At 44.2% G+C, this 72,089-nt stretch overlaps 1 protein-coding gene and 1 long non-coding RNA gene across 11 annotated transcripts; both read right to left on the bottom strand.

Annotated features, from left to right (window-relative positions):
* Window positions 1-5,293: 5,293 nt before the first annotated feature.
* LOC132390140 (uncharacterized) lies at window positions 5,294-11,065 on the bottom strand. Its single transcript, XR_009510799.1, has 2 exons — window positions 7,833-11,065; window positions 5,294-7,486 (listed from the first exon to the last, which is right to left on the bottom strand). It is a non-coding gene; the product is annotated as an uncharacterized LOC132390140 (long non-coding RNA).
* A 2,079-nt stretch (window positions 11,066-13,144) lies between these two features.
* On the bottom strand, window positions 13,145-59,812 carry LOC132390138 (NACHT, LRR and PYD domains-containing protein 3-like). Of its 10 annotated transcripts, none has more exons than XM_059962735.1 (14): window positions 59,659-59,812; window positions 57,030-57,260; window positions 52,595-52,806; window positions 40,437-40,532; window positions 38,199-38,396; window positions 37,163-37,450; window positions 36,130-36,287; window positions 31,367-31,538; window positions 31,205-31,270; window positions 16,393-18,121; window positions 14,695-14,781; window positions 14,367-14,537; window positions 14,044-14,211; window positions 13,145-13,879 (listed from the first exon to the last, which is right to left on the bottom strand). In XM_059962735.1, the coding sequence occupies exons 4-14, from the start codon at window positions 40,444-40,446 to the stop codon at window positions 13,792-13,794; spliced, it is 3,135 nt and encodes a 1,044-aa protein (XP_059818718.1). In that variant the 5' UTR covers window positions 40,447-40,532; window positions 52,595-52,806; window positions 57,030-57,260; window positions 59,659-59,812; the 3' UTR covers window positions 13,145-13,791. The 10 variants fall into 10 exon arrangements, with proteins under 10 accessions (XP_059818718.1, XP_059818716.1, XP_059818722.1 ...); XM_059962733.1 differs by having other exon boundaries at window positions 40,437-40,571; XM_059962739.1 differs by having other exon boundaries at window positions 40,424-40,571.
* Window positions 59,813-72,089: the final 12,277 nt, after the last annotated feature.

Consider the following 72,089-nt stretch of genomic DNA (forward strand, 5'->3'; position numbering starts at 1 on the left):
CATTTGTCCCACTGCAGCTTCATCTTCACAATATAACTATCACTTGATTCGTCCCTAAGAAAGTTTCCATTTTCCTTTCTTGCTTCCATCAAAGTGAATAAAGAATATTCCTTTATTCTATGACACAAATCAGAATGCTGTAATAATGAAAGCAAAAAGAGTCGGTCTTCTCTCAAAGGAGATATTTGATTCTGAACACACCCGCCTCTCTCATTCTCCGGTCATTTCAAAATTATTGATCTTTATATCAACCACGTAAGTTTTGGGGTTATCTCTCGAGGTTTGGGATTATTCTTTGTAGTCCGTTTAAATACTCTTCAAAAAAAAAAAAGGGATCACAATTTCCACTAACCGTCCATACGCTTGGCGATTTACGTTAGTCGTCGTCTAAAACTGATTCCAGTCTCCGAAAGTGACTCAAAAACGTCCTAAGCTGATTATTTTATTATCATCTGAGTTTGTATAATATTGTGGACTCAATTCGTGTTCAAAATCGATACATATCTGCAAACTGAAAGATTATGAAAACGCCGTGGTATTCTAACTGCCATGTGTTGATTTGGTGACGGAAGAGGAACATCCGTGTGGGTAACTAATATTTCGTCAGGAATGGGAAAAATAATGGAGGAACATGCATTAATAAGGGCCTGTGTTTCTAAACGGGATAAAGTACCATGAATTATTCCAAGGGAATAACATCTGCAGATTTAACCTTCTTTCTGTGATCACAACATTTGGTGCAGCGAAATCAGATCGTGTCCTGGACAGTACACCAACTTCTTCAAGCATCAGGTCAGATGTTTCGAATCAGTTAAGGGTCCTGTGAAAATTGATGATGTTCCACTGCACAGGATCACTCGTTCAGTGAGCAAATTCAACGAGCTACTGATGACAGCATGACCAGTGTCAGCATTTATTGGTTAATATATAGGAACGTGGAAAACTCAGATACATTTATATAGTTAGCATGCCCCTTTGCACAGTACTGCTGTAATTCCATATATTGCACCATAATGCCGCCACAAACAAATTGGCTGTTTTCCTTACAGGAGAGAGTAAAGATAAACCTGATTCTGATTTGGGTCCCTGTTTTGGTCTGAGAGAGCTGTGGGGGCAGCGAGAGGGGGATCATGTTTGAGAAAACGAGAAGGAGGAGGGGGTAGGAGAGGAAGCTAGGGAGACGTTCTGTAATGATCAGTAAAATAATTGATTCCTATCAAATAACCTGGTCTGGTGTCTCAGAGATCCGGGTGTCTGCACCTGCGACATCTCACCCCGGCCCTCCTTCTCTACCACCTGTCCCACATCTCCACCCTGTTCTTTACCTACATCCTTTGCTCCCGCCAGGTTTGTAAACACGCTATCTGTTCCACTTTGATAACTAAAGTCCTGTTTAAAAGGCTGAGGCATCCCAGCTATATTACATATGCTTCAAACTTCTGCACATTGCTTTATTACGAACCGTGGCGGGAGCCTGTCTTTGATTTGAACAGAGTCGATGTTACGGTCATCTAGTTAATGGCAAACAAGTTTTGTGGAGTTTCTATTTAATGGCCCAGCGACCTGTTTTCCCTCAACTTGTACGAAATTCACCAATAATCAGTGATCGTTTTCTGTTATTCAATGTTCTTTCATGGGAAATACGTATTCGCAAATTCCGCTCGATTTTTAACTGAACGAATTTGTGATTTAATGCTAATAATTGTTTTTCTCCACGAATATGTGCTTCCTGAGACGCAATGATTTGCCAACGTGACTACGTACAGTTTCAAATGAGATGAATTATATGTCCTTTTACCGGCGAAGGTTTCCCGACGTGTACACTCGCATTATTCCTTCTCCTCACAGTGAACCTAGTGACGATTTTAATCTTGTACCGAGGAAAATGCGGTCTCTGCAGAGTTGTCACGTGCTACCTGGTTGCCATGGCATCGGCGGATCTACTGGACAATATCTTCGTCCCGGACCTGATATTGAGCAAGATTCCGAATACTTACGCGTTATACGAAGTTTACTTCTGGCCTCTGGCTACACCAGTGTGTAACATCCATGCTGTCCTGCTTTTCATCACCACAGATTGTTCAGTCTGGTTCACTGTCACCTTCACATTTGATCGATTTATGGCCATTTGTTGCCAAAAGACGAAAACAAAATATTGCTCCGGGAAAACTGCGATTCTGATTCTGCGTACAATGTACGTAATCAGCTGTTTAAAGAACATTTACTGATATTTCCGGCTCTCAGGGTATTATGCACTGATGATTGCTCCATTCATTTGTTTGGTAAACGGGGATTATTTCTCCTTATCTATCATGATGTCTTTAGATTTATTGAATTATATTCTCACCCCTGTAATCCCATTCCTGCTGGTTCTGCTGACGAATGGATTAACTGTCAGACACGCTTTATCCACCAGCAGAGGTCGTCGGAGACTCCAGGGTGCTGACAAGGGGCAGGGTGACAGAGACCCGTAGATGGAGAGTCGCAGGAAATCCCTCGTTTTACTGCTGATCATCTCTGGCAATTTCGTCCTGCTGTGGGGACCGTACACCGTGAATTCTGCGTAGAAACGGCTATTAGGTTGCTATACATCGAATCCTCCTCCTGAATATCTGCGAGATCTGGGCTCGATGCTGCAGCTTCTGAGCTGCTGCACAAACACGGCTCTTTAAGCCGTCACCAGACAAAGTTCAGAGAACAGCTGAAGATCGTAATAAAATATCCAGTGGTTCTTATTGCTGCGAGATTAAGGCGTTAGTATTGCCTCATTTGAAGTAACGTGCAGATTAGTCATCTGCCTACACGATGGGTGAAAGTTATATAGATAAAGTAGACTGGAATATTTCACGGATGTTGCCAGGAAAGATTAGATACTTAATTAATAAGGAAACATTGAATAAGTTAGAAATATATTACTTAGTACCTGGATGATTGAGGGGATGTTCGAAAGAGATTTGCACAATTAAGAGTATGTTTATGGTAAATACAACCAGGATTTATTCTGCTGGTGTGTAGGGGACAACTACAGGAGGTCATGGGGAAAGGGTAAAAGGTGAAGGAGAGGGTGAAAGTGTGGAACGAGCTGCCATCGCAACTCATCAATGCGATTTCGATTTCTAAATTTAAAAGCGAAGATCAGATAGGTACATGGATGGCAGGGCTGCACGGATTAGTCCGCCCTTGCCCGACTAGTTCTTCCCGCATTGTAGGCAACTCCTGCAACAATGGAGCCCGGCGTTAACCTTGTTCGATTCGACACTCATTCGCTTCACTGTGATTCGCGGATGTTCCTTGCAATTAAGATCGGGAAAACATTGTTAAAAATACAATACTATGGTAAATACAACTCCAGGGCCATCGAAACCTGCTACGCTGATGTCAGATTATGGAATGATCCCAGAGTACATTGACGTGGACTCTTAACTTTCCAGTCGATATCGCTGAGATCTTCCTCATTTTGTCTACTTATTGTGCCGTGTATCTCTAGTTTTTTCACTCTATTCAGCACTGTTGTTGTTTTACCTTGTTCTATTCATTCCTCTATATAATGACTTGATTTTTACGATCAGTACACACGACTGGTATTTCACAGTATCTCGGCGTAGGTGACAATATTAAACCGATTGCAATTCCTACCATCCGCGGTGTGACACAGAACAGGTTTAAGGAAGTCTCCCCAACATGGAGAGTCGCTGGCCCTGGAGAGATCATGCTCCCATATTCAGTTCTCCTGCCCAAACCACAGACAGAAGAGAAGGTCATACAGGGGTTCGAAAATTCATAGAATACGAAAAGGTGTCACACCATTTCCGTGTCATCAATTCTCGCTGACTAGAAATTGATGATGATATTTCCATGTCCCTACGATCCAAATGTCCATCCAGATACTTCCCGTGTGCTGTCGGACTCCCCGCTCTTTTTCGGGAGCTCTCGTAAAGTGCTTCAGATCTGTAACAAATTTCCTGGTGGGGAAAAAAAAATCTAATATTCTCTGTGTTCGATAACATTCATAACATTTAGTGCCTGACTTAAGACGCCTACCTTGCCTGGATTGGATAAGAACTGGCTATCGTCTGTCAATAATTGCGATACCCTGAGCCTCATTGCGTTTCACTACAGCCGACACAGACATATCCAGGTTGTGTTCTGTCTCGGTTTATTAGCTTCCTACTGCTTTACAATGATCATACTCACCCGCACCGAAATATAGTGAAGATGTGTCTTAAGGTTCGTTCCATTAAATTCCTATGAATACAGTATGTAAAACGATATCACATCTTTCCTCTTGGATATTGTGTCTCGTGTAATTAAAGGATGTGCATATTGTAGTTTGGATGGAAATGCTGGGATGGCGATTCATTGTTAAGTGGCTCCCGGACTCAATTGTATCCAGGAAGTCGTTCTGTGCTGGGAAAAGAAATCCAGAGGAAAGACAACACACATTCTTCCGTGTTGCGACCTGCAGCTGTGTATGGATTTAAAGGTCAGAAATGACTTCTCCCTTCAGGCTCTGCATAGATCTGCTATCACTGTCATGTGTCCTCAAGTTACCAGCAATAAAACCATTGAGTCAACGAACCAGGTGGGCAAATAGGCTGGAAGGAGGCAAATGGAATTACATTCAGATAAGAGGAAACTGTTGTACATTTTGGAGGACGTATATATATTGTTTTAGGGCAACTAAGACTGCGGTGAAATGGATGGATCAAGGAATACAGATCGATAATTTATAGAACTTATCATCACAGGTAGACAAGGTCGTAAAAAAGCTTTTGGCACATTGATTTCCATACGTCATTATGTTGCGTATAGGAGCTGCGATGTTATGTTGACGTTGAATAAGACGTTTATGAGGCCTGATTAGGAGTATTTTGTGCGCTTTTGGTCACCTATCAAAAGGAAATACAGCAACAAGATGGAAGAGTGCATAGCAGCGTTACAGGGATGTTGCTGGCTCTTGAGAACCTGAGATATAAGGAAAGGATAAATAGTTTAGGGATGTATTGATTCAATAACAAGAGATTGATGCGTGATTTGAGAGAGATTACAAATTTTTAGACGGTGTAGATCGGTTAAATGCAAGCAGACTATTTTAACTGAGGTTCGGTAAGACTATTGGTTAAGGGTGTAAGGTGAAATGTTTCAAAGGAATGTTAGGGTTTTTTTCTTCACAGAGCGTCGTGAGAGCCGAACAAGCTGACAGAGTAAGTGGTGAGTGAAAGAGAAAGATTTCAACTGCTACGAACCCCGTAACTGGGTCACTTACCAGCAAAGATGGAAACGTCCGTTGAAATCTGATGATACTATTTTCAACAGTATTTATTAGTAAAAATACACAAAAATAATATCTATGTAAATATACAGATAATATACGTCGTCAATAATAAATCTAAAAGTGCGGGCATAATAATAATCAGTAAGAAATAAGCTCTATCGTTGTCTAGGGGTAAATGAATCGACCGGTAGAAATATAGAGTTCGCTGCAGTTCCACAAGCTGCCGTCGTTTGGTTGTCGCTGTGTTGCACTTTGTTGGAGAGAGAGAGAAGTAGGAATATAATGGGAACAGTTACCGCTCCGGGTTTTTCCAACCTTTATGATTTCGATCCGTCAAGTGTCTTTTTGTCGTGGCCGTTCAATTGTGACCTCTTCTTTAGATAAACCGTTCTTCCGTGGTGAGCCCGCCACCCTGGCAAGGGAGGAGGCAAACGAGCCCTCACTGGCTGTCGCTATTAAACGCTATCGTGGGATCTCTAGTCTTTCTCCTGGTGCGTCTAAAGGGTTTTTTTTCCGAGACCCTCTTTTATCCTCACTTACAGACCACTCTGGTTGTCCCCTGAGGAGTTTCAATGAATAGTACAGTACTCAATACACAATTCCGTCTCCAAGAGACAATAGCCGTTATCAGTGGTTCCGTTTCGCTGAGGTCAGGACACATTCCAAACCTTGTGTATTCTGGACGTCTCTCTCTTATTTCCTGGGTCCCAGACCAGAATTAATAGCGATCTTGCGATTCTCAAAAAGGAGAGGGCGACTTTGTACCCTTCTGCCCCTCAGAGTTGCTTCACATTCATAACACAACATTCAAATGTAATTTGGATAGGTACATAGGTGGGAGGGGAGTGCAAGGCTATGGTTCAGGTACAAGTCGAAGGGACTAGGCCGAATAGTTCAGCATGAGTACACGGACCGAAGAGACTGCTTCTGTTATTGAACTCTCTAGCTCTTTGCGAATTTTTTTCACTGGGCTCCAGCAACTAAGCACAATGTGGGATAAGATCTCACCTCTTCGCGGATTTATACTTATTTGAAGTTATCGACTTTATTGATTGAGTTTCGCAGCAGAATTTCCCCTTTCCTTTGGTGAATCCTGCAACTGTAAAATCTGTCTTCGTGACGACCGCCAATGACAAGTATTCCTTAGTTTCTAACTCTTGGTTTACATTGCAAATTTAGACTCCTCTAATTACAGCGCGTTTCACGAGCGATCGTATAACCACGATATGCTGAAAAAAAGACTTTCCACTAATTTCTCCCACGACAGTCAGTGAACTCCCTTAACCACCACATATTCTTGCTAATTTCATACTGAACAATGTATTTCACGAATGAGAGCAAACTTGCCAATGAAACAAGTATTATTTCACCGTCATTCGTGAAGATTAACAAGTACGAGGCAATTCGTTTTGTTGCTCTTCTCGAACGTCAGTGTGATCACTGGCGTAGTTTCGTTCTTCAAAATGAAACGTGACTTCAACAGACAGTATACAGTACTATCAGAGCAACAGACAGTATAAAGTACTATCAGAACAGGTAGAGGCGCATCGCTGATCACAATGCTTATTCAGAGGTATCATTAGCCACCCAGATAACGTCACTGCAGATCTACTCCCTCAATGACGTAAATGATGTTATAAATGCATTTTATTTTCAGGCCCATGAACATCGGCACAGATTATGGCTTTGCTTATTTACAACTTCCCCTGACTGAACAACCACTGTCGTTGCAAAGCCATTCACATTTCGGAGACAACAGTAAGGTCCATATATAAAGTCGTCATATAGAACAAAAGTCAAGTAAAAAATGGGACCGAACCATCACTGATCACAGACTGTGACTGAATATCTGAGCACAATCATTACATGGATAATATACGTGATTCTGAATGTCAGCTCCCCAATCGGCACAGTTAATTACTGATTATCTAGCAAGTTCCAAAAGAGCACCATCGAAATCACAATACCAAGTGCTTCTACAGCCAGTTTAACTAAGCATTTGCCGGGAAAACGAGTCGTCTTTGGGGTACTGCAAGTCTGAGCATTTGTTGATGCTTTGCTGCCGATGCATTTTTGCTAGTGGAAGGGGGGGTGTCTGGTCGTTGCTCTGTTGCAGCTTCTGCGTGGGAGGGGGGAGTTAGGGGGATCTTTGACGCTCCAACATTTAATTTTCATTCATTCTTTTGGGCATTCTACTCTATACGTGGATGTCTGTGAAGAAACAAATATCAGGATGTATATTGTATACATTTCTCTGTCTTTAAATGTCCCTATTGACACCTTTTGATTTTTAAACAGTCCTTTTCTATCCATATCTATGAGGAATGCTGTGAAATTATCCCAATTTTATTTTTTTCATTTCAGATTGTGCAATTTAAAAGAATGGTTGGAGACAATTTATTAACTTTTTCAATGCCAGTGTGTAGTTTCCGGCCAGCAGTATCCTTGTGCTCGATTCCCAAGTATCGCTAAACCAGGTAATAAAATCAGTAACATTCCACCCACACCCAACTTCTTTTGCTGACATCTAGCCACTTCTCCAAAATCACTGTGTTACCCGGCTCTTGCGAGAATGGCAGCTTTTGTTCTGTTCAGCCATTCATTCATTCTGTCAGTAGGACTCCAATCGCCATTCCCTCGATCCCCGCTGGAGGGGTCCAGTCCCCTTGTGTTTCCTGTGGCGCAGAGGGAAATCCTCTTCTACTCCTGACCAGGAACTTCCATAGGCTTCCTTAATCAATACCTGGACAATGGATTAAAAAATGACATGTCTTGAACAACCAGTCTGAGCTGTTCACCGGTCCCTCCTCGGCTTGGCCCCGAATGATCTCATCAGATTTCCGTTTCTTGACCTGGTCTGCGAATCTGGTTCTACACTATCAGTCCCTGGATTGTGCTGTTCGGAACCCAGCTTCCCCAATGGAACCGCTGGTTCCCTCGGTTTTTGCTTTTGCTACAGCTGCTGTTGCCTGTAACTATGCCAGAAAACCACAACAACAACTTGTTTTATTTCCATGTCACATGGAACTTCTAGATATTGGGAAGGGGTGATATGCAAGTTCATAGTCGGGTGTCTGAAGCTGACGGATCCGACGGTATTCCCCTTTTTTCAGGTTTAACCTTTGCAGTCTGGTGACGATTGGCCATCTCTCCATCTTTTCCCGTTTGTTATAACACCACATCATATACTCTCAACCAGTTAGGATCTCCATTAACAACTTCTGCGCAGTCTTGCCTCTCTTTAACACGAGTAGTAAAATGCCTTCTCGACGAATATCCTTTCAGCCATTCACTCACAAACATCTTGCTTCGAATTTAGAACCGGAAAAGAATCCTGGCCTTTTTAAACGCTCCCACGTCCTTCCTATAGTGACGCACCCAGCATTGAGCACAATACTCCAAATGGGGTGTGCCTAGGGTATATATAGCTGTAATATTCCCTTTTGGCTATTAATCTTAATCCCACGATTGATGAATGCCAATAAACCGTATGCCTTCATAACCAAAGAGTCAACCTGCGTAGCAGATCTTAGTATCCAATGGACTTGGATACTAAGATCCCTCTGATCGACCACACTGCCAAGAGTCTTACTATTAATACTCTATTCTGCCAACGTATTTGACCTACAAAAATGAACTACCTCTGATTTTCTGGGCTGAACTCCATCTGCCACTTCTCAGCCCAGTTTTGTATCCTATTGATGCCCCACGTTAACCTCCAACAGACATTCACACTGTCCACAACATCCCAAATATTGTGTCATCAGCAAATTTATTAATCCACCCCTCCACTTCCACTTCAAGATCATTTATAAAAATCTCAAAGAGTAGGGGTCCCAGAACAAATTCCTGAGGCACACCACTGGCCACCGGCTTCCATGCAGAATATGAACCATCTACAGTCACACTTTGCCTTCAGTGGTCAAGCCAGTTCTGGATCCACAAAGCAATGTCCCCTTGGATCCCATGCCTCCTTACATTCTTAATAAGCCTTTCAAGGGGTACCTTATGAAATGCCTTGCCAAAATCCATATACTCCACACCTACTGTTCTACCTTCATCAAAGTGTTTAGGAACTTCCTCAAAACCTCAATCAGGCTCCTAATGTACGGCCTGCCATTACCAAACTGTTCCGAATCGTATTATGCCTCTCCAAATGTTCATAAATCCTTCCTCTTAGGATCTTCTATATCAAATTACCAAGCACTGAAGAAGGACTCACTGGTCTATAATTTCCTGGGCTATCCCTACTCCCTTTGTTGAATAAGAGAACAATATCCGCAACCCTCCAAGCCTCCGGAACCTCTCCCGTCCTCATTTATGATGCAAAGATTATCGCCAGAGATTCAGCAATCTCTTCCCTCACTTCCCACAGTAGCCTGGTGTACATGCCGTCCGGTCCGGGTGGCTTTTCCAACTTGATGCTTTCCAAAAGCTCCAGCGCATGCTTTTCTTTAATATCAGCATACTCAAGCTTTTCAAGTATGTTGCAAGTAGTCCCTACAATCGCCAAGATCCGTTTCCGTAGTGAATACTGAAGCAGAGTATTCATTACATACCTCTGCTATCTCCTCGGGTATCCATGCACATTTTTCCACTGTCACAGTCGATTGATCGTATTGTCTCACGGCTTATCCTCTTGCTCTTCACATACTTTTAGAATTCCTTGGGGTTTCCCTTAATCCTGTCCGCCAAGGCCTTCTACTGGCCCCTTCTGGCTCTCCTAATTTCATTCTTAAGCTCCTTCTTGCTGGTCTTACGATCTTCTATATCTCTATCATTACCTAGTTTTTTGAACTCTTCTTCTTGACTGGATTTACATCAGCTTTTGTACAACACGGTTCATGTTCCATGTCTCATTGGAACGTATCTACGCAGAACCCCACGCAAATATAACCTGAACATTTCCTCCACGTTTCTTCCATACATTTCTGCGAGAAAAGTTGTATCCAATTTATGCTTCCAAGTTCTTGCCTGATAGCCTCATATTTCCCCTTCCTCCAATCAAACGTCTCCCTAACGTGTTTGTTCCTATCCCTCTCCAATGCTATGGTAAATGAGATAGAATTGTAATCAGTATCTCCAAAATGCTCTCCCACAGAGAGACCTGACACCTGACTAGGTTGTTTTCTCAATGCCAGACCAAGTATAGCCTCTCCTCCTGTAGACTTGTCTACATATTGTGTCAATAAACCTTCCTGAACACACCGAACAATCACCACCCCATCTAAACCCTTTTCTCTAGGGAGATGCTAATCAATATTTGGGGAATGTATTAAGATCTCCCACCACAACAACCCTGCTATGATTAAATCTTTCTAGAATCTGTCACCCTATCTGCTCCTTGATGTCCCTATTGCTATTGGGTGCTCTATAAACACACCCAGTAAAGTTATTTACTCCTTCCTTTTCCTAACTGCCACCCAGAGAGACTCCGTAGATAACCCCTCCATGACTTCCTCCTTTCCGGCAGCATGACAATATCTCTGATCAAAGTGCCAAGTCCCACCTCTTTTGCCTCCCTCCCTGTCCTCTCTGAAACATCTAAGGTGTTGCACCTGATGCCTCTGTACCATCCAAGTCTCCCTAATGGCCACAACATCATAGCTCTAAGTGCTGATCCTCGTTCTGAGCTCATCCACTTTATTCAAAATACTCCTCGCATTTGAATAGACACCTCTCAAGCCATATAACAGTTAGATATATACTTCGCCTAGTACTGGATTTGCTGCACTATGTTATTCATCCCAATGCACAGAAAATCATCCTCTTGGCATCTATTTTGCACTGTCCTCCCTCCCTTCACCCCACATCTATCTCTCTCTCCCCCTCTCTGTATATATCTCCCCCATACCCCAATCTATACAGTGACTGGTGTCTAGTCCTGTGCACTGACTCGAGGGGGTGGAGGTGGTCGGGCAGTGTCTCACAGTCCTCGCTCAATGGATATCAGTACGCTGGCCTGCGTCTCACAACCTCTCTGACTCAGGGTATATCGGCATAGACCCAGCGTTTCTTTGCCCTTCTCGCTGACGGGATACTGACCAGCATCTTTCATTCCCACTGTCTCAGGTGTATATACGTACACTGACCAGTATCTTTCAGTCTCACTGTCTCAGGACTATATAAATGAACTGACCAGTGTCTCTCACGGGCATATTTATACTCTGACCGGTAAGTCTCAGTTAACTCTCAGCAGTATATCCATACACTGGCCTGTGTCTCTCTGCTGCACACGCTGAGGGGGATGTCTGTATACAGGCCAGTGTCTTTGAGCCCCACTCTCTCATTGACTGGTATCTCTCAGTACCATTCATTCAGAGCATATCGATACTCTGAACGGTATCTCTCAGTCTCACTCTCTCAGAGGTATATCTATAAACTGCGCTGTTTCTGTCAGCCCCACACTGTCAGGGTGTGCTCAATGGGTTGAAGGGTTTTACTGGTGAACCACTGTGCCAAATCCACTACGTTTTGTAGGATTTTCTGTTTAAATGCATTGCTGTTTCCATCGCAAGCTGTGATGCAGTCAGTCAATACAGTCTCTACTACACCATGACAAATGGAGGCATTGATGGTGTCCTTCGGGAATCACTTCCAGCTGGAATGATTCCTGTGGACTGGAAATTGCACGTCATTCCACTGCTTAAGAAAGGAACTAGCCAAAATTAGTAAATTATAGGCCAATTAGTCTTCATTCATCGTTACGAAAATGTTGGAGGATGAGGTGTTGGGATAGATGATAAAAGTGGCCAAAGTCTGCAGAGGTTCCTTAAGGGAAATCATAGCTCACATATCTATTGCAGTTTTCCGAGGGAACAACAACCAGTATCAACAAAGGAGAGTCAGTGGATATTGTTTATTGTTTTTTTCATAAGACATTGGACAAGGTGCTGCACACGAGGTTGCTTAATGAGATAAGGGCTGCCAGTATTACTGGAAAGATACTACCATGGAGAGCTTTATAATACTCTAGTGAGTCTGTAATTAACTCTGGTGGCCCCATCAGGGGAAAGACATCGGTGTTTTGCAGTGGACGAAGGCGACGCTAACCAGGGTGCTGCCTAGATTAGAGGGCATGCGCTATTATGATAGTTTGGAAACACTGGAATTGTTTTCTCTGGATCGTGACAGGCTATACGCATATCTGCTAGAGTTTCCTAAGATTATGAGAGACATGGATATAATGGACAGGCAGTATTTTCCCCATGGTTGAAACATCAAATAGCAGAGGGCATATGTTAAAGATGAGATGGAGATAATTCCAAAGGACATGTGAGGTGCACAGACTTCTTACACAGACTGCGGGTGTGTGGACTACGTTGCCTGGATGGTGATCGAGGCAGATTCCTTGGGAACTTTAAAGGTATGTTAAGATCAGCACGGTTACGGTGCGGGGGAAGGTTTAAGTGGGATGATTTATTTTTACAGAGAGAGTCATGTGTCTGGGAGAACTGCGGTTGCTGGTGATTGAGACAGATACTTTCAGGACTTTTAAGACGCTATCAGATAGTCAAAAAGATGGCAGAAAATGCAGGATTTTTGGCTCTGTTGTGGTTAAAGGTTGGACAGTGTTTGGGGCCGGGCAGTGTACGTAAGGAGAATGCGTGGGGGTGGAAGGAGAGAAGGCGCCAGAGTGAGAACGATGTAAGAGTGGAGGGGGATGGACCAATGAAATGTGGGGGTGAGGGGCAGGAGCTGGAAAAGTACGGGATCAGCATTGGGGTGTGGGGGGTACTAGGTCCTGGATACTAGACCTCCCTGAGCCTGGAGGTGAGACACTGCCCTGGAGTGAAGCTCTGGACCACTACCGCGGTGCATGGTGTTTGCCAGGCAGCAGGAACCTCAGATCAAGTCTAACACCGAGACTGGAAGTTATAGCGATTTATTGATTTCATTATGACATATGTAAATTCAACAACGCGTAACCTACAAATTTGCGAGAATAAATAAGCTGTTCCAAATTCACTCAGAGTCACACACAAATAACTGACTGGTGACAATGAGTGACAGATTGAATAATCAGTCCCGTTTCTCACCATCACTCCGGATTGGGGAAACGCTGATTATAAAATCACATTTCAGGGCTGTGTCCGAGATCACTGCAGTTCCAGGGTTGCTACAAAGGTACAGTATTTATCCATTTAACGTCATCATATTGGCCAGATTGCTGAATGTACTTCCCTCAGCAAAGTGAGCAAAAGTATTCTCTCCTAGAATAATCCCACCCCGGGTCACTGGTGTCCCAGATTGAGACCCACCACTGGTCTCCTTCAGTCTTTGTAACTCCACAAGTACTCACTTAAATGAGCACTAAGACTGGGACATCCAGCAAACAGCGCCAGTCACCGGTCAGAAAGGGGAATTACATGACTGTGGAAACACTTCTGACGTCTACGAGCACTTGGTTGGAAACGAGATCCATTAGAACCATTGGGAATTAAAACTGGAGCATTGTCATTAAAGGAGACGGCCAGGAATCGAACAAAATATACCCATCCCTTGGGTGCAAATGTTTACAGCAACACTGTCAGTCCAGGTCTGAGTTTCTCCAGAGACCTCAGTTCCGTCTCCCCAGTCTCACTGAAGTGATTTCTCCACAGCCTGAAAAGGATGGAAGAATAAAGAGGAAATAAACAACTGATACAACAGTGACTGTAACAGCGGACTGGGGTTAAAATTTCAACAACGCTGACAAGCAAATATCACCGGTAAACCTATGGATCCGCTGATATTTTATCACACTGAGCATTAACAGGAACACTCACTCGATACAGGCCAGACTCGGGACTGTCAGTATGAGGTGATGAAGAGTGGGGATAGATCGGTCCGTGAGTGCGTTTGATCTCAGGGCCAGCTCTGTCAGTGAATGGTTTGTACTGAGAGCATAGACGAGATCTTCGGCACCAGAATCTGTGAGACCAACCTTCCAAAGCCTGCAGATGAGAGAGAGAGAGGGTGAACAGACACCAAGACACAGGAGAGAATACAAAACCCCACTGTTTATCTGTAACTCAATTATTATCACATTAATGTCAAATGTCAGCGACCCAGTGACTGTAAACACAAGCTCCTACAGTCTGGTACTTACCACAGTTTCTTTATTTTACACTCCGGGTTACTCAGAGCCGCAGACACCAGTTTCACTCCTGAATCTCCCAGTATATTACCACTCAGGTTCAGCTCCGTTAGTGTTTGGTTTGCGCTGAGAGCGGAGGCGAGATCCTCAGCACCAGCATCTGTGAGTCCGACATCGTTCAGTCTGGGGATGAGAGACAGAGGGTGAAGGACACACAGACAGAGACATCAGTAATTCCCAGTGTTTATCAGTAAAATGATTACTGATGAGCTTGATTTTTAATATGTTTAATTTCTGACACCCAGAGACTGTAAACACAGTCTTACAATCTGTTACTTACCGCAGTTTCTGTATTTTACACTTAGGGTTCTCCAATGCCGCAGACACCAGTGTCACTCCTGAATCTCCCAGGATATTTCCCCCAAGTCTAAACACAAAGATACAAACTAATGAACAAAGTGATTGTAGACGTGGGTATAAGATAATATCTCTCATTCCTATATTTCAGGAAACATGAAACCCTTCTGTAAATCACTGATTTAATGTCACTACAGAATGTCAGTAATTTAGTGTCAGTGTGACTGTAATTTCTCATAATCTGTCTCCTTCTCCAACAGTTAGTATAGTGTTCCTGATGTAGAATGACAGAAGGGTCAGGGTTGAATGGTGAGAGAACGTCCCTCTGAGAGGAGGCATTATGGATGGGAAAATCTCCATGTGATGTGCACACAGAGACCCCACCACAGGAAAAGTGGTGGGAAAAATTATCCCCTCAGGAGGAAGGCGAATGAGGAAGAGGGCTTCCCATAGGGGGATAGGGAATGAGGAGGTGACTCCAAGAGGATGAAGGGGGATGGGGAAGAGATTTCCATAGGATGAAGGGAGTAGGAGTGGAAGAGTGATTCCACACAGCAGGAATGGACCCAAGGGAAGAGAGATCCAGAGGAGAAAGTGGCATGAGGTAGAGAGATCCCTATTGGAGGAAGGGGGATGAGCAAGAGAGAACACCACAGTGGAAGGGAGATGGGAAAATGATCCCCACAGGAGGAAGCAGTTGGAGAATAGGGATACTACTGGAGGTAGGGGGTGGAGAAGAGAGATTCAAAAGAAAAAAGGGGGAGAGGAAATTGAGATCCCACCGGAGGCAGAGGAATCGAGAAGAGAGTTTCCACGGGGTAATGGGGATGGGGAACAGAAATATCACAAGGGGAGGAGGACAGGGAAGAGAGAAGAGAACTCACAACAGGAAGGGAATGAGGAAGAGAGATCCACTACAGGGGAAAGGGGGTGAGCAATGAAGATCCTACAGGTGGAAGATGTAGAAGGGAGAATCCTCAACAGCAAGGGGGATAGGTGTTACACTCACAAGTCAAAGGGGGTAGGGAAGAGAGATCCCCACGGGGAAATGGGGAGGGGTAGAGAGAGAACCGACAGAAGAATGGAGAAAAAACGAATGCACAGGAGGAATGGAGCTGGTACAGAGAGGTCCAACAGTGGGAATGGAAGTGGTGAACAGAGATCCCACAGGAATATAGTGATGAGAAAAGATGTTCCCACAAAAGGAGGTAATGCGGACATAGATCCATGGGAGAAGTTGATCTAAACTGAGGTCCAAAATCGGGAGAGATGCTGCCCACATGGTGACTTGGTATCAGGGATTGAGAAAAGTCACACAGGTGGAGTGATGGAAATAGTCACATACAGGGAAGGACAGGGGAGGGCAATCTCACAGCAGCATTTTTAAACCTCTCACTGGGAGAGTCAACTGACCCTCTCTTGTCTCTCAACGGGAAGAGGATGTGAAGTTCCTACACACCTCCTGCTGACAGTGTCGGTTGTTCATGATTTGATGGTCTCCAAATCCCATCAGAAAGAACCACAGATCCCTCCTGTCCTTGGGGAATTACTGACCAGTCCACTGGCCATTTGGCATAAATTTTCACAATCTGATTTACTCAGATTTTACTCAATTTCCTTCACTTTGAAACAGCACAATGGAACAGTTTAACATTTCAGAGTGAGAGAGAGATCTGGTTACCTCAACTCCTGGCACTTGTGCAGCCCCGGTCCCAGTCGCTGTATACCTTCAAACTGAATGCGGCAGTTCCAAAAATCGAGCTGTTTTATTGTATCACAGAGTCCGATGACATGAGACAGGACTGTGCAGTCAATCGGGGTTAGTAGCATTTCACAGAATGAAAGTTTTTCCACAGTTCCCAGTGTATCCTGGGCCAGTTCACGATTCTGAGATTCAAACAGGTAATGCAATGTGTTCAAGAGGTTCCTTGTATCATCTTCACCAGCAGAGTTATGTATCTGGTGCTTAACCTTGTCCTTCACCCACTCAATCACTCCGCAGATTGTTTGATGATGGAATGGACCAAGAAACTCCTCCAGGACCTGAGCTGTCATTGAGGAAGAGAGACCAGCAACAAAACGTAGAAATACCTCAAATCGCCCATCTGTGGTGTTGTGGGCTCCAGTGAGGAATTTCAGGATATTTCCTGGATGTATATTCAGAAATTGTGTGAGTGCAGCTACAAATTCTTGGATGGTGAGGTGCGGGAATGTGTATACCACACACCAGGCAGAATCCTCACTTTCCATCAGGAACCCAGACAGGAACTGGGAAGGGTGTAGAACGTAGTTGATCAAATCACCATCTGTAAACACAATCTTCTTCTCAAACACTCCTCTGAAGGCCATCTGACCAACCCTGAGTAACACATCACGGGGGTTTTCGATCTCTCGGCCGTGGTTTTTCAGGATGTTGTAAATATAGTAGGAGTACAGTTGGGTGATGGTCTTGGGAATTTGCTGTGGTTCCCTGACTCTTTGTGCGAAGAAGGGGCCTAATGCCAGAGCGAGGATCCAGCAGTAGGAGGGGTTGTAGCTCATGGTGTACAGGATCTCGTTCTCCTTCACGTGTTTGAAAACATCTGCTGCCACCGTCTCATCTTCAAAATGCTTGATGAAATATTCCTTGCGTTCTTCACGAGAAAATCCCAGGATTTCAGCCCAGACACTGATCTCTGCTTTTTTCAGTAAATGGAGCACAGTGGGGCGGGTTGTCAGCAGCACTGAACACCCTGGGAGCAGATTGTGCTGGATTAAACTGTACACTATATCAGACACCTCACACCGGAAGTCAGTATCTGTGCATGCCAACTGAGGTCTAGTGTCCCTCTGACTCTTGGAAAAATCGATTCTGTGTTTGAATTCATCCAAACCATCAAATATAAAGAGCAATCGCTTAGGTCGTTTCCAGACCTCTCTTAGAGAATTCCCAAAGTAAGGATACTGATGCAGAATCAGTTCCTTCAAGCTAATTCTGCAGGCAATGGAGTTTAAATCCCGGAATCTGAAACTAAAGACAAACTGGAATTGTTGGTATATTTTCCCCGTGGCCCAGTCATAAACAACCTTTTGTACCATTGTTGTTTTCCCGATCCCCGGGACCCCAGCCACTGCTGCTGAACTCCCAGATTTGGATTTACTTCGGGAAAAACTGACATCAAACAGCTGATCAGTCCGTATTCTCTCCAACTCTCCACGGAGATCTTTCTCTCTGCACTCTTCGTGTTCTGTGCCTCTTGCCCGCAGTTCATGTTCCACCAGTCTCCGATCACGAATGGTAGAAATGACCGTGAGCTCAGCGTATCTATCAACCAGCTGGAAAACGTTCTCCTTTTCCCTCATCAGGATCGTGTTCACTCTCAGTGTCTCAGTTTGTGCCCGCAGAGTCTCCTTGTGTTTATGTTGAACATCTTCCATGGGGACAGAGAAAGTAAGCAAAATGTTAAATCTTGCAACCGACAAAGAACTTTAGAACTGCATTTCAATATTCAACGTTTGAGGTTACATGAAATAACTTAATACTTACATGGATATCAGGAAAAAAAAGTAAAAACCTGCTGATAAACACCGGAAATGACAACGATGAATGTCCTGAAAATGTCCAATTCTCATTTGCTGATACTAATTACTGTGAAGGTGAATGTTCCCCTGATATCCCATTGCAATCCTGACTGCACTTATGTGGATGTTTTCCATTCCAACATTTCATCACTATTAAACCATTGTTTACATCATTAGCGGATGAAGTTAATGATATCCTGGTGCGGACATATGGAGAGCAGGATACTGCATTTTGGCAAAGTTACACAGTGTGGATTCACGGGTGTCCACAGCTCGTGCATCAAATCAGGCACAATGTATATGTGAAATAATCAAGTTGGGCAGCATCTGTGTAAAGAATCACAGAGGAGTGTAGGGTCGATAACCCAACGGAATGACAAGCAAGGAAATTAATAGTTTTCAGTTGCAGGGTTGGAGGAGGGGGATGCAATATGAACGGAAATCTCCGTGAACGGGACAGACCACGAGTGAGCCACTGATGTACAATAGTGGGATAGGGTGGTGATTCCTTGGTAACAGCTACAACTCAGTCTGGCATTGGGTGTGTGGAGCGCCCAATTATTGAAAACAATTAATTATTAATGTCACATATACAGCGGTACAATAGAAAACATTTTACAGGCTGTCCATATCGATCATTTCATCACATACCGTAGGTACATTGAGGCCGTACATGGAAAATCAGAACAGCATAGTTCAAGGAAGCAGTGTTGCAGTTGTCAAGAAAATGCAGTACAGGCAGACAATGAGGTGCAAGGCCAAAAGATAATTAACAGGCCAGCCTTTTGTCTAAAACTACGCTCCTAAACTGTATGCTGACATTTGTTACGATTAAACATCAGATCAAAACAATTTTCTGTTGAACTTTGTACAGTATGTAACTAACATCATTTTCTCTTTTATTGTCTTAGTTTTATTTTTAACGATAATAATGCTTGAACTACACCATCTGTACGAAAAGTGCTTTAGCAATAAGTTAGTATTATACTTTCTCAGGTCAAGCTGATTAACCCCTTGGTCTGGACATCGCCAAACACAGACATTTCTATCTAATTTGTTGGGAATTTCCAGACTGTTCTAGTGCTGTTCAGTACTGTTGTTTTCTGCGGATTTACATATGTAGGCCTAATTGTTTTACACTATTGAGCACATCTATTGGAACAATTTTTCAAACCCTGTTCTCGTCCTGCAGTCTTTCAATTCCTTCTTTTAACTCAGCTTATTTCTACTGCTTTCCACGAACTGATTTCTCTATGTTATGTGTGTGGTGTTCTTGTTATGAATTGCAAATGATTGCGTGGAGTGCTCAATCCCGTTTTCGCTGATAAAAATATATAATGAAAAGCCAACTCACTGCCTATTTGTCTCTTATACCTTTTACTCCTTTTCTCCTGGATGGTGTTAATCTAAATGGGTTCATATGTACATGTTTTTTTAATTGTCATTTACTTTCTTATTTTTCTTCTTAATATTACCAGATTGGTTTCAATCCAAGATATTATGCTAAAAGAACATGTAATTATGAGTGTTTGGTGCCATTGTTATACTTCTACCTTTTACTGTCGAGCTGCTTGGCAGATTTTCCTAAGCTTTGAAGTAAATTCTGTTGAATGTTTTCCCTTCTTCTGTGCTTGCTGATACCTCAAATACTTAGATGCTTCAGATTAATCCATCAGTTGTGTGTTGTATCCTGCTGCTTTTGAATTCTACTTGATGCACGTCACATGTGTTTTGAAAGGTTTTATCTATTTAGTGTTCTTGTTTTTTTTTTTATCCTGGCTCATTGTTCTGGATTGTCCTTTCAGTAATAATTCTCCGTGTATTGACAGCTTGTCGTGGTGGGGAACCTTCCGTGGCCCTGTGATCCCGAGAGCGATGACATCTGGAACTATGGTGCTGGTAGTGTCACCCATAGCGGTAAGGCCGAGAATGTTGTTCCTGAAAAAGAACAATCCAAACAAAATCTCAACAGTGGAACAGGCAGACAATGTTACTTCCAATTCAACGGCTGTGAAGTCAGACAAAGGCTGCAACAAATCCATCAGCTCCAGTCGTCCATGCCTTTGGAATTAGTCGGTTGATTTGTGAAATATTGTGTGCATGTTGGAGTGCAACATCAAGTACACATTAAACAAATACACGAACGGGCTTCTTCCCTCTGTGAGCTACTTCTTCAAAATGAAGAACATCACCTTCTAACTCGATGGATAGCCATGATGATCTGTAATAATGAATCCGCCGTAATGTAATTTGACTCTGAAAGCTGGATCAAGTATGTATTTATAATAAGGTACGCTGTCTACTAGGAGTGTATATATTGAAGCAAGAATTTAACATCTTTTCTTTTTGTATTTTAGATATTTCTTTGTGTTAATTTCCTGTTTTGACAAAAGGATCCTCCCTGTTTCTGGAAAGAGGTCTTTAACTCTGAACCAGACATTCAATGTTTCCTTGTCGTCATCTATTCAAATCAGATCGTGAGGATGTCTTCCGTGGAGGGTCTTGATCTTCTATCCTTTAAAGTTTAATGTTTCTTTATTATATTTTGCTCGGTTGTGTTTTCGCAAGTTTAGGGATGTGTCATATTTGCAAGGAGTGTTGAATCCAATTTTGGTTGATGAAAATATATCCCTTGAAGTTTTATCTGACATTTGTGTAGTACTTGGTGTCTGTTATCCCTCTTCCACCTTCCGTCCTAGGTAATGCAATGTTCAAAATACATATATTATCAAAGTATGTGTAAGTGATAGAACATTGACGTTCATCTCCTTTCAGGCACCGATAGAACAAAGAAACCCAAAATAAGCCATTGAAAAGCATATCTTCAAACACCTAATGTGCGAAGGAAACAAATCATGCAAACCAACGTTGTTCAGAACAAAAATCCATCAAAGAAAGTCGGTCCACTTATCCCCAGTTCCGTGCAGAGCAGAGCGAACTTTGGGGAGCTGTGAGCTGAACTGCCTAACTGTCTCAGATCCCGACACTTTTGAACTTTTCCATTCTTACTGGTTGCTGAAAATGACATTCAAACATCAGATTCAGTTGCGTTGATACGCTCTAGGCCGCTGTCTTATATCATCCTGTAGATATCTTCTCAAATTCGGCCTGGTGCTCAGATCATTGAACAAACCTCAAGATCTGTAATTTCGATACGCTGCGTGGCCTGGACCAGGTCTGTCCAATTCACCTGGCGCCCAAATATCATCCATACACAGGGATCTGTCGCTTCAATACACTCAGGGACCTGTATCCCGTCTCCTCGATTCGGCTGGCGCTCTGGTCCCTTAAGTCTGGGTAATCTCCTCGGTTCTGCCGCATCAAATTGCCTCCTAGTCCAAAGGGAAGCTATAGGCTTTCACTTAACCATTCAATGCGTCCGAGTGTGCATAGTGTTTTCTAAAACTTGTTATTTCGATTCTTTTACTCTCTCTGGAAAAACTTCCAAATTGGTAAATGGCCAAGGTGTGATGACAAAAGAATATACCATTATAGGTACAGCAAAAGAGTTTATTGCCTTTGTTTTTTTTTTAACTATTGAGCTCTGGCAGTTTGCTTGAGCCGTGAAGTAAATTCTGATGGAAGATTTCCCTTTATTGCAGAATGTTCTAATCTATTTGCTTGTTACTATCCAATATACTTGTATGTTTCACATTCCTCAACTTGTTGTATTGTTGCTGTCCCTGATCATTGAGCGAGTACTTCCTCCCTGATGGTTGCAATGAGAATCGGACATACTCCGTGTGAAGGGGTACTTTACTGCTGGATGCCGCCTCTTTTTGGCCTCGCTCCTGGAAGATGTCTTGGATACCAGGGAGGCAAGTGCTCATGATAGAGTTAACTGCCTTTACAAATTTCAGCAGCTTATTTTGGTCCTTTGCAGTGTCACACACCTTTCGACTCAGTTACAGACAATGATACAACGTCCGAATGATCTCCACGGCACACATTTAGACATTTGCTAATGTATTATGTGACATATTACATCTCCTGAAACCCCTCGTGAAATATCACCGCTGCTATGTCTTCTTTGAGGTGTTAGGCCTAGTATCAATCCTCAGAAATGTTGACACCCTGGAACTTGAAATTGTTCAAGCACTCCACTTCCTCTCCCCCAATGAGGACAGGTGTGTGCTCGTCTTACCCCCCTGAAGCCAACAAGCAATCCTTTGAGCTTACTGGCAAAAGTAAGACAAAATTCTTTCTGCGGCACCACTCAACTGGCTGAAATATCTCACTCCTATATGCCTTCTTGTCACCATCTGACATTCTGACAATAGTTGAGTCGTCAGCAACAATATAGATGGCATTTGAGCTGTGCCACGTCTCACATTCCTTGGTTTAGAGAGAGTAGATAAGTGGGATAACACAGATCCTTGAGGTGTGATATACTTGATTATCAACAAAGTGGAGATGTTATTTCCAATCGGTACAGACTGCGATTCTCCAGCTCGGAAGTAGAGGAGCCATTTGTGTTGGGAGGTACGGAGGCCCAGGTTTTGAAGCGTTTGATCATAGCTGCGGAATGACGGTGTTAAACTGCAGTTGACATTAATATTCGTATTGTCCAACTGATCGAAGGCCGCGTGAAGAGCCAATGAGATCACATCCAATGTACACCAATGTTGGCGATAGGCGAATTGCAGTGGGTCCAGGCCCTTGCTGAGACAGAAATGAATTCAAGTTATAACCGATCTCTGATAGGTCTTCATCACCGTAGATGTGAGTGCTACTGGACGATAGTCATTACGGGACCTCACCTTGCTCTTCTCGGACACTGGTACGCTTGGAAGCAGGTGGGATTGTACGTCTGCAGCAATGAGAGGTTGAAAATCTCTTCAAACAGCTCATTGGCGCATATTTCCAGAGCCCTACCAGGTACAGCTTCAGGGCGTGTCACCTGACGAGGGTTCACCCTCTGACATCGGCCTACAAGACAGATCACAAGGATCAATGGGTGCTGCAGAGATTCTCAAAGCAGTAGTTCTATTCTCCCTGTCAAAGCGTGCAGCAAAAATGGTGAGCGTCACTGGGAGTAAAGCATCATTGTAAGTAATTGTGTTAGGTTTCGGGTAGTTGTAAGCATTGTCCTGCAAACACTGCTAGAGCTGATGTGTACCAATTCCCCCTCCAGCTTCGATCTGAGTTGTTCTTTTCCTCTTGAGATAACCCTCCGTAAGTCGTATCTGGCTTTCTTGACATGAAAGCCACAGATCTAGTCCTCGGCTGATTTGAATCTCCTGGATCATCCGTGGCTTTTGATTTGGGTATGTACGGTATGGTCTCGTAGGCACATAGTCATCCACACAGGTTTTAATGAAATCAGTGACAAGTGTGTTGCACTCATCCAAACCCGAAGATGAATCCTTGAATACGGCCCTGTCCACGTACTCAAAGCAGAACTGTAAGCGCTCCTGTGCTTCCAGTGTCCATACCTTCTTGTTTCTCACTACCACTCCAGTGGTCTTTATTCTCTGCCTATACTCAGGGATTACAGGTACCGCTGTGTGATCAACCTTTCCAAAGTGCCAGCGTGGGATGGCACAGTAAGCGCTCTTGATAGTAGTATAACTGTGCTCCACTGTCTTGGTTCCTTTGATTCCACAGGTATATGTTGGTGACAATTGTTTAAAGTTTTTTTTTTACAAGCTGGTTTGCTTAAAATCACCCAAAACGATGGGGAATGCAACAGATTGTGCTGTTGACATGATCCTGATTTGGGATATACATCTGTAACAAGATGATGGCTGCAAACATCCGCAGATAAAATGGACGACGCTTGATTTTGAGATGTTCCAGGTTGGCGGAGCACGACTGGGGTAGAACCTTCACGTCTTTGCACCACAGGAACTTCATAATGATGCGTTACAAACAATACTTGTGAAATTCCTACAACATCTGATGAAGCATTTGTGTACTACAAGTACCCTATTTATTAACAAACAACAATAAGGAAGCCATTATGTATTTTTGCTGATTCGGACAATATTTTAATGGGTCATTTGTGATTTCTTCTTTAGGTCTTTTTTCTTTATGTTTTACCTTATTATAATATTTATTTTTATCGTGAGACCGTCTTAACCAAGTGGGTCAACATTCAATAGTATTATAAATACAGATGCTGTATTTAAACTGTAACACTGTCCTAGATTCTGATGGCACGTACATTCAGGCTTTGCATCTTCTGCACAATGGGAGATGGAGCAAAGAGAATGTTTGAGGTGGAAGACGGAAAAGCAGCAAGGCTTTGTGCAGGACAAGTACTGTCTTACTAACTTCAGGAGGTCATTTGGCAAAATCCAACATGGGAGCCTCATACAGAAATTAACATGCTTATAAACAGTGGTGAATTGGCATTTAGGATACATAATTGTCTTCCCCATAGAAGACAGATGGTAATGAGTCTTATTCTGGCTAGAGTTCTTTGTTCTTTAAGGATCCACACAGGGATCTCCCTGTGGACGGAGGCACAGTGGTACTGCTTTGGCTCTATCAGGCTTCGGTGAGATCAGGCAGAGGCGAGCTTTGAACGGGGAATAACTGCGCAAGCGCGGGAAAGTCGGGGAAGCTCAGCGGGGAAATCTACAAAGCGAGCAGAGGCTGAATGCGAGCTTCACTCCAGGTGAGGTAAGGCCGGGTAAACTCGTTTAATTAATCTAATTAGCTTGGTAGGTAATGGAGGCAGCAGTTAGGGCAGTTGAGTGCTCCGTTTGCAGTATGTGGGAAGTCAGGGCAAGCTCTGTTGTCCCTGATAACTACATCTGCAAAAGGTGCATCGATCTGCAGCTCCTGACATACCGTGTTAGGGAACTGGAGCTGGAGCTGCATGAACTTCGGATCATTCGGTAGGCAGAGCAGAAATAGACAGGAGTGACAGGGAGATAGGCACCCCTAGGAGTCAGCTTACAGGTGGTTGGGTGACTATCAGGAGAGGGAAGGGGAATAGACAGGAAGAGCAGAGCACCCCTGTGGCCGTTCTCATCAACAATAAGTAAACCGTTTTGGATACTGTTGGTGGGGACGACCTACCTGGGACAAGATGCAGTGGTTGCGTCTCTGGCACCGAGACTGGACCCTCAGCTCAGAAGGGAATGAGGGAAAGGAAGAGAGCAGTAGTGTTAGGGGATTGGATAGTTAGAGGGAAAAATAGAAGGTTCTGTGGGAGAGATCAAGAATCCCGGATGGTCTGTTAGCTCCCTGGTGCTAGATTCCGCGATATCTCGGAACGAGTTCTCTGTATTCTCAAGAGGGAGGGTGAGCAGCTGGATATTGTGGTCCATGCAGGGACCAACGATGTGAGTAGGAAGAGTGAGGAGGTCCTGAAGTGTGAATTTAGGGAGCTAAGTTCCAAGGTAAGGGACAGGAATTCCAGGATAGCAATCTCAGTGCCACATGACACGTGCAGGTGGGTTTCTAAATAGTAAGATAGTGCAGATTAACAGATGGGTGAAGACATGGTGCAGGGGGGAGGCCTTCAGATTTATAGATAATTCGCCGTTTTCCAGGGAAGACGGGAGCTGTTCCGTTGGGACGGTTTACATCTGAAATGGAGGCGGAGAAATAGTCTTGCAGGTAGGTTTTCTAGAGAGGTTCCAGTAGATTTAAAATTTTACGAGGGGGGAGGGGAACCAGAGTATAGGAACAGATGTATGGGAGAAGGTAGAAAAAGAAGACAGTAAATTTCTTTGTACTGTTAGAGATAAACAGAGAAGAAGAGGTGGAGAATTTCTTGAATACATTTATTTTAATGCTAGGTGCATTGTACAAAAGGTGGATGAGCTTAGAACATAGATTGATACCTGGAAATATGATGTTGCAGCTATTAGTGAAACATGGTTGCTGGATTGGTGTGATTGGCAACTAAGTATTCCTGGATTTCATTGCTTCAGGTGTGATAGAATCGGAGGGACAAGCGGGGGAGGTGTTGCGTTGCTTGTCAGAGAAAATATTACAGCGGTGCTCTGGCAGGATAGAGGAGAGGGCTCATCTAGGGAGACTATAAGGGTGGATTTGAGGAATGGGAAAGGTGTAGCAACATTTATAGGGGTGTATTATAGACCACCTAATAGGGAGCGAGAATTGGAGGAGCAAATTTGCAAGCAGATAGCAGATATGTATAGTAAGCATAGGGTTGTGATTGTGGGAGATTTTAATTTTCCACACACAGATTGGGAAGCCTAATGGTGGTGTGCCTGAGGGATCTGTACTGCGTCCCATGTTGTTTGGCATATACATTAATGATATGGATGATGGTGTGGTAAATTGGCTTAGTAAGTATGCAGCTGATACTAAGGTAGGAGCCGTTGTGGATAATGAAGTAGGTTTTCAAAGCTTGCAGAGAAATTTAGGCCAGTTAGAAGAGCGGGCTGAATGATGGTAGATAAAGTTTAATGCTGGTAAGTGTGAGGTGTTACATTTTGGTAGGAATAATCCAAATATGACATACATGGTAAATGGTACGGTATTGAAGAATGCAGTAGAACAGAGTGATCTAGGAATAATAGTGCATACTTCCCTGAAGGTGGAATCTCGTGTGGATAGGGTGGTGAAGGAAGTTTTCGGTATGCTGGCCTTTCTAAATCAAAGCAATGAGTATAGGGGTTGTGATGTAATGTTAAAATTGTTTAAGGCATTGGGAAGGTGAATTTGGAGTATTGTGTACAGTTCTGGTCACCGAATTATAGGAAAGATGTCAACAAAATAGAGAGAGTACAGAGAAGATTTACTAGAATGTTACCTGGGTTTCAGCACCTAAGTTAAAGGGAAAGGTTGAACAGGTTAGGTATTTATTCTTTGGAGAGTAGAAAGTTGAGGGGGGACTTTGATAGAAGTATTTACAATTATGAGGAGGATTGATAGAGTTGATGTGGATAGGCTTTTTCCATTGAGAGTAGGGGAGATTTAAACAAGAGTACAAGAGTTGAGAGTTAGGGGGGAAAAGTTTGAGGGTAACACGAGTGGGAATTTCTTTACTCAGAGCGTGGCAGCTGTGTGGAACGAGCTTCCAGTAGAAGTGGCAGAAGCAGGTTAGGTATTGTCATTTAAAGTAAGATTGGATAGGTTTATGGACAGGAAAGGAATGGAGGGTTGTGGGCTGAGTGCGTGTCAGTGGGACTAGGTGAGAGTAAGCATTCAGCACGGACTAGAAGGGCCGAGATTGCCTGATTCCGTGTTGTAATTTTTTTATATATATACAAACATTTTTTTTCATCAGTGACCCGAAATGAAAAATAGATGGGAAGATCAGTAAGTTTGTAGATGATACAAAGAATGGTGGTATAGTGGAAAAGACCAGCAAAGGAAATAGAGGAATATCGATTGGTTGGAAACATAGGTGTAACAAAGACATCTGATGATTAATCCATCTAAACATTAAGTGCTGCAACTTCAAAAGTAAACAGACAGAGCATTGCTAAATGTTAACGAGCAGAGAGATCTTGGGGTTCAACCTCATAGTTGCCCGAAAATGGATTCAAGAACTGATAGGATGGTAAGGAAGGTATGTTGCTTGCTCGCCTTTATTAGTTCAGATCTGAACTGGGAAGTAATGCTGCAGATGTTACAAAATTCATTTTATACTAGAACTCGCCATCCAAAGTAAAGCCTTTGTGGACAAGTTTGTAGATTAGTCCGTAAAATTACTTAGGCAAATTTGAAGAATAGCCAGAGAAGTGGATGATTCAATACAGCGTAAGAAAGTGTATGATTCTTCTCTTGGGTAAAAGAATAAAGGTGAATACTATTTTCTAAATAGGAACAAAATTCAGAAATGAAACATGACTAAGTGGCCCCCCATGAAGGATTTCCTAAATGCTGATTTGCAGATTGAGTCAGTAGTAAGTAAAGCATTTGCAATTTTAGCATTCGTTTCGATAGTATGGCACAGCTGTAATGCTGAGGATTTATCAGGCATTGGGTAAACCATATTGGGAGTACTTTGTGCAGGTTTGTGCTCAATTTGTAAGAATAGATGTGCTAGCATTGGAGAGGTACTTCAAGAGAATGATCCTGGGAATGAAAATGTTAATGTATGCAGAGCATTCTACTGCTGCAGTTTGGAAGAAAAAGGGATGCCCCATTGAATGCTTTTGAATATTGGAGGTCGATATATAGTGTACGTAGAGAAAATGTTTCCTGTCGGAGAGGATACAGGGAGCACAGCCTCAGAATAGAAGTATGTCCACATTGAACAGAGGCGAAGGAAAATTTATTTCACCAGTGAGTGGTGAACCTGTGAAATTATAGCCATAGACGGCAGTGGGGGACAAGTCATTGGGGCTAGTTTGCAGATTAAAGATAAAGGCATTAAGATTTTTTTTATTAAGTGCAATCGAGAACAATAGCCAGATCAGAAATGCTGATCAGGTCAACTAGATCTCAAAGAGAACTCTGATAGGCCAATCAGTTGGTGCACTGCTGCTGAGCGATATAACACACAAAAAAAAAATCATGCGTACATTTAGGAAACATTCAAGAATAGTAGAAATACTGGAGTCATGATGATGATGATGAAGTCTGCTGGAGAGAGACACTTATAAACATACTGTCCTCCAATATTCAAAGCGATTGAAGAATAAGGTTGCAGGGTAACACAACGTGGCAGGAGAACTTGGAAATAAAAACTAATCCCTTGCAGGAGAAAACAGCACCTGTTCTTTTTGCACTGTTTTCCAGCAGTTTAAGGACCAAGTCTAGCAGGAACATAAGTTACAGGGATAAGATAGAACAGTGGGTTTGAGAGTAATTGCGGAGCAAATTCCATGGGCCAAATGGCCTAATTTTGCTTCTAGGTCTAATGATCATGGCTTGCATCTGGAGAATTGCTTTCATTTCTGATCGGCCAACGCTATGAAGGATTGGACAGGGTGCAGAACGGGTTCACCAAGATGTTGCCTGGATCGGAGGGCAAGTGTTACAAGGAGAACTTTACAAAATTTGCTTTCTTTACTCTGGAGTCTGAGGAGAGATCTAGTAGAGAGTGGTAAAGGTAGAACAGAAAACCTGTATTCCTTACCAAAGACTGAAGTGTCTAATACCAGATAGCATTTGGTTAAGTAGAACCGGGATACATTCAAAGAACACGTGAGTATTTAATTTTTATTTCAGAGTGGTGGGTGCCTAGATGGTGATTGAGTCAACTGTTAAAGATAATCCTGGATATACATACGAATGTAAAGGCTATGGTCAATAATATCACAGAGGATGCCGATTTTTTTAACCAGATATGTGAAGAGCAAAAAAAGAGGGAACATATCCGATCACTAAAAAGTAATGCTGGAGTAACGGGGGAAATGAAATGGCTGATGAACTCAGTGAGTGCTTTTGTCGGTCATCACTGTGGAAGACACAATGTCAGGAGTGTGTTGTCTGGAGTGTGTTGGTATTCCCAGAGTGTTAGGATGAGGAATGAAGGCCTCTACAGAACTAACAGCCGGATTTGTGTAAAAAGACAATGAAGCATATTCAGGGTTCAATGAGAGTTTATTTGAGTTTCCCTTGAATCCGGAGATCAGTGAATGATTTATGGTTAAAACCAAAGAGTTGATTATGGACCAGAAAAAGGTATGATGTGGGTGCATGAATTAATCCTCGTAGAGCTATCAGAAGTAGAGAGATATGCAATTTAAAGTTCTCAGGTGTCAATTTCTGTTAGGATCTAACCTGGTTCCATCATATAGATGGGACTATAAAGGAGACAAGATACTGGCTATATTTCATTTTGGAGTTTGAGAATATTTGGTTTGTAACCTAAAACATGCAAAGCCATCTAAAGATGCACAGGGCAGAATATTCTAACAGGCTAAATCATCAAATGGTATGGGGGTGGGGTGGGCTACTGCACAGGATTGAAAGAAGCTACAGTATTGTAAAATTAAGCCTGGTTTTTGCTTCTGTGTAGACCTTACACCGTAACCTACACAAGATGCCTACGCTGTTGTGAGCATTTGTACTTGAGCGTTGGTGTGTCTGCTCTGCAATTCACTGCCAAAACACTAGTCGGTGATGGGGTTTCTATGCCACTGCATTGAGTTTCTTTGTGTACTTCAAACAGCGGCGACTTTAAACTGAGCGCATCATGTTGGAGTTGGAGCTAATAAATGTTGGAAAGGAGTTGCTTTTATTGAAACAGAGAGAAGATGTAGGAGGAGATGGTCTGTTCGACCATTGAATGAATTGAATTGGACCAAATCTCCTCAATTTGGTCCATTTTCCAATTTACGTTCTTTTTTTCCTCTCTCTCAATTCGAAAATGGCAGAGAAGAAGCAGCCAAAAATGCACAGAAGGAATTACGATGCTATCAAGTGGACCAATCACAGTTGTCGTGGTCTGTATCGCCGTGACGCAGAGTTACATTTTGCAGAGGTGTGCGTCCAGCTGCGGCGTAGGCTACAGTGTAGGGTACGCAGCTATGCCGTCTCTAAGCCATAGAATTGACCCAGAAGCATAAATCAGGCTTGTGTCAGCTCCATCATGGGTACGAGCCGTCGCACTATCCAACATATCTTCAAGAAGCGGTTCATCAGAAAGGTGACACCTATTATGAATGATCTCCATCAACCAGGACATTCCAGGTTCTTACTGCTCCCATCAGGAAGGGTGTCCAGAAGTCTGAAGGTTGTCAGGTATACACAGAGTGATTTAGGAACAGCATCTTGCCGTCTGTCATCCGATTTCTAAACGGACATTGAATCCATGGACACTACCTGACTTTTTATACGATTTCTGTTGATGCACTATTTTAATATATAAACTGTAATTCATTTTTTCTATATTATCAAGTCTTGCATTGCACTGCTCAGTTAAGTTAACCAATTTAACAAAATATGCCAGTGATATTAAAACTGATTATGATTAATTTTGATTCCCAAGTTCTGCCAGGCCACAGTCTAATATTTGAGTTGTAGTTTGAACTGTGCATTTCATCACTTACCTTTCAGTTGAGTGGGTACGTCAGATACTCCTCGGTCAATATTCAGGTATTCATCTGGATCTGGGCCTGTTTAAATCAAAAACTTACATGAACACAGAGCAAATAAAATTAACATTGTGAATTTCAATGTGACTTTGTGTTCAGTGCGTAGCTTTAATTTACCAAACTCCTCTATTTCCTTTAGTATTTTGTCCAGCTTGGGTAACACAGTCCTCATTTGCACAAAGGATTCCCACATCGCTCTCCGGGCCTGGAAGCCTTTGTCCATCACCAAACTGAGGAAGAGCCTGGAACTCTCTGTCAGGTTTCCCTTCTCTGTCTGTCCAGTGACTTTCTACAAAAGTGAAATAATAAATTTATTGTGTGGCAGGCAGAAAATATGGAGAAACTGCAGGAAAATACGTGCTCATTGTCCCGGTAGCTTCAGAACAGGTTCAGTCATTGGGCTGCCGCCTCATCCTCCAGAATCATGCTGAGCAAGAATAAGCCTTTGCTGACTCTCTGCAGTCGATGCAACGTAATTAATTTCCTTGATCTATCCATGAGCAACACGACAGAGAATGTGACAAGAACAGAAGGCAGTGGAGAGCAAGAGAGTTAGGACAATAAGAGTGATAAAAAATGGACAGCGGGCATTCACTGAACCATGGCTGAAAGAAGATCATATTTGGATGATTACATCCAATGATACACATTAGAAGCATAGAAACGTGAAACGCCTGCAGCTCAATACAGGAATTTCGGCCCACAAAGCTCTGCTGAACATGTCCTTATCTTACAATTTTCCTAGGGTACCTATATCCCTCTATTTTTCCAAGTTCCATGCACCTATCCGCCCCCACCACTGTCGCCAGCAGCCCATTCTACGCACTCACAACTCTGCTTAAAAAACCTCCTCAGTACCTGCCGACTTCCAAGCACATTAAAAGTGTGCCTTCTTATGTTAGCCATAACACCTTTTGATTGTATCGAAAGGATTGGCAAGTAACTTTGGGTAAACTCTGTTAGTTAAAAAAAATGAAGCTTAGAAAGATCCTTAGAAAGACTGTATGACGTAGAGTTATGACACCTGAATTATAAAATGACCCTGATGGAACTTATATACAGACCTCCAAACAGTAGCCAGGGTGTGGAGATTGTCATTGATGTCAGTATGCGGAAGCCGGATCTGGATTTTGTGTTGCGGTTTGAACCAAATTTCAGTAGTGAGAAGAAGGTAAAGGAACCCTTAAGAGTCAGTGATTATAATATGATAGAACCCGCCCTGCAATTCGAGAGGGAGAAGGTGAACTTAAATGATTCAGTATTACTGTGAATTAATGAAATTACAAAGGCCTGAGAAAGCAGTTGGCCAAAGATGACATCAGTTGACATGACAGCAGAACAGGGATGGCTGGAGTTCCTGGGAGAGATTTGGAAGGTGCAGGATAAATAATCACAAGGGATGAATAATTATTTGAAAGGGAAGATGAGTAAGCATAGCTCACAAGGAATTTTGTTTACTTGAACTTTCAGAGAACCTTTGACAAGGTGCCACGCATGAGGCAGCTTAACACCAATAGATCACATGGTATGACAAGAAACATAGTAGCATGGAGAAAGGATACATGTTTTTCCAATAGATAGACTTTTGGCTGACTGGCAGGAGACAAAGTGTGGGAGCAAAAAGGGCCTTCAGATGCTGGATGCCAGTGACTAGTATTGTTCTGCATGTGTGGGTTATAAGACCATTTCGTTCCGCATTATCTGGCAATGGCGTTACAAACGGAATTGATGGCTTTGCGGCCAATTTTGGAGGCAATATCAAGCTATGTGCAGGAACAGGAAACTCTGATGAAGCAGACAGTTGAAACAATACAGAGCAAATTTAACAGGGATGTTGCAGGGACTGGAGGACATGAGTAATAAGGACAGATTGAATAGGATAGGACTTTATTACTGGAACATAGGACATTGAGGGGAAATTTAATAGAGGGGAACACAACTATGAGTGTTATAGATAGGGTAAATGCAAGCAGGCTTTTTCCATTGAGATCAGGTGCTGGCACCGCAAGAGGTCAAAAGTGAAGGGTGAAAGATGAAAAGTTCATGGGAAACATGCGGTGAGCTTCCTCACTCAGGTCATGAGAGTGTGGAATCACTACCACCACAAGCGTTGGAAGGACAGATGCCTGATTTCAATAGTTAAGAGATGTTTGGATAGCTACATGACTGACTGTCACTAGGGGACAGGAGGCTGGACCCAAGTGCAGGATGCAAGCACTGAAGTACTAGGGGCAGTACAGGAATAACTAAAGGAAAGAACCGGGTGGGGAGACCAGGGCGTGCGAAAGAGACGGGCGGTGCTAGGTAACCCTGGGGTTCTGAGACTTCGTGGCTAGGCTGGCTCTTGGAGTCCTTGGCTAGGCAGGAGAGCCCCCTGGGTGGCCGCATAACTCCTGGGCAGGACTGCCTCACAGGCAGGAACAAGGAGGCCTGGGCAAGGCGCAGAACACCTGGGCAGATGCGGGCACAACCCATGGGGAGCAAAGTGTAGGAAGGGGCAGAGACATCAGGGTGGGCCGCATACTCCTGGGCAGGGCTGCCTCCCAGGCGGAAACACGGAGGCCTGGGCAAGAGGTGGGACACCTGGGCAGGTACCGGACACCATCCATCAGAGGTGAGGGGTAGGAAGGGAACAGAGTTTCCCCACAAGGCAAAGACAGTCCGGTCTGCTACCCGATGGAGGCAAGGGATCGGAAGGGAACTTGTTCCGGGGTGACTGCAAGGCTGACTCACATAACTTGAGGGTGAAGCCATGGGCCCTCCAAGCCGGGACGACCAGAACAAAGAGAGCCAATCAGACGAAACAGCTCAGAACATGGCAAACCAGCTCGTACAAGGCAACCAGCAAACAGGATAAAACAGGTTCAGAGTAGGACAACGACAACCCCATCCCCAACCCCAACCCCAACCCCCACAACTAGGCTCAGTCCCAGAGTCCCTTATATCCAACTGCCAGCTGATAGGCAACAGGTGCACATTCTTAAGCCAAGATGATCCTGTTTGGCTCCAGGGTGACAGGAGGGATGGCTGCAAGACCCGGAGTCCGGTGTCTGCGGACCAGATGAAGACCCGCAATGCGGGCACAGGAACGGACCAGAACAGTACCCCCACGCACACCTCCCCCCCCCCGTCCAAGGGAGCCTCCAGGCGACCAAGGAGAGTCTTTAGGGCTAGAGAAGTGTGGGTAGGGGGGAACGTACAGAACAGAGAGAACTGTAGGGTGACGGGAAATAGACTCCAGTGTCTGCCTTTCTGGGTCCATGCTGGAGGGGTCGTTCTGTCACTTGGAGACAGGAGGCTGGACCCAAGTGCAGAAAGCAGGCACTGAAGTACTAGGGGCAGGACAGGAATAACTAAAGGATAGATCCAGATGGGGAGACCAGGGCGTGCGAAAGAGACGGGGCCTGTTAGGTAATCCTGGGGTTCAGAGAGAGTTCATGGCAAGGCTGGATCCCGGAGTCCATGACTAGGCTGGGTCTCGGAGTCCGTGGCTAGGCTGGGTCTCGGAGTCCGTGGCTAGGCTGGGTCTCGGAGTCCGTGGCTAGGCTGGGTCTCGGAGTCCGTGGCTAGGCTGGATCCCGGAGTCCGTGGCTCGGCTGGATCCCGGAGTCCGTGGCTAGGCTGGATCCCGGAGTCCGTAGCTAGGCTGGATCCCGGAGTCCGTGGCTAGGCTGGGTCTCGGAGTCCGTGGCTAGGATGGGTCTCGGAGTCCGTGGCTTTGCTGGGTCCCGGAGTCCATGGCTCGGCTGGGTCTCGGAGTCCGTGGCTAGGCAAGAGAGCCCCTGAGGCGGCTGCATAACTCCTGGGCAGGACTGTCTCCCAGGCAGGAGGCCCGGGCAAGACGCAGAACACTTGGGCAGGTGCAGGCACCACCCGTAGGGAGCAAGGGGTAGGAAGGGGTAGAGACCTAAGGGGGGCTGCATACTCCTGGGCAGGGCCGCCTCCCAGACGGGAACACGGAGGCCCGGGCAAGACGCGGGACACTTGGGCAGGTAGTGGGCACCACCTATCAAAGGTGAGGGGTAGGAAGCGGAAAGAGTCCCCCCGTCAGGCAACTGCAGTCCGGCCTGCTACCCGACGGAGGCAAGGGATCGGAAGGGAACTTGGTCTGAGCTGGCTCCAGAGCTGACTCACAGAACTTGAGGATGAAGCCATGGGCCCTCCAAGCCGGGACGAACGAAACAAACAGAGACAATCGGACGAAACATCTCAGAACATGGCAAACCAGCTCATACAAGACAACCAGATTCAGAGCAGGGCAACCCCCCCCCCCCCCCCATCAGATTTGGTCCCAGAGTCCCATATATCCACTTGCCAGCTGATAGGCAACAGGTGCACCTTCTTAAGCCAAGATGATCCTATTTGGCTTAAGGCTGACAGGAGGGGAGGCCGCAAGACCCAGAGTCCGCGGTCTGGAAGAAGAACCGGAATACCACTGGTAGAGTAATAGAGGGCTATTGCCTGCGTGTAGGTCAGTGGAAGAAGGCAGTGTAAATATGTCAGCATGTAGTTGGGCTGAATGTCCTGTTTCTGTTCTGTACTTTTCTGTGACAATGAAAGCTCAGCCACTCATTGTTTGGAAATTCAGATAGAGACCGGAACAGGTGTGGCTAGCAGGTTTTCCCTCTCACAGTGACTGTAGTGACGCCAGTGGTCCAATTTACAATCTGTTAGCTTAATATTCATCCTGGATTAATGACTTCAAGTGAATTTGATGGGAAGTCCGGAGAAGATGCAAAATTAGTTTTAAACTGAATGTCTGTTCAACAGTGCTAATGCACTGCCATGGCCGTTTAGAACTCTGAGAAAGTGTAGATGAATTTTGATAACTATTCCTTCAGATACCAGCAGCTCTGTGACAATACACTAAATGCACTCACCTCGTTTTCTTCTCTACTAAAATGTCCTTCCTTTGTCAACGTCCAACTGAGCCTTTCAACCATTTCTTCAATTGCTTGTTTCAGTCTATCCCTGTAGAAGTCTGTCATTTGGTACAGCCTAGTGTCGTCCCACCGCGTTAGGTCAGAGATTGTAAACTCTGGATTTGTGAATATAAAAAGGAGAAAGCAGACAGTAACTCAAAAATCCATCATCTCTCTTGCTCTCACATCACTCAGTAAATACATCATGTCTGCAATCTCAGCGTTCACCTGCCTTCAGCTACGAAAACAGATTTTGTCACAATCTCCAACACGGGCCTTAAAACCAACTCAACCATGCTTTGGGCATTAACTTGCCAAAGAACAAAATTACCAGAAAACAATTCTCCCACCCCAGCATTCACCCAGATCAATTTAGGATAGGCAATGTAATTCTGTGTATGTCACTGATACACGCTTCCCAGAGATACATTTCCTTAATTCACGTCGCGAAAACACTTTCTTTATCTGGACAGCGGAATCTCCTCAAAGACACATCCTGGAAGCCCTCAGAGCAGGTAGTGCATTTCCGGTAGAGGGGTAATGGATGAACCACTACACCTTTTGCACCTCATTCACATGATAAAGTCTCCTCTGCCAACAGTCCGACAAGGCCCGACATTCTCCCTCCTCCCTGCCTCATTCTGCGATCATTTCATAGGCATCCGTTAGTCTCGAGAGACCATGGATTTGCGCCTTGGATGGGTCTTTCCAGGGCGCAGGCCTGGGCAGGGTTGTATGGGAGACCGGCAGTTGCCCAAGCTGCAAGCCTTCTACTCTCCACGCCACCGATGTTGTCGGAGGGAAGGGCACTAGGACCCAAGCAGCTTGGCACCGGTGTCGTCTCAGAACAATGTGTTGTTAAGTGCCTTGCTCAAGGACACAAACACGCTGCCTCAGCTGAGGCTCGAACCAGTGACCTTCAGGTTACTAGTTCGACGCCTTAACCACGTGCCAACATTCTGCGATCAAATCACCCTCATATTTTACTCACCCTTTCCGTGCTGGGGACTTGACAATTCCATGTTTGATGCATCTCCGTGCTGACAAGCAGTCAACTTACTAATTCCAGTTGCATTGTCTTGATTAGTGTCGCTGTCGCCACTGTTTCTGGACTGGCTTTGTTCGTCCTCCTCTACACCCGGAGTACATTCCATTGGGACATTCCTCTCAATCTGATCCTGCTTTGGTACCTTGTTTCCCATGACCCGATTATTTTCTCTTGATGAGCTGCCTGGCAAAATTCTATTGAGTAATTTCTGTACCCGTTTTGATTTCCCACCTGAAATAAAGTATGAATTACAGTTTATACTGGAGTGATTTAGAGCTTTGCAGAATAATTACTCACAATAGGTGGCTGCAGTGGAGTCGAGATTCTGTCTGATCAGGTTTGGAGTGGGACTGTGCTGGTGAATGTGAACCACACGTCCTGCCAGGTGACCATCGCGATAAACTGGTGTCAGGACACATCCACTCCCAGAAAGAGAACAGGATAGACGCAGTAATACTGATCACGGGATGCTGAGTATTTCAACACACTGCTGAACAGAGAACCTTAATAGCAGCAGTACAGCTGATAGAGGGACATATTACAAGGTTTATCTTCCAGAAGCACTCCTTGTTGGGGACTTGACAATTCCATGTTTAATGAGCTTCCAAGCTGAGAAATACAGTGTATACTAGAATAATTAAGAGCAAAGAAAAACAAGGATTCACAATGAGTGGCTGCAATGGAGCAGAGATTCTGGCTGATCAGATTTGGAGCGGGACTGTGTTGGTTAATGTGAACCTTCCAGGTAACCGTCATGATAAGCTATCATCTACTCCCAGAGAGAGAACAGGACAGACACAGTAATACTGATCAATGGATGCTGAGTATTTCAACACACTGCTGAACAGAGAACCTTAATAGCACCAGTACAGATGATAGAGGGACATATTACAGGGTTTATCATCCAGAAGCACTCCTTGTTGGGGACTTGACAATTACGTATTTAATGAGCTTCCAAGCTGAGAAACAGTTGTCTCACGTGTGCTGATTGCAGGGACCTGATCAGTGTCGGTGCCACCACTCTCTCTGGGCTGACTTTGCTTCTCCTCCATTGGGGCATCGGTCTCCATCTGACTTTGATTTGATACATTGCTGCCCATGTCCCGATCACCTTCTCTCGATGAGATGCCTGGCAAAATTCTCCTGAATACTTTCCGGGCCCGATTTAATTTCCCACCTGAAACAAATGATGCATTACAGTGTATACTAGAATAATTAAGAGCTAAGAAAAACAAGCATTCACAATGACTGGCTGCAATGGAGCAGAGATTCTGGCTGATCAGATTTGGAGTGGGGCTGTGCTGGTTAATATGAACCAGCCAGGTAACCATCATGATAAGCACACATCTACTCCCAGAAAAAGAACAGGATAGACACAGTAATACTAATCACTGGATGTTCAGTATTTGAACATTCCGATGGCCAGGGAATCTTAATGGCACCAGTACAATGATGCTGGGGCATATTACTGGGATGATCTTCCATAAGCAAAGATACACCCCCCTCCCCAAAATCACAGGACACCATGCCTTCTCTCTGAGCTTGGGACTGCTGTGGCCTGAATGTTGCCAACACACTCTCTGAAATTTACTTCAACTTCCTCACAGAGACACCTACATCTTGTCAACAATTTGCAAATCCTATTGATGTTGATGTCTTCTAGTACCTTCACACACACTGCACCGTAATATGTATTTGTAAAATTTACCGTGATTTCCTCACTCTTTTTCTGTTTTAAAGGTCACCATCCACTATCAGTGAGGTCAAGAACCGGTGAATTATTCCGTGTCCTGCATTAGCAACGTCATTGTTAAATGTAAATATACGTACAATGTGCTATCTGTACATTGACAGTAGAAAAAAGAAATGTAATAGAATCAATGAAAGATTACAAACAGTGCTGACAAGCAGCCAATACGCAAACTCCATTCTTTGCAAATACAGCAAACAAATACATAAATTAATGAAGGGCATGAGAACAAGAGTCTTTGAGTAATTCGAAGGTTGTGTTCAGTGTTGCGGTGAGTAAAGATATCCGCTATTTCAGAAGCCTGATAGTTAAAGGATAATAACTGTTCCTGACCCTGCCAGTGTGAGAACAAAGACAACTGTACCGCCAGCACGGGGGCTACTTGATGATAGTGGCTGCTCTCTTTTGACTGTTCTCCTTTGTGGGGAGGGCTTATTGACGGGGAAGGGTTTGGCAGTGATGTACTGAACTGCATCCAACAATTCATACAGGCTTTGTCATTCATTGCCATTAGTGTTTCCATGCAAGACCCTGATGCAGCCTGTAAGGATACAACCATTGTGCCTCTTTAAAAGTTTGTATAAACTTCTCACCTCACCACGGGTGAACATTCTGCCTTCACTTGCTCAAACGCTAAATTAAACCATTTAGACAGTAAACAATATTGAATAGACCACCAATTACCTCATTCTCCACTGATGGGAAGTTCAAAGTTCAATCCTAATGATAAGGACAGATTGTGGGAAAAAATGCTTCAGTAACGACATGACAGTCATGAAGCTCTGCTACAGGGAGTAAAGTCCCAATCTCTGCGGACCTCTCCATCTAGATCAAGCCCTCCACTCGTGATAGTATTCTGAAAATCTTTTCCGTACCCTTTCCATCTTAATGACATCCTTCCTCTGCCCTATCTCCATGCATAAACAGTTTCAGGGAAATGTGCATCGATTCTTTTGGTTCACTCTGTTTGGCAACACCTTTCATGTCCCTACTATTTACCGTGCATGCTCTGCCCATACATATTTTTGCAAGTACGCCCTTGCAAACTCTGAAATGCCCTGTATTCACCCAATCTCTAAAATCCTGGAAGTGTTCCAGGTCTTTTATTAATGGAAGTTTGAGGCGTCTTCCACTTCTGGACATGTTCAGAGATAAAACAGACGCTGACTATTCCCTGGAGTGTTTCCTGGAATGTGACATTCTGTGCTTAATTGATTTTGGTGCTGCTGCTCCTTTCATTCAGGTGAAGCTCTGCATGGTGACCGCTGTGATTTGACCATTATCGGTGTCACATCCCTGCTCTGGAACTGTTGGATTGATGAATTATTCAAAGCGGCCCCTTTGCAGTGGGATCAATGACCCTGATTGCTGAAACTCTCCTGTGCTCAGTTCACATCTGTGTATGTTTCCTTATCTTAACCACTGAGACCAACAAAACAGAAGTTCCATCGTACCCAGTGATTATACCTTTGTCCATTGTGATTTTGACTGATGATTGTTGATTGTCATCTTGTTTTTTCACTTTGGTACAGGTGCAGGAAAGCTCCACCTGCTGGTGATCCTCTGAATCACACACAAGGAAGCCGTGAATCAGGGAGAGTGCTAATAATAATAATAATAATAATAATAATAATAATAATAATAATAATAATGTGATTGATCCAAATGGAAAATTCTTTCATTATAGCAGCAACATTTAAAAGCACACTTAGCAGTGTGCTTACCTAATAATAACTGCTGAATAATAATACTCAAAAATACTATACCAATAATAGTGAACAAGATAATAAAGCAAAGACTATTGTACTATAATGTGTGTCTACCCGTCGTCGAGGTAAACTTGCATATTATTGCATTTGCAAATATGTCTGTATCCATCTCCTGTATCAGAGAAGCAATTTGAACTTTCACACCATGTCTGTATATCTGTCCAGTGATATCGGGCTCATCAGAATGATAGAGTCACAGAGCAGTGGAGCACGGATACAGACCCTTCAGCCCAACGAGATCATGCTGATCACAGTGACCACTGAGCTGGTTCCAATTTCCAGTGATTGGCCCAGAGCACTCTCTTCACTCCGCATGCCCATCCAAAGCCTCTTAAGAGATATTATGTTCCCGACCTCATCAATTTCCTCCGACAGCTCACTCCACATAATTACCAACCTCTGCATGAAAATGTTGCTGCTTGTGTCATTTTTAAACTGTTACCCACATCCGAATTCGACTTCCCTAGTTTTGGCCTCCCTTGACCTCAATAAAAGGCTGTTAACATTGACCTTATTTCTGACTCTTACAATGTTATACATTGTGTAAAGACGCTTCTCAATCTCCTACATTCCAAGGAGGAAGTACCCAGCCTGGGATCTTCTCCATGTAACTCATACCTGTAGTCTGGGCAACATCTTCATAAAGCTACTCTTTACACTCTTTTCAGCTTATACACAACTTTTCAATAAAAGGACAATAAAATCTGCACGTAGCTCTACAAGCACAGCCTCAGCAGATGAACGTTCTTCCATCTGCTCCACCATGTATGGCTGAAACTGGATCCCACGGACCATTCAGGAAACTATAAAATTTCACATTAAAGCTACTCACGGATTTGGTCTCCACCGCAGTCTGTGGCAGAGCATTCTACAGATTTGTAAACTCTCTGGTGGAAGAAAATCCTGTCCTAAAAGGTCACTTCTCAATTTTCAGGCTGTGCCATCCAGACCTGAATACCTCACTACAGGAAACATCCTTTCTATATCCACACTACTTAGTCCTTTCAGCATTTGAAATATGTCAACAAAAATCCCCCGTATTATTCTAAATTCCAGTGAATACTAGCCCAAAGCTTACAAACGGTCCTCATATGTAAGCCCATTTATTCCCAAAATCATCCCTGTGAATCTCCTCTGGACTCTCTCCAATAACTGCACATCCCTTCTGAGATATGGGGCCCAAACTTTTGATAATAATCTAAGAGCGGCCTGCCAGTCTTACGAAGCCTCACTATTTTCTCCTTGCTTTTGTATTCTATTCCGCTTGAAATAAATGCCAACTTTGCATTTGCCTTCTTTACAACAGACCTGTAAATTTTAACTTCTGGTTGTCTTGCATGATAACATGCAAAACTCTCTGCACCTCTGATATTTGAACCTTCTCATTTAGATAATTACCCGCACTATTGTTCCTTCACCAAAATGGAATATCATGCATTTTCCAGCCTTGTATTACTTCTGCCAATGGTTTTGCCATTTCTTCGAATTTGTCGACTTCGCACTGCAATCTCATTAATTCCTCATCACCACCTGTCTCCCCGCTTATCTTGTTATCATGTGCAAACCTTGTCATAGAGCCAGAAAACGTGAAAAATTAACTGTCACATATTGACCCTGAGGAACACCACTCTACAAGCGAAAAGGCCCCTTTATTACCATAGACTGTCTCCTGCCTGTTCGCCTTTCCTACATTCATGCCTGTGCCTTACCTGTAAAGCCGTAAGATTTTATCCTGTTAATCAGCCATATATGTGGCAGCTCAACAAATGTGTTCTGAAAATCCAACTAAATGGCATCCACTACTCCATTGTGCACCCTGCTTCTTACTTCTTCAAATAGCTAACTGTTTTGTCAGGTATAATTTCTCTTCAGAGAAACCATGCTGACTTTGAGTTGTTTTATCATTAGTCTCCAAGAAACCCGAAATCTTGTTCTAAATAATAGACTCTTACACTTTACTGCGGTACAGCTCACCGACCTACAATTCCCTTTCATTTGCTTTTCTCTATTCATTTTTTTGTAATTCAATGTTTTATTATAATTTATTCTTATTTTACAGAGCAGATATAGTACAGCATATTTAACCAGCCATCCCATGACAGGAAAACATATAAAACTAAGAAACAGAAAATAAAAACAACTTCTAATTTAAGTTTAACCAAAATTGATCCCACACGTCTTGCACTTTTCCCTCACTGTTAATTCTTCCCAACATGTGTTCATATGATGAAATCTTAACCATTTCCTCAGTCCATTCCTTCACAGTGGGACATCTTTTTTTTTCAAGTTTTGCAATATAATTCTTGCAGCTGTGACGAGACCAACCTGGAGTGACATTTACAATCCTCCAGTGCTCCGGGACCAAGCCAGAATCAAGAGATTCTAGAAAGATTGTGACTGTTACTTCTTCCACAATTGTTCTCAGGACTTTGAGATGTAGTTGATCTGGTCCAAGTGATATACACCTCAAGAACTTTGAGTTAACCCCAGCATGTTTTTCCTTTGTAATAGTAATGACATTCACGGACGTCTGGTACACTGCTTCGGTCTTCCACTCTGAAGACTGATGCAAAGTACCCATTAAGTTTTTTTTTCTTTTTCAATCTTTTTATTAAATTTCAAATTAATAAACATAACAATATTGATAATGGTACATAGAGGTCGGGATTACATTAATAACGTTTAACATGTAAAAATATATATTTCAAGTAACAAATGCAGTTTAGCCTCCCAGTATCTTAGTAATTAACCATGAAAAAGGTATTTATAAAAAGAAAGAAACAAACTAAGAAAACTAAACTAAAAAAAACAAAGATTGGGCTGTCATAGTTCATTGGCTAAAATTATAATTTGTCGTTAACTCTGCTCCGCTATATATGAACAAAAAAATTACTAAAAAAAGATTCAGAAAGTGTTAACTTGCATCATATGAAGAAATTGAATAAATGGCCTTGAAGCTTCTTTAAATTTAACACAAGGGTCCATCGTACCAGCCCTATTTTTATTCCAAATTCAGACATGCTATCATTTATGGAAATCATTGAAATGTAGTAGGAGGTTAGAATATTTCCATTTAAATTAAATGGATTTTCTGGCTATGTCACAAAAGCAATTAAACGACAAGCTGATGAGGATAAATGACTGGAGTCTATCACTGGTAGTCCAAAGATTGCAGTAATAGGATGAAGTTGTAAATCAACACTTAGAACTATTGAAATAATATCAAAAACATCTTTCCAGTATTTTCCCAGAAGTGGACAAGACCAGAATTCAATAGAAGGAAATTACTTCAGAATTACATCAATCACAAACAGGATTTATATAATGTGATCACTAATTGTCTATGAAGTGGCAATGTCCCATGTTGAGGCAAAGGAACGGAAGATCAACAAGTATGTGAAGAAGTGACTTGGAGTACAGAGCAGCCTCACTAATGTTGCAATCCACAGTAGCCAGACAAAGCTTACGATCCCAGTGCAATCCATTGTTGAAGAGGTCAGGTTAGCCAATGTAGGATCATTCCTGATGCTTTGAGACTCAAAAGACCCTGTCGTCAAGAACACCCAGCTGGATTTGAGATCAGGCAGGAAGTGGTCAGCCTGGACAGCAGCTGATGAAGCAGAGTCTAAATTGAAGCAGAAGGAGATGGTTGGGGCTACCCAGCTAGGCTGCCAGGGACCTGGATGGACAACACACAAGTGGTGGTCATCTTCTACAGGTAAGGAGCGCTGTGAGCTTGCAACGCAAGAAATATGAGAGGTAGAAGTGGATAAGAGGTTAGCTAAAGCAACTGGCCTAACCAAACAAGGGGCTTGGACCTGGTGGGAAAGTGTTCAACAACAACATCTATCTTGGAATATTCTGTGGCAGAGGGAACTGCTCCGCATTTCTTATCTATACAGAGCAGTGTATGACCCGCTCCAAACACCTGCCAACCTCAGTACCTGGTATGAAGATAAGAAAGACAGTTGTGCTGTTTGTGGCAAGAAGGGATCACTTCAACGTATCTTGAAGTGCATGCAGAGTCAATCTTTCCAGCGGCATGTACACTTGGAGACGTAGCAATGTTCTCAAAGTTGTAACAGAAGCGGTTGAGCAGAGAGTACTGCAGCACAACTTACCTCATGCCCCATGCTGCACAGAACATCACATAGCATTTGTGAAAGAAAGCTCCAAGTCAATGGTGTACAGCGCAGGTCCACGATCAAGCATGCTTTCTTCAGCCAATGATTGGTGTGTCAAGGCCAACCTGGATGGGAAAGGCAGTTTCTGGAGCCAATAGTTTTCACCACATTGCATCCAGATATAATCGTATGACCTCACATCAGTAGCGAAGTGGTTATTGGTGAACTCACAGTTCCCTGGGAAGACAACATCGATGAATCCCATGAGCGCATAACCAAGTATGCAGAGACATAGGGTTGAAGGTCTCATGCTATCCATTTGAAGTAGGGTGCCGGGGTTTTATTGCGTTCACTTTCCAGAAGTGGCTGCCTGACCTTGGCTTTACCAGAAGAGAGATCAAGTCAACCAGCAGGGCTGTAGCTGAAGCAGCAGAGACAGGATCATCATGGGTATGGATCCAGTACATCCAGAGGGGCAGATAGTCGGACACCTTATCCATCTCTTGTAAGCTATTCAGTAGCTGCATAGATACCTGAAGAGTAGACTATCTGTTGGATGGAAGCGACCAACAACTTTGATAGAGGCAGATGCCAAGTTGTTAAGCTCACCAGTGTTTTGGCACTGCTGGCCCACCACCTTGAGGGAGTCTTGATCATAAGCGGGCCGAACTCCTGAAGACAGGTGGCAGACCAACTGATGATCCCACTGATGATAGCACAGGACAGTTAACATCTTAGTCCACATGTATTTTCGATTCTTATGACAGTAAAAATGAGCTTACTTATTCTTGGACGTATCAGCCCTATGAACCAACTTAAATTTTATTAATGCGTGTCTGGCACACATTGAAGAAGTATTAACTAGTTTAAAAATGTTCTCCCATTTCTCTGTACATAAAGATATTTGAAGTTCTCTTCCGCACTCATTCTTAATTTTATCATGTACCCAGACATATTTTCATAATCAGATCATAAATAATTGCTATTAAACTCCTCTAATAGGGGTTTAAACCTATTTTTTCTGTAACTTCAATTTGATGTGATATCAGAAAGGTAGGTAAAGTAGCATTCAGATAGATTCCGCTCTGTAAATATCTGAAACAGTGTGATCTAGGCAAATTATATTTTTTAGACATCTGTTCAAAAGACAAAAACAAGCATCTATGAATAAATCATGAAAACATGTTATTCCTTTTGTTTTCCATTTTTTAAAAAAGCTTGATCAATTCTAGATGGTTTGAAAAAATATAGATGTAATAGGACTTGAAGGGATAAATTGATTCAATCCAAAAAAATTACGAAATTGAAACGATATTCGTATTGTATGTTTAACTATTGGATTTATCATTTGTTTATTCAATTTAGTAAATACAAATGGAAGCACAGCTCGTCAAGTAGAGCCAATGAAAACCACTCTGCAGCCTCCCGCTTGAGCTTCATCCATCATCGGGATTGAGTTTCATCCAACTCTTGCATCCAAAACGTTAAATATCAAATATGAATTGCCCAGTAATAAAATCTAAGATTCTGCAAAGCCAAACTGCCTTCCTTTTTTTTGATTTCTGTAAGTATTTACACTTAACCTGGATTTCTATACTGCCATATATATGAAGAAATTTCAGAATCAATCATAGCAAAAAAGATTTGGGAATGAATGTTGATACCGCCTGAAATTGATACAGGAATTTAGGTAAAATAAGCATCTTAATCGCATTAGTTCTACCAATCAAAGATAAAGACATTGGGCACCAGGTCGCAGATGAAGTTCAACCTAGATAAGGTTGAAGTGGTTCATTTTGGTAGATCAAATATGATGGTAGACTCTTGGCAGTGTGGAGGATCAGAGCGATCTTAGGGTCTGAGTCCATAAGATGATCAAAGCATCTGCACAGGATGATTCTGTGGTTAAGAAGGCGAATGGTGTATTAGCCTTCATCAATAGTGGAATTGAATTTAGGAGCCCGGAGGTGATGCTGCAGATATATAGGACCATAGTCAGACCCCACTTGGAGAACTGTGTTCAGTTCTGGTCGCCTCGCTACAAGAAGGATGTGGAAGCTATAGAAAGGTTGCAGAGGAGATTTAAAAGGGTGTTGCCTGGATTTGGGAGGGTGACTTATGAGAATAGGTTTAGTGAACTTGGCCTTTTCTCCTTGGGGTGAACGAGGACGAGAGATGACCTGATAGCGGTGTACAAGATGATGAGAGGCGTTGATCATGTGAATAGTCAGAGGCTATTTCCCAGGGCTGAAATGGTTGCAACAAGAGTATACAGCTTTAACGTGCTGGGGAGTAGATACATGGCAGATATCAGGGGGAAGTTTCTTTACTCAGAGAGTAGTGAGTGTGTGGAATGGGCTGCCGGCAGCATTGGTGGAGGCGGATGCGATGGTGTCCTTTAAGAGACTTTTGGATAGGTACATGGAGCTTAGTAAAATAGAGGGCTATAGGTAATTTCTAAGGTAGGGACATGTTTGGGACAACTTTGTGGGCGGAAGGGCCTGTATTGTGTTGTAGGTTTTCTATGTTTCTCTTCCCGATACAATCTCAGCAAAGCCCAAATAATTGCTAAAGTCATTTTCACTTATATGTAGTAACTCCTACAATAAATGCAATACAATTTTGACCGACCTCCCTCCCTCCCCACTGCATCCCAGTCCTTCTCTATTTAAACACACTCAGGGTTTCTGCTTCTTCTACAGAAGTGGGTGATCTCAAATTTCCCACATTGGGCGCCAGTTGACCTGTTGTTCCCGCTCAGTCCTTTTGCCCCTAAAACCTCTCGACAAGACGCACAGCACAGGAACAGGCCATTCAGCCCATCGTTTTGCGCCAACCCAATTAAATTAGTAATTAAAAGTCTAACTAAACTATTTACTTCTGCCTGGACAATGTCCATAGTTTGTTATCCATTCTCCGTACACTCACGTGGCTGTCTAAACATCCCTTAAAAATCCATAAAGAAGCTGCCTCTACCACCACCTCAGTCAGCTCATTCCAGTGTCCAACACTAACTGCGGAAAAAAAAACACTTGCCTCTCCTATCTCCTTAGAAGCTACCCACCTCCCCTTAAAGGCATGATCTGGTCGTAGACATTTCAGGGAAAAGTACACAGTCTGTCTACTCCAACATTGCCTCTCATAATCCAACAAACTTCTGTTAAGACTCAATCCGGCCTGCTCCACTCCAGAGAGAATGACCCAAGTTTGTTCAACCTATCATTTTGCAGCATGCCCTCCTATCCATGCAATATCCTGATAAATTGCTTCTGCACCCTCTCCAAAGCGTCAACATCATTCCTAGCGTGGGTCAACCAAAACAGTATGTAACATTCCAGATGTGGTCTAACTGGTATTTTATGTGGCAACATAACTTCCTGACTTTTGAAAGCAATGTATCTACTAATGAATGCCATTTGCCTTCTTAACCACCCGTGCAGAAAATCTGTTTAGCCACTTTCAGAGAGCAATGTGCCTAGATCTCTCTTTTTACTCCACCTACCCATCCAGAACTTCTTATGTGATACTATATTCCCTGCCTCATCTACTTCCCCTGGCAGCTCATACCACGTAATCACTAATCGCTGCATGAAAATATTGCTGCTTGTCTCCCCTTTAAAACTTTCCCTCACATCCGAAATCTACATCCCTAGTTATGTCCTCTCCTGACCACAGGACAGGACTGTTAACACTGACACTATCTCTGACTCTCTTAATTTTAAATATTTCTGTAAAGTCGCTGCTCATTCTTATACGTTCCAAGGAGTATAGACACAGCCTGGCCTTCCTCTCCTTGTAACACGTGCGTACCAACTTCATAAATTTTCTCTATACACTTTACAATTTAACCACAACTTTTGTATAAGAGACCAACAAAATCTGCACTTAGCTCTTCAAGCACAGACTCACCAACTGGACGTCAAAGCATTTGCTTCACCATCCGATCATGGCTGACACCGGATTCCACCCCACCCCATACACCTACCTTCTCGGCATATCATTTGATGACCTGACCGGTCAGGAAAGTATAAACTTACACCTTAAATCTCCCCATGGCCTCCCCCAGTCTCTGGCAGAGCATTCCACAGATTTACTACTCTAGCGCGAACGAAAATGCTCCTAACCGCTGTTCTAAAAGTTCACCCCTCAATTTTGACGCTGTGCCATCCTGTTCTGGATATACCCATCGTAGGAAACATCCTCTTCATATCCGCAGGATATGTCTTTTCAACATTCAAGATGTTTCAATGGTCTCCCTCTGCAATCTTCTAAATTCCAGTGAGTACTGGCCCAAGCCTGCCAAACGGTCCTGATATGTTGACCCCTTTATTCCCAGAATCATATTTGTGAGCCTGATGATAATAAAGAGCAGCCTGACTTGTCTTACAAAGCCTCTGTATTTTCTCTTTGCTTTTCTATTCTATTCCACTTGAAATAAATGTCAACTTTGCATTTGCCTTCTTTACAACAGATCTGTAAATGTTACTTTCTGGTTGTCTTGCATGATGACTCTCTGCACCTGGAATGTTTGAACCTTCTCATTTAGAACATAGCCCACACTATTGTCCTTCTGCAAAATGGGATATCATTCATTTCCCAGCCCTGTATTACTTCTGCCTATGTTTTCACATTTCATTCCATATTGTCTAATCCTGCTCCAAACTCATTAATTCCTCATCACTACCTGTCCCTCCACCTATCTTCGTGTCATGCATAAACTTTGCCACGAGCAATGAATTCCATTAACAAATTAACGATACACAATGTGAAAAGTAACTGTTGCAATACCGGCCCCTGAGGAACACCACTCTTCAAGAGAAAAGTCCCCCCTTTTTTTTCCCCACACACCGCTTCCTGCCTGTTCAGCATTCCTACATTAATGCTAGTACCTTAGCAGTAAAGTCATTGTATATTAGCTTGTTAAATAGCCTCAGAAGTGACATTTCAAAAAAATACCTTCTGAAAATCAGCGTGTCATCCACTACTTCTCCTTTGTGCACCCTGCGTGTTACTTCCTCAAAGTACTCTAACAGGTTTGTCTAGTAAGATTCCCCTTCAGAGGAACCATGCTAACTTTGAGTTGTTTTACTATCATTCTCCAGGAAACCCTAAACATCTTTCTTAATGATAGCCTCCTACACCTTCCCATCCCCTGCAGTCCAGTTAGTTACCCGTTAGTGTGAGAGACAATGGATTTGCGCCTTGGAAAGTTTCCAGGGTGCAGGCCTGGGTAGGGTTGCATGGGAGACCGGCAGTTGCCCATGCTGTAAGTCTCCCAACTCCATACCACTGATGTTGTCCAAGGGAAGGGCAATGCCCGATACAGCTTGGCACGGGTGTCGTCGCAGAACAATGTGTGGTTAAGTTCCTTGCTCAAGGACTCAATATGCTGTCTTAGCTGAGGCTCGAACTATCTTCAGATCACTAGACCAACGCCATAACCACTTGGTCATGTGCCAGTTAACTGACCTATAATATCCTTTTCTCCATTCTTTAAGAGTGGACTAACATTTACAATCTTCCAGCTCTCCAGGACCATGACCAGAATCAAATGAGTCTCGAAAGATCGTGACCGTTACTTCTACAGCAATTTTTCTCAGGGCTTTGGGATGTAGTCGATCTGGTCCAGGTGATATACCCACCTTAAGACCTTTGAGCTTACTCAGCACGTTTTTCCTTTGTAACTCACGCACACTGCTTCCGTCTTCGACAGTGGACTGATGCAAATTACCCATCCTCTGACATTCCTTTGTCCCTCATTACTGTCTCTACCACCAGCATTTTACAGTGTTCTATCATCAACTCGCACCTCCCTTTTACTGTTTATATAACTGGGGGGAGAAAAGCTTATTTTCCTGCTTTATATTATTGGTTAGTTTGACCTTGTATTTCATCTTTTCCCTTCTTCTAGCTTTTCTTAGTTGCCTTTTGCTGGATTTTAATCAGCCCATTTCCCATTCAGTTATGCTAACTTATATGGCATTTCCTTTGCCTTTATGCAGTCTTTAACTTCACGTCAGACAAAGTTGCCTACTCCTGCCATCTGAGGAGGACTTATTTTGTGGGACATATCTATCTTAAGCCCAATCTAAGAAAGCCTTTCCCTGAGTAGACTCAAGAACAATCTTCTTAAAAAAAAAACAATCTCAAAGGTATTCAACAAATTCCCTCTTTTGTGTTCCAACACCAACCTGATTTTTTCCAATCCCCTTGCATTTTGATGTCCCCCATTACAATTGTGACATTATCCTTATTAAATGCCTCTTGAACCTCGCATAACAATATCAACCCCACATGTTGGCTGCTATTTGGAGGCGTATATATGATTTTAATAATGTTTCTTTTCTTTTAACTCTTGCAGTTTCTTAACTCCACCCACAAACATTTAACATTGTCTGATCTTAAGTCACAATTCAATCTATTGCATTAAGTTTGGAATTCTACCGATAATTTTGTTAAAAAAGAGAATCATGTCATCAGCATATAAGGATATTCTATGTTCCTGCTCTCCTAGCTGGATGCCTGACAGGACTGTCTGCTTTCTTATTGCCATAGCCAGGAGTTCTATGGCCAGTATGAGCAACTTCGGTGCCAAAGGACATCCCTAGTGACGGCCTGAACAAACTTGCACGCATGTCATGCCCACATTCATTAGTTTTCTCTTCAAACCAACACTGTACAGGGATAATGCAGTTAATGCACACAACATCCTCCCCACCCCACTATCAATCTGTTCCATCTGCTCCAGAGGCCACTAACTCTAACTGAGGGGAAGTGACCCGAGAAAGAAAAACGTACACCATTCCCTGCAGATCCTGTGGGCTGTTCCTTGCAACAGAGAAAGTAGCTCTCCAAAAATGACCAGAACAGGAAACAACAGACTCAACTTTAAATACTGGGAGTCTCCGTCTGACAAATTACTGTCTTTCCAGTACCTCCTGGTGTAGTCAATAAATCCTCCGATATTTCCATTTCTCAGAAGTAACTCAGTGAGGACAACAGTTTGGGGAAGTTAACGGGACTCACTGAGACCTGCTGACTCGAAACTGGCATCAATACTCAACGATGGGAATCTGATTTTCCCCCAGCTGCCCATCGCAGAGAATATTCCGTCTCGGGCTCTCCGCCCCAGGGGCGAGGTCACCCTCCCGAATCCCACCGCCGATCTGCTTCCACAAAGAAAATTCATCACCCATCCCGGACTGAGCATGCGCGTCGTGAATTGCATCATCAGGGCGGTGGGCAAACAAACCTGCCGACGCTGGAGCTCTGTGGCAAAATGAAATGACGTGTGGTGGGTCTCCCATGTGATCCCGTTACTCCGCTCCTCGCCCCTCACACGCTGCCCAACCCATCGCCCCATTTTCTACATGATTTCGTATTTACACTGAGCTACATTTTTAATTTTCCCTCTGTATTTCCCCGTCCCCATCACTCCACCCGACTGGATCACACATCCACGGGTTCGAATCATATCCCGGTCCAGCACACAATCCAGACCCAAACCAGAAATGTGGAGGATTCATTTAAATCAGTCTATATTTATAAACACTAATTTCTATTCACAATCCTCCAGCCTTACTGGACAGGAACACTGAAATATCAATTTGGAAACAGCAGGTGGTGGACATTCAGCACCTCCAGTGATTAACAAGATGGCGGCTGCTCTCCCATCTTAATTACATATTCCTTCCCAATCCGTATTTCCTCGATCCCTTCGTTCTCCACATACCTGCCGGCCTCTGTTTTAGGTGAGGACGATCACTGAGTCTTCACCGCCCTCTGTGGTGGGGATTTACATACATTTCTCAGCCTCGGAGTGGAGACATTTCCCCTCATCTCAGTCCCGAACAGTCCACCCCCTTTTTCAGAGACTGGGATCCCTGGTTCAACCAGCAATGATGTTGTGCATTTCGATGTGTTCACCTCTCAGTCCCCGATTCTCTAAATGAAAGGATTATCACATTTGATCTTTCTTCATATGATGACCCCACCACTCCAGGGATCAGTCTGGTGAATCTTCATTGCACTCTCTATAACAAATACTCTCTAACCTCTTTGTTAATCCTCTATGGAATCCCCACGTTGGCCCAAACACTCAACTCCCACCCCGTCGCTATTTCCACCTTCCCACCTTCCCCCTCATCTGGATCCACCTCTTTCCCCAACCCCACCCCTCACCTCTTTTCTCTGACTATTTCCAGTCTACTCTTAGTCCGGAGGGAGGGTCTCAGCCCGAAAAGTTGACAGTCCATTTCCCTCCACAGATGCTGCCCGACCCACTGAGTTCCTCGGGCAGTTTGTTCTTTGGTCTGTATAACCCGTGTTATTATGGGGAGCGGAATTTTACACCATATTCCAGGTACATCTCAACAAAGTCCAAATAATTGTTAAAGTCATTTTCACTCTTATATCTAATAACTCTTACAATAAATACAATGTACATTCTACCTCCCTCCCGACCCACTGCACCTCAGTCCCTCGCCATTTAAACACACAGAGGATGCAGGAGTGGATTACCAGGATATTGCCTGGATTCATGGGCATGAGCTATAACAAGAGTTTGGACAAACTTGTGTTGTTCTTTTTCTGGGGCAGCACAGGCTGGGGTGAGACGATAGACGTGTATATGATTATGAGAGACATAGATGGAGAAGGCAGACAATATTTTTTATCCTGGTTAGAAATGTTTAATGCAAGAGGCCATGTATTTGAAGTGAGAGGGGGTAGTTTGAAAGGAGATGCGAGGGGGAAGTGTTTTTAACAGAGAGAGTGGTGGGTTGCTAGGATGTCCTGCCCCGGGTGATGGTTCTGGCAGACACAGTGGTGACATTTAAGTGACATCTAAATTCCTCATGAATGTGAGGAAAATGCAGACTTTGTGTCGGCAGAAGGAATTAGTTGGCCTTTTGATTTCAAATTTAATCAGCTGAGGAAAACATTTTGGGCTGAAGGGCCTGTTCTGTTTGATGTTCTATGTATTTTGTCGAGGGGTTTCCGAGGAGACAGAAGCAAAAGGAGTGAGTGGGAGCAACAGGTCAGCTGGAGCCCAGAGTCGGAAATGTGAGATCACCCACTACTGTAGGAGAAACAGAAATTGAATGTATTGTCTAGTGCACAAGTACGGGAGGGTACAGGTCCAGAGAAACACTCAGCATCACAGGCAAGTACATTCAGATAACAAATTATACAATTTTGTGTCATTATCAATATAGAAGTACACGTTTTATGTCATTAACAATAAACAAGTATATATGTTGTCAATAATCATAAATATACATTTTGTGCATTAACAATGTATAAAAATACGATTTATTTTACAAGTGCTGACTAGGAAATGTCAAATTTAGTCCCTCAGCCGAACTGTTGACAGAGTTTGGGAACAACTGGGCTCCAAGCGCCAGACCCTACAACACCCACTGGGAAATCCTGCAGACCGAAGAAGGGTTAGGTTATTCCTTTTCTTTAAACACACAGACAACAAGAACTGGAGCAGGCCACTCAGCCCATCCGGAATATCCTGTCCTTCAATAAGACCCAAGACCAGTCCACTCTACCCCCCCCCAACACCACTCCAATCCACTTCGCCCAGACTATTGGCCCCAATTGCTCTGTTATCTCTGTTTGTCACCACCATGGGCTCAGACATTTCCACAGATGAGCTGCTCATGTCCCTTCCCCACTGTCAATGGGCTCCTTCACCCAGTCGGTTCCTTGATTCCCCACTGGGACAAACATCCTCTCAGACTCCACCCTGTCCACCACTCACACACCATATATATCCTCTCAGTAAAATCCCTTACCACGTCCTTCTGCTGGATCACTCACTCCGTGAGTAGCCTGCATCAAGCCAATGGGCCATGTAGTCTCGTCCTACTTGTCAGAAATAGATTATAATCTGGCCGTAGAAGTCACTTCACAAATGCACCCAACTTCCCATGGAGGGAAATATAAATAAATAAAAAGGAGGGACATTTACTTTGAGGTTTGTTCTGCTTTGACAGGGAGTTTGGGGATGGGAGTGGGAGTCGGATTCATGCGGGGGTAACGCCCTCTTGGCTGGCCCATCTCCGCTATTGGGTGTAAGCAGTGATCGACATCACTCCTCTATTGACAATAGGGTGGGGTGGGTGGGTCAGGTAATTGTTACGTCAGTCGGTAAAATTCAACCATCTCAGCGCCCGTGTGATGTAAGGAACTGCACACGTGACATCAGATCCTGGTGTGGGGAGCGCACTCGTGACATCAGGCATGTGGGGGCGCAGAGTTACGTCACGTGTGGGCGAGAGCTTGCTTTCAAAAGCTGTTCAAAGGACTGTTTTAATGATTTCAGAGGAACAAAGAAGGAAACTTAACAGGTTTCTTCGCTGAATCAGTAGAGTCCCCTGCTGTGTGACCAGATTTGCCATGTTGTTGATGGAATGGGCGTCGTGGCCCTTTGTTCGAGCTGGGTCACAAAACCCCTAATGCTTCTGGGGAGGACTTTACCATGTGATCTGGATTGGGGTGTGTCAGTCAGTGCAGTATCCTGTTGTTTACTAATTTCATAAACAATGGCTTTACTGATGTGAACCGGATTTGGCTGCAGTGTGAATACAGATTTGTATCAGTTAAGAGAAAACCTCTCGGCCCTGAAGTCTTTGTCTACTGGTAAACTAAACACTCTGACAATGTGGACCACAGATACCCCTTCCTCTATGTCAGTGTATCATTCAAACAGCTGATCACTGAGAAGAACTATATTTGTTGGTCACTGAAGTTCGTCCAGACATAGGTGGATGGAGTTGATGGGGATTTCAGGGATGCCACCTTGAAAGGATGGCTCAGCCAAACCCTCTGTGTTGTCCACCAGCACTCCGGGATGCCACGGGGAGCTCCTGCAAATCGCAGCAGAGTGGTGACTCCAGCTGACATCAGTAGTTTTCCTGTTCAGGCAGCGGTGAGGAAGGTGCTGATCCTGGGTTTGCATAAATCGAGCGCTAGTTGCAGTGGAAGTGAGCCGGGACAGAGCCGGACCGCTGGAGCGTCCGGGCTGTCTGGTCTTGCAACGCTGGGTTTAGTTTCGTGCCCGATCCGAGATTGTGGGTTCCATTAGTTGTGATTCCCCAAGCTGGGAGGGAAGATGTGGGTGATGTGGATCAGTCTATGTGGTGGGGTGGAGGGAGGTTGTGGTTTTGGGTTATCAGACGCAGCGTGATCGAGAAGGATAGGTCCCAGGAAAATCAAGATGTAAACAAGGGAGGAGGTGGTCCATTGAATCAGCCAGGATACGTGACCTTTCAGGAAGCAACAATTCTCTTTTCACGTTAATTACTGACTAATCTTCCTGTTAACATTGTGTTTGTGACAGAGCCCCAGTGTCTTGGAACAGCTGAATGGCGGGAAACAGAGGGTGATGCTGAGAGGCTGTTTCTTGGCCTCAAGGCCAGTGCCTAGAGATGTTCCACCTATTGTTACTTGTCATCTGTATCAATCATTTGGCTGGGAATATATAGGGTTGTAAGTTAGAACATGGAACATGAAATCTACAGCAGATTACAGGCTTTTCAGCTCACAATATTCTGCCAACCATTGTCTAGAACTACCCAACTGCATAACATTATTTTTCTGAGCTCCATGTACCTATGTAAGAGTCTCTTAAAATACCCTATTGTGTCCACAGCCAGCACCGTCACCAGCAATGCATTTCACTCCCACCACTCTGTGTGGAAAAACCCCTGACATCCCTCCTCTGCCTACTTCCAAGCAACTTAAAAATATGCCCCCTCATGTCACTCATTTCAGCCCTGGGAAAAAGCCTCATGTTATCCACATGATCAATGCCTCTCATCATTTTGTACACCTCTATCAGCTCACCCCTACTTCTCCGTCACTCCAAGGAGAAAAGGTCAAGTAAGTTTGCAGCAAGTAAGTTCAAAGAATTACATTTTTGAAAGATATTAAGTATAAACGTTCCCCTTTGTTTCAATCTCCACACTCAGAAGTGACAAAGAGCTACTTCAGAAGAAGCAAGACCTTGAAATTAGCAAACTCTGAGGGAATGTGATTGACTTTAAAGAGCTGTGATACTCAGAGCGCATCAACAGACCTGGTGATCACAACTCGGTCTGACAGAGGCATAACTGGTACTTCTGGGCACATTCAGTATCAGTCCAACTATTTCCTACCTTTCTTTGTGCAGGTATGTAATGTCTAAAGGACCAGTGTTTGAGTAAACACTCAGCAAACTTTCTCCTGACTGAATCACCGGATTCTCAGAGTCAGGTGGGTTCTCTCCAGTTGATGCTCTCAATCCTCGGGCTGGTTCACTTGCTGCTTTTCCCTCAGCTTCGGTCGTGGTTTGTTTCCAGTTGTGGAAACAAATGTTTCTTCAAATAAATCTCTCACCGCAGGTCTAACTTTAATATGAAAGATATTGAAGTATGTTAACAATGCAAAGGAGAACAAAACATTACTGTTCAATGTTCCTAAAAATAAAACCCACTGAAATTTAAACGTTAAGACAAATATAATGCTCTGAGTGAACTAATCTGTAATTGTCCCTCACACGTCACAAAACAATATGGGATAAGAAGGAGCCATCATTCAGTCATGGTAAGACATAAGACACAGGAACAGAATTAGGGGATTCGATCCATCTGGTCTGCTCCACCACTCATCCATGGCTGATTTTTATTCCAACACCATATTCCTGCCTTCCTCCTGTAACTCTGAAGCTACTTGGAGCAATCACAAATCTTTTAATCTCTGCCATAAATATACCCTAATGGCAGCTTCATTCACCCTCTGTGGCAACAAATTCCACAGATCAGCCACCCTTTACTTAAGATATTCTCCTCATCTCATCTCAGTTTTAAGGGGAAGCTTCTTTATTCTGAGTCTGTGCTCTCAGATCCCAGACTCTCCACATAGAGGAAATATCCTCTCCATGTCCACTGTATCCAGGCTTTTCAGCATTCGGTAGGTTTCCTTAAACAAGCACCACCTCCACCCCCACCGTCCCTCTGAACTCCATTGAGCACAGGTCCAGGACCATTGACTAACAGACATGTGATAGTGAGGGGAAATTTCCAAACACAGTTTGAACACTGAACCCCTGGGTCCAATTCTATTGCTGCAAACATTTAATGACCATGAGAGGGATGGAATAGGAACTCATTCTCTCCTCAGATTAGCACTCACTGCCTCCAAAGGAACTCCAGAAACAAACAACTGAGACCAGACCGGAAACACTTGATCAACACCTCATGAGCCCGAGATCCATGATCCATTTCACCAGAGTCAAAATCTGCATTTCACCAAGGTCACGCAGCTGAATGTGCCACTTACCGACCCCAGAAACCTCGCACATCGTCCCCACATCAGGGATTTCCCAACAACCAATGTCCAGCAGCCCCGGACCTGATTCACTGTGGAAGGAGGAACATTCAGCCCCACCGACAGAAGAGCTGACCTGGGCAAATCCCAAATACTGACAGTTCCATATTCCCGGAGGCGGCATCTCAGGATTGCAGTCCAAGCACTAATTTGCTGCCAGTAACACGCTGCAGTGTGTCGGCCATTCAGAGTTCAAAAACTAACACTCTAACATTAACCTATGGTAGAATGGGAAATGACTGTGCCAGATATTGAGCTGGAAACCTGGGCATGGGCCAGCAGCAGGCATGGATTCGTTTCACATGGTCTCCAGCAGCTAAACTGAACACATTTTATCATTATATCGTAACATGGGATCTTGTCCAGCACAATTGGCCGTAGCATTTCCTGTAGGCTAACAGGAATAACAGGCTTTTCATTTCAAATTGAAATTAAATGCTGGAAACTCGGTACATCAGATTGGATGTGTGGAAAGAGAAACTGTGGAAGACTCAGTATCAGAACTGATGCTGCCCGATCTGCTGAACGTTTCCAACATTTTCTCTTTTTACTTTAAATGATGCACAACTACTGACTGATTACAAGATGTTTGTGAAAGCCTGAACAAAGTTGCACAAATGTAAGTCCCACATTCTCTTCATTCCAACACAGGGTTAATACAGTCGGTACAGTCAATGCTCACAACATCCTCCCCACCCACCTATCAGTCTGTTCAATCTGCTCCCTAGGCCACTAACTCTCAATGAGGGGAAGTGACCAGAGCGCGATAAAAATATGCACCACTCCCTGCAGATCCTGTGGGCTTTTCCTCTCCAAGAATGATCAAAACAGGAAATAACAGACTCAACTTTAATCGTCTGATTAAGATTAACACAACGGCCATTTGGTAACATTGAAACTAAAATTGTAGTGACTGTCTTTATCCTTCCTCATTCTGCATTAAATAAATCCTCTGGTAGTTCAGGTAACAAATACTGATTTCAGAAATTATTCAGTGAGGCAAAAGACAACGGTAGAAGAGGTATTGTTGATATATATCATCGAGGTCGTGGGGTTAGGAGACTGGACAGACATTGAACAGAGATTGCAGGAGATGTGCAAATAGAAACTTGTGTAAGCAGGTGGGAGAAGGGATCAAGGACGATCATTGATGGTCCTCCAGCAATACACAGATACTGAATTAACAGTACATACTATGTACTAATATCACAAAGATAAAACAACAGGAACTTTGGCATTAACCCTTCTCTCCGAAATATATTTTATCAAACACCATGGAAAGTATCCCCAGGTTGGGTGTGAAAGTCTCAGAGCCCGGACCGACCCCGGCAGGTTCTGTCCAGGAAACGGGGTGAGACCGCCAGTTCGGGAAAGTTAACGGGACTCACTGTACAACATCGCTCGGGATAGAGTACTCACACATGGATCTTGTCGACCTCGCTCCGGAGAGAATGATCCGAACCCCCGGCTCCCCGCCCGAGGGGGCGAGGACACCCTCCCGATCTGGATTCCGCAGACGAACCACCGCTCCGGACCTGCTTCAACAAAGACGGGGGGAAACAAGTCGCAGCCCATCCCCGGCTGTGAGCATGCGCAGTTTTCGTATTGCGTCATTAGACCGGGGCGGGGCCACGGAGACAAACCCGCAGATGTTGCCGATCTGCGGTAAAAGAGAATCACGTGACGGTGAGGGTCGCCCACGTGACACGGTGTTTGCTCCTCGCCCCTCACACTCTGCCCAAACCATTTTCCACATTATTTCACAACCCTCCCATCTCAGACACATGTTTCTGTCCGATCCTCATTTCCTCGATCGTGGATTTAATTTCCGTCTTCTGCAGCCCCGTGTTGCCCCAACCACTCACCTCCCACCCAGTCACTATTTCCAACTTCCCACCTCCCCCCTCAGCTGGATCACCTCTCACTCTCCAGCTCTTGCCCCATTTCCCCCCCTCACCTGTTTTCTCTGACTATTTCCCGTTGACTCAGTCCAGAGGGAGGGTCTCAGCCCGAAATGTTGACGGTCCATTTCCCTCCACAGATGCTGCCCGATCCACTGTTTGGTCTGTATAACCCGTGTTAGTATGGGGAGCGGGATTTTACACCATATTCCAGGTACAATCTCAATAAAGCCAAATAATTGTCACTTTGCCCGGATCACTGGCCCCGCTTGCAGGGCAACAGTCTGTCGGTATTTCCCCCAATATGGTGAATCCCTCTGCTCGTACCACCGTGGGCTGAGACATTACCATAGATGAGCCCCTCCTGTCCCCACGGGGACAAACATCCTTTCCGCCCACTTCACACCATCATCATGCTTTCAATAAAATACGCCCCCCGGGGAACCGGCATCAAACCGACGGGCCGAACGGTCTGCTCCTACCTCTCAGCGATACGTCAGACTCCGGACACAAGAGACGCTTCACAAACGTTTCAGCTTCCCTCGGAGGGCAAGTTTACTTTGAGATTCGTTCCGCTCTGAGGGAAGTTCGGCCGGAGCGGGAGACGAACTCAGCGGGGATAACGCCCTCTCCGCTGGTCCGCCTCATCTATTGGATGTAATCAGTGATTGACATTTCTGCGCACCAATGGCAATAGCGCAGCTCCTGCTGCGTCGGCTGTCAGCGGTGGGGGGGGGGGGGGGAGGGCTGGTCACATTATTAGTTGCTCAGCCGTTAAACCGATAAAGCTCGAGCTCACCAGTGCGTGGATGACGTAAGACACCGCGCACCCGTGTGTGATGTCAGCCGCGTGAGTGCGCCTGTGTGACGTCACCTGTGGGGGAGTGCTCGTATTTAAAAACGCATAAATGGACTATTGCTATGTATGTGCCTTGGGAGATCAACGAACATGTTTCTGCCCAGCGCGCACGCTCTTCAACTTTTATATCATTCCATAAGATAGACTGTGTTCTGTCTCCGGACTTATAGGTAATACTGCATTGGTCTCTGCAGTCTAGATCCTCTATCCAGTATCGAAGATTCCGAAAATCTTGGAAAAGTTGTTTCTCTGGAATTTCCCAATCATCTCTAATATCCATGTACTTATCAAAGTCTGTGAACCGATTAGCACCAAATGTGTGCTGTTTGTCTAATTTATATCAATCTGCATTTTTACAGCATCCACACCAAAACCTGCTGAACTGCATTCCAAGAAAATGTGCCTTTTAGTCTTCCCATCTGTTTCTGGGTAAAATTCATTTGTAATTTCCCCAAACTTGGAAAATATCTTCTGGATAACATTTCGAAGTTTCTCTAGCCGATCTGGTCCAACTTGTGGTACATTATCCACAACAATAACAGAATCTATTCCATCAGCTTTTCGAGGTTGATCGTTTAAAATAGCACCCAGCAATTCCTCGTCGGGGAGATCATCCACGAAACCTTCGTCTGGTTCCTCCAACTCCTCCAACGCTCAGAGCTCCGTGGAGGTGCTGACACCGACAAGCTGGGCAGTAAAGTTGATGATTGGGAGGAAGAGGTTGCTGAATTTTTTGTGACAGAAGAAATTATCTCTGTTGGAGATCAGGAGTAACCTTATACGGTGTCACCACATTTTTCAGCGAAGTTGATTTCTCCTGTGTCACCTGGAAGTTCAATGTGCTCCACTCTGCAAAGATCATCACAGTGCCGTTTCCTGTATCAGTCTCCGTTGTGCTGATAAAGACGCTGCCTTCACTTTTACTAATTGTGAATATATTTCACGAAATAGCAGCAGCCCTGGAGTTTACTTTGTGTAATTGTCACTAGTTACTGTGGAAGCTGTCATTGGTTTAAGTAAGAATATTATTGAGGCATTCTTTCCTGTAGCCATGATCTATTTTTACACCATGGTAAATTAACATTACATTTTGTATGGAGCAGTATTGAGACTACAAAGAGAATTATTACGTATTTTAGTGTACACTTAAGACACGACAGTGGACTGTAGTCAGTTTATCCAGTCAGTTTATATCTGACATCAAATGGGATAAAATAAAGCTTAGTAACACAGAGAAAACACATAAGTGGACGTTTCTTATGATTTCAGTGGGACAAAAACATTAATCACGGGTTTCACCACTGAATCCAGAGTTGTGAGACGTAAAGTCCCCTGTTACGTGTCAGGCTGTGCGGTGTTGCTGGTGGAGTGGGCAGCGTGGTGTTTGTCTCGATTCGGGTCACACACCAGAATTGCCAGCGGGGTCCACTCACAGTGTATTAGTCAACAGAAAACCTCTCGTCCCTGCAGTCTTTGTCTCCTGGTAAACTCAACATCCTGACACTGTGGAACATAGATACCCCTTCCTCTTTAAAGTCAGTTATTCATTCAGACAACTGATCGCTGAGAGAAATTAAATTTATTGGTCATTAAAGTTCACCAGTTTCGTTTGGACAGATTTGATGAGGAGTTCGGGGTGTCACAGTGAAAGGGCCGGACGGTCGAACTCTCTCCGTTGTCCAAACATCCTTCCAGGTGAGGCGACACTTTACCTGTGAATCTTCCGGGGTCGCCCGTTGTGTCCGCTGCTCCCCATGCGGCCGCCTCTACACTGGTTACACCAGCTCCTCCGCAGTTGTGCGGGGTATGGTTGTTTTATTTGGGGGGGGGGGGGGGCGGATCGATGTTATTGTTCCCTTTTGTGCGGGAGGGGTGAGTTTTGGGGGTTGATGATCCGGATGCCTTTCTTTTTGATGCGGGGGGTGGGGAGGGAATTTGAGTTTTCTCTCTGAACGTCTTTCATGCTGTTTCTTTGTTTTGTGGTTCTCTGGAGAAGATAATAAAACGCAAGAGTTGTTTATGGATACCTGCTTTGGTAATACAGTGACCTTTGAACTGTCCGCTCCCAGCTGGTGTCCAAACATTTTCATTCCGATTCCCATTCCCGTTCCGATGTGCCTCCTTGTGTCAAGATGAGACCACCTTCGGGGTTCAGGATCAGCTCATAATAATCCGTCTTGGTAGCCTCCCAACTACATGATGGCGCTGTATGGACCTCCGGCATAGGTGGCGCTCTATGGACCTCCGGCACAGGTAGCGTTGTACGGAACTCCAGCCACCTGCAACGATGTAAAGACCTCCGGCCGAGGGTGGCGCTGCCGCAAACCTTCTGCTAAGCGCATGCTCGGTGCCGTGTGCGTGTATCTGTTGCTGGTGTTCGGGTGGGGTTGAGTGGGGGGCTGATCCCGGGGTAGGTTTGTGTAAATCAGGGGCCGGTTGCATTGGGAAAGGGCCAGACCCGCGCTTTGCCAGACGGCTGGAGCAGGGGTGCAGTGCAAACATTTTTACTTGCGAGTGTACGAGCGGTGATTGATAAGTACGTACCTAAGTTAGAAGGCCTAAAATTATACATCTCTCGGTACATGTACGTCCAGTTCAACTCTTTGAGTGATCATGCAGAAATTTTGAAGTTAATAACTGTTCCGGTATTTCTGTTTCAGATAATTGAAAATTGCTATGTTTTGTAAAATTGACTCCTTCCACCTTAGGCCACGAACTTATCAATCGCTCCTCCTGTGTCACTCCGAATTGTGTACCTGCTCATTTCATGTACTGGGCAACTTCCTCACCTATAACATATTTATATATAAATAGAGCTTCTTATAATGTTAAGCACTAAAACAAGATGAAGGAAATACATGAATTCCAGAGCTCCACAAAAATATAGTGATAGTACAGACATTAAGAAAATTATAGCCTATCACTACATTTCAGCTTATAACTGGTGCAAAAAACATATAATAATTTAATAAGATGATAAAGTATTGCATGGTTGCATTCAATAATTATCATAAAATATAATTATCAAGCAAGTGAAGCAATGTTTGCTTAGAAGCCATAGGGTTGTTAGTGAGAAAAATTAAGTTTTGTATTAGCGAGTAATCCATGGACCCCCACAGTTACACCTCCAGGATTTCACCAAAAATTATCAAATATCCTATTCAAATGTAATTTCCCGCTTGTTTATTTTGACTTTTTTTTTACAGAGATGCTGAAGTGGTGCTCCGGTGAGCTCCGGCGAGCTCCGGCAGCTCTGCACCCCTGATTAGATCCAAGTAACATGGACCCGGGGATCTGAGGAGAGAATGAGTTTGTATTCCATCACAGAGAGGCTGCGAGTAAATGGGCTGTTCTGTGTTGGAACTGGTAGAAATAGACCTGGGGGGGGGGGTTCAGTGTTTGAACTGTGTTTGGAAATTCCTTCTCACTGTCAGCTGTCTGTCAGACAGTGAAAATCAAACAGAAACTCAAGTTGCTGGAAATCTGCACTAAAAATGAAAAATTCTGAATCCATTCTGAAAAAAGATTGCGAACCTGAATCGTTAAATTTGTTGCTCTCCCCACAGCAGTTCCTTAACTTTTGAGCGATTCTGATGATTCCGGTTTATTTTTATTACATTCACTCTGGAATGGTTTAAATTTCCTGAGAGTTGTGGGAGTTGTGGAGGGATGTATGGTTAAGTAAAGCTACCGAATGCTGGAAAGACTGTATACAGGGGACATGGAAAGGATGTTTCCTTCAGACGGAGAGTCTGTGATCTGACAGCACAGTCTCAGAATAAAGATGCTTCCCTTTAAAACTGAGATGAGAAAAAAATCCTCAGCCAAAAGACGTGTGATCTGTGGCAATTTTTGCCACAGTGAATGGTTGAGGACATTGGATTGGAGCAGACTCGATGGATCGAATCACCTAATTCTGTCCCTACATCTTATGTCTTACCATGAATGAACGATGACTCCTTCCTATCCCATATCAGATTTTGTGACGTGTCAGGGACAGATTTGTTCACTGAGATCGTTATATTTGTCTTCAATGTTTAGATTTCAGTGAGCAGAAATATTTTGTTCTCCTTTGTATTGTTAATATGCTTCATTATCTTTAATGTTAATGTTAGACCTGCGGTGAGAGAAGAAAAACCCAAAACTGGAAGCAACCCGCGACTGAAGATGAGGGAACAGCACCAAGTGAACCAGCCCGAGGACTGAGAGCACTGACTGGAGAGAAACCCTTCTGACTCAGGGTTTCCATTGATTCAGTCAGGAGCAAGTCTGGTGAGTTTCATTTACTCAAACACTGGTTCTTTAGACATTACAAGCCGTATATTCCGGAGTGTAAGCCGACCCCTTTTGTAGATGTTTTTGATTTAACCAGAAACAATCACACGATCTCACATGCCGGTACTCAGCTTTGCAGGATCCGGAACCTGGAAATTTTGTGAACCGGGACCTGCTAAGAAAACAGGCTTACACATTGAAGAGCGTTATAAGCAAATTCTTAATAAATAAACCAGGGAGGGAAATTTTGGATTATGTCTCCAAGGGTAAAGAAGCCTCTGAAAAGCGCCCCCGCGAAACCATTTGGCACCCATCGTAATATCGTTAAAACATAACACGGGGTGGCGTGATCAATACATGTATTCAGTTTTGAGTTTGCGACCACCATGTACAAAAGATTAAAACGAGTGCGATATGGTGCTGGCTTCAAGCTGAAGGTTGTTGATTTTGCGAAAGGAACGAATAACTCTGCAGCTGCTGAGAAGTTTAGTATAAACGAGAAACAAGTGAGAGAGTGGAGAAAGGCAGAGGACACGCTGAGGGAAATGCCAAAGTCGAAATGTGCAAACCGCAGGAAAACATGCCAGTGTCCAGAACTGGAAGAAAACGTTTTAGAGTGGGTGAATCACCAGCGATAGTCCGGTTACATTGTTACCGGAGAAATGATTCGAGTTCAAGTGTTGAAATCGACCGAAAGCCACCGTGAGGGCAGCGAAAATTTCAAAGCTACGCGAAGTTGGTGCACCCGATTTATGAATAGATGTGATCTTGGGTTGAGACAAAAAACACAGATTGCTCAGAAAATTCCCTCGGGGTGGTGTTTATGTTCAAGAGCGCTGCTGGATAGACGAAGCCGGTTGCTTGACGTGGGTTAAAGAGGTGTGGCGTCAACGTCCCGAAGATTTTGGGAGGGAAAAGTTGCTACTTGTCAGGTGAGACAAAAGCAGCATCGAAAGCTGAAAATAGAGACATTGCAGTTATCCCCGGTGGTTTGATCTCCGTGCTCCAGCCACTAGATGTGAGTTTAAACAAACCAAAGGATTCATGCGTTGAGATTGGAACGAATTTGACTCAAAAGCAACCAAGAAATCCGACCTGTCTTCCCTGTATTTGATTTTCCAAATTTGGCACCCTCTGTATAAGCCGACCCCAAACATTGGAATTTACGGTATCTGTACAAAATAAAGTAGGGAATAGTTGAGGTGAGAATGAATGTATCAGTTAAGTCTGTCTGACCCAGTTGCAATCTCTCCAGGTCTGGTAATGTACTGTCAGTATACCTGCTCTTTAAAGTCACTCACATTCACTCAGTGTTTGTTCATTTGAAGATCTTGCATCTTCTGAAGTAGCTTTTGGTCAGTTCTGAGTGTGGAGAGGGAAAGAGGGGTGTTTATATTTACTATCTTGCAAAAAGAAGTAATTGTTTGTAATTACTTGCTGCAAACTCACTCCCCATATCCTGTACATTCTCCACCGGATTATTGACATAGATGACAAGCAGCAATGGGTGTCACCCTGGGGAGCTCCAGGAGGCACGGGCCTTGACTCCAATAAACAGCCTCCATTCATCACCATCTGCTTCCTACCATCGAGCTGTTCCCAGACGCTGGGCTCTGTGACAAACACAGTGTTAGCAACGAGATTAGACAGTGATCAATATAAAGAGAGATTTGTTGCTTCTTGAAAGCTGTCTGATGCAATGGACCAGATCCTCCCTTGCTTACAACTGATTCTGCCCTAGGATCCATCCTCCCAGGTCACACTGTGTCCGATAACCCACATCCTTAACCTCCCTCCACCCCGCCAGTAACCCCACAATTTTCCCACCATTTACCCCACACCCGTACACGCAAACAGATCCACATCACCAACATCCACTCTCAGAGCTTGGGGAACCAGAAGTAACTGATCCTACATTCCCCGGCCCAAACTGCAGCTGTCTGGCTCGGTCCCGGCCCTTTCCCACTACAACCTACCGTCGATTTACGTAAACCCGAGATCAGCTCCTTCCTCATCACCACCCAACCAGTCTCAGAGCTCGTTAAGAAGCCTCATTTTTGGTACCTTATCAAAGGTCTGAAAATCCAAGTACACAACATCAACCAATTCTTCTTTGTCTACCCTGGTTATTATTTCTCAAAGCATTCCAACAAATTCATCCAGCAAGATTTTCCCTTGAGGAAACAATGCTGACTCCGTCCTATTTTATCTTGTGCCTCCAAGTACCCCAAACTCAGATCCTTAACAATCGACTCCAACATCTTTCAAACCACTGTCAGTCTAAGTGGCCTATAGTTTCCTTTCTTCTGCCTCTCATAATGCCTCTCATTATCTTATACACGTCTATCAGGTCACCTGTCAACCTCATTCGCTCAAGGAGAAAAGGTTCTGTAGTCCTTCCTGTAGTGAGGCGACCAGAACTGAGCACAGACTCCAAGTGGTGTCTGACTAGGGTCCTGTATAGCTGCAACATTACCTCTCGGTACCTTAATCAATATAATGATTGATTACGACCAATGCACCGTATGCCTTCTTAACCACCGAGTCAACCTGCGTAGCAGCTTTGAGTATCCTATGGACTCGGACCCCAGGATCCCTCTGATCCTCATATATAAAGAGCATTACCGAGGATCTGTCACCTACACAGATCCCAGTTACAAATGCCACTTGCCATTTACATATTGTTGATGTATGTTGGGATGAGGTGAAGAGCATGGGGTGTGACGAGAGGGAGCAAGAGAGAGACGGAGAGAGAGCGCACAAAGAGGGAGAACGCGTGATGTGAGCAGTGCATTTAGCGGGCGAGAGAGAGGGGAAAGTGGGATATGGGAGTCAGCAGGGAGAGTGTTTGGGAGAGCGAGGAGGAGAGGGTGGGACATATGGAGAGAGAAAGAGAGGGAGAGAGCTGGAGATGCAGGTGGTTACAGAGAGGCGGGGAGATGGAATGAGGGAGAAGAGTAAGAGGGAGGAGAGGGGTGATGGAGAGGAGAAAACAAAATTTGATTGAGATTGACAGTGAGATGGCAGGTGACAGGGGTAGGAACAAGGATTGTGAGATGGGATAGAGAATAGAAGAGAAAGAGAAACAGAATGGGAGAGAGTATGAGAGAAATGAAGAGAGGCATGGGGGAGTGAGGTGATGAAGAGAGACAGGAGAGAAGAGTACGATTTGTTTTAGGTTCCATTAGATTAGATGCAACTTTATTGTCACTGTGCCGCGTACAGATACAAGGCCAATGAAATGCAGTTAACATCTAACCAGAAATGCAAAGAATAGTGTTATTTACAAAATAACTGCGAATAGAAAGTAAGTGCTTAAGTGCTACGGCACACAAATATAAAGTTACTGAGACAGGACAATATGGGTGCAATATTGCTTAGCGCTGTGATGTGAGGTTCAGCAGGGTCACAGCCTCAGGGAAGAAGCTTTTCTTGTGCCTGCTGGTGCGGGAGCGGAGGCTCCTGTAGCACCTACCGAATGGGAGGAGAGGCAAAAGTCCATGGTTAGGGTGAGATACATCCCTGATAATGGTTTTCGACCTGCCCAGGCAGCGTTTATGGTAGACTTTTCAATGGTGGGCAATTGGGTGCCGATAATCTGCTGGGCAGTTCTCACCACACGCAGTGCTTTGCAGTCCGAAACGGGTCAATTACCATACCACACTGAGATGAAGTTGGTGAGTATGTTCTCAATGGTACAGCGGGGAAAGTCCGTCAGTTTCCTGGGACAGAGGTGAGTTTTCTTGATTCTCCGCTGGATATAAAGGCTCTCTTGCGCCTTTTGAATCATGGTGGACGAGTTCAGGGACGAGGTGAGATACTCGGATATGTGGGCACCAATGAATCTGAAGTTTGATACACGCTCCACTCCTGCTCAGTTGATGTAGCTGGGGATGTAAGTGTAGCTCCTAGCATGCTTGAAGTCCACAATGGGCTCCGTGGTGTTCTGGGTATTAAGGGCCGGATTGTTGTCGGCACACCACGCGGCCAAGTGCTGGGCCTCGTCCCTCTAGGCCGTCTTGTCATCCCCTTTGCTCAGGTTAATCACTGTGGTGTCGTCTGCGAACTTGATTATGGAGTAAGAACCATGTAGAGGAACACAGTCATAGGTGAAAAGGGAGTACAGAAGAGCGCTCAGCACACAGCCTTGAGGCACACCTGTATTCAGGGTGAGAGTGGAGAGGTAGAGGTTGTCTAACTTAACGGATTGGGGTCTGTTAGTCAGTAAGTCCAAGGTCCATCTGCAGACGGATGAGCTGATACCAAGCTGGCAAAGTTTGGCGATCAGGTTAAAGGCAACCACAGTATTGAAAGCTGAACTAAAGTCAATGAACAGCATTTTGACGTGAGGGTTGGGGTTTTCCAGGTGGGTCAGGGCAGAGTGAAGTGCCGTGGAGATGGCGTCCTCTGTTGACCTGTTGATGATCGAGTAGTAGAGAGGGGGGTGAAAGAGAAGGAAAGAGCGAGAACAGGGGTGGAAGAGAGTGGGAGACTGGTTGAGTAGGGGTGTAACTGAGAGGGATAGGGAAGGGGAGGGAGAGAGAGGCGGTGAGGAAGCAAGGATGATTGAGAGAGGCGATGATAAGGAAGGGGTGAGGGAGAGGCGAGACGTTCAGGGAGACAGTGAGCAAGAAGGGAAGTCTGGAGTAGAGGGCCGGAAGATGAAGAGGGACTGAGAAGAGGGAGTGGTGAGGGAGACTGTATATTCCGGGGTTCCGTTGTTTTAGACGCCACAGAGCGGGCGGGTGGGGTTTAAAGGAGAAGTGGTCGCGTTACCGGCACGGGAAAATACCGTGGCAGTGCTCCATCAGAACAGACTGGAGAATTCCTCCAGTGAGGCGGTAAGGGTGAAAAGGTCGGACCACGTTACTGGGGCTACATTACGGACTACCCAGCAGTCCGAGGCATTTCGAGGAACGTACTTGTAGCGAGATCCCAGATTGTATAAGGAAACATAACTTTGTGAAAGTAGCTGATTTTAAGTTTCCACACATTCACTGGGCCTCCCATGCTCAAAATTCCTAGGTTGGATAGTGTTTGTTAAATATGTTCAGAAAAGTTTCCTTCATCAGTACGTGGAAGTCCCATCGAGAGAGTGCGCGAGATTTGATTCCCGATTAGATACTGAGACACGGCTGGTGACAGAAGATTGCGTAGGCGAAATCTTAACACCTAGCGATCACAATGCCGTTATTTTAAAAGTAAATATAGATAAGGAACAGTCTGGCTTGTGGGGTCTAAGAAGGCTTTGAGAACTGTGCTTTGGAACACGCTGTTATCAGGCAGTGGTGTACTTGGCGAAAGGGAGGCCTTCAAAAGTGACATTTTGAGAGTAGCGGGCTTGTATGTGCCTGTCAGAAAAAAAAGGTAAAGGTAACAGATTTAGAGAACTTTGTTTTTCAGAGATATTGAGGCAGACATTGAAGAAATACATGAAGTAGCTTACAGGTATTGGCAGGTAGGGACAAATGAGGTACTTCTGGGGTATGGGAGATGCAAGAGAAAACTAAAGAAAAGATCAGGAAGGTTAAAGAAGACACGGGGTTGCCCAAGGAGACGATATGACTAGAATCCGAAGGGGATTTCAGAAAAGGAAAAAAGCAAAATAATTGCAAGGGACAAAATTTGTATCCTGAACGGTCATCAGTGCATGAAGCCAATTGTTAGCGGGAGCTGTGGGTGTTACCTGTTTCATTCGGGAGACGGAGGCAGAATCTGAAGAGGCGAAGCAGCTCATTGACCATATACTTATCACAGAGACGGACATGTTCCTGCCTTGAGGCAAATTCAGTTGACAAACTCCCAGGTCCTGCCAAGATGCTCCCTCCGAAAAGGCAGATGCAGAAACTGCTCGGGCTCCAGCAGAAATGTTTCAATCACCATTAGCGGCGGGTGAGGAAACGGGAAACTGGAGAATAGCGAATAAGGTGATAAGGTATAAGGGCAGATTTGAGGAATTTGCCCCATGGAGTCGGCACTGCCATTTCATTCTGGCCGATTTAATTACCCTCTCTGACTCAAGAACACGACCATACTATAATTGATCAGAATTAGGTCACTTGCCCCATCGTGTCGATGAGTAATGTGTAAGTTGTTCCGCTGTTTAAGAAAGCTGATGTGAGCTTGACATCAGTGTTGGGAAAGATAGTGGACGGTATTCTAAACTATCAGCTTTGTGAGTATTTGCATGGACAGGGGCTGATTACGGATAGTCAGAACAGTTTTGCGTCCTGCAGGTCAAGTCGAATGAATATGATAGCTTTTTAAGGGCAATTTACTAGGAACGTTGATGAAGGCAAAGAAGTGGACGTTATGTGCATGGATTTTATCAAGATATTTGACAAGGTCCCGCATGGGATGCTGGTCAATAAAGTTCAGTGGCTTGGCATTCAATGAGAGGTAGTAAATTGTATTAAGTATTAGCTTTGTGGGAGAAGCGAGGAAGTAATTGCCTCTCTGACTGGAGGCCTGTGACTAGTGGAGTGCCAAAGGGATCGTGCCGGTTCCGCTGTTGCTTGACATCTATACCATTGATATGGATGATAATGTGGCTAACTGGATCCGCACATTTGCGGATGACTCCAATATTAGGGGTCCAGTGGACAACAAGGAAGTCTATTAAATTCCAGTGGGATTTGGACCAGCTGTACAACTGGTGGATGGATTTTAATGCAGACAAGTGCGAGGTGCTGCATTTCAGTAGGACCCCCCCAGGGTAGGATTTACACAGTGAACAGTACGCTGGGGTGTGCGATGGAACAAACGGATCTGGCAATACGGGTCCTTAGTTCATTTAAATGTTGGCAGAGGTATAG

Source organism: Hypanus sabinus, unplaced genomic scaffold, assembly GCF_030144855.1.
Source record: "Hypanus sabinus isolate sHypSab1 unplaced genomic scaffold, sHypSab1.hap1 scaffold_783, whole genome shotgun sequence".
In the NCBI taxonomy this organism is placed as follows: Eukaryota; Metazoa; Chordata; class Chondrichthyes; order Myliobatiformes; family Dasyatidae; genus Hypanus; species Hypanus sabinus.

What these genes read in the sequence shown, in the direction of transcription:
- LOC132390138 (XM_059962731.1), bottom strand. Translation starts at nt 38,553, where the DNA reads ATGATGGTTACCTGGCTGGTTCATATTAACCAGCACAGCCCCACTCCA. An exon ending in AAGTCCCCAGCACGGAAAGG is followed by an intron (nt 36,288 to 37,162) that starts GTGAGTAAAATA and finishes TCACAAATCCAG; the next exon opens with AGTTTACAATCTCTGACCTA. An exon ending in TGTAAAATACAGAAACTGCG is followed by an intron (nt 14,538 to 14,694) that starts GTAAGTAACAGA and finishes TCTCATCCCCAG; the next exon opens with ACTGAACGATGTCGGACTCA.